Below are 72,089 nucleotides of genomic sequence, written 5' to 3' on the forward strand. Positions count from 1 at the left end.
ACGGACTTAAAACCCAGACAAATCTGTGCAGTCTTTCCTGAGGGTGGCAAAAGGCACATCCCTGATATAAAGGCTTTTTCCTTTTCCTTCAGATAAATTTTACTTTCTTTCAAAGGAAAGATTTCTTGTTTAATATGAACAAAGCAATATATTTTTCTCAAGCTTCATTTTCAGAAATATCCAAATCATTCTGACTTAAATTAAAATATATATAAAAATAATGTAATTCTGCCTAAGAAAGGCAACCAGCTTTTGAAATGTCAGCTCAATTATTTAAAATACAACAAAATTATAGGTGGCAGAATACAGCGTCATGTAATGGGAACTTTAATAAAAGACGCTGTTACCACTTCCATCTCTAACACTGAAACTAATTTAGAGTGCTCTTTTCCTAGAGGGTGTTTTACCTGTTTTGGTATTGTTTCTACCCTTGTTTGGTTTTCTAGTTTTTATCACCACTGAAGAAAAAAATAACAACAAACAAAGAGAAAACAACTTACTTCTTAAATTCAGGTTATAAGGGAGAAAAAGGGTTGCAAAATGGACCAAAATTAGTGAAAGCTGATCTGAAGAAATATCCAACAGCAGCGTCTGCCTGTCTGCATGGCTACAGAAGGAATCACCTTTTACAGAACAGATTAGTCTTGGTACTCTCTTCTAGTGAATCTACCCACCAAAAAATTGAACAATAGTAAGAATCTTCAACATCAGCAAATGGACACTTTTTCTTCTTTTTTTTTTTAAATGGATTTTCGGTCAAAACCTTTCAATTTTGAGCTTAAAATATGTAAGCATTTCCAGCTCTCAGCCTGTATAGTAAATATTCAGGGATGGAGGATGTTTCAATTTCAGTTTTCTCTTCTAAAATATTTAAAGATAATTCTAAATGCTTCTGGAATCTCTTTCAATAATCTGCTTTCTAAGATCTTGTCTACAACGGGATTTACTCAATGGCATAGCTCTATCCCTTTCATAGACTCACGTACTAGTTTTGCTATCGTGCCTCACCCCGGAGCAGCTGTATTCCAGCAAAACCACAGCTGTAAATCTCCTTTAAAACTTTTCAAAACACTGTCTTGCCAGCATGCTGCTTCCATTATCATGCTCCTGTTCAAGCCTTGACGTGTCCAGGGTTATGGGACCTGGTCAAACTCTAACAGCTGGATGTAAAACAGCTCAGCGGAGAGTGGAAAATCAAACAGTAGGAAAGATCTGAGGAATGCTGGGAAGCTACAGGTGGCAGAGCTCTCACAAGCCAATAACCTTGGAAGGATCCTTACACTCTATCTGTCCTAAACCTCTTTTATCAGTTTTGCTCAGGGATTAAACACTTTGTTTTGGAAAAATGAAATCAAAATGAGATGGAAAATAAGCCAATGGCATTTGGAAGATTAGGACACATTTAAATGCTAGACTTTTTGTCTGCTTAATTTAAATACCCGCTTTCCTTCTCAAAATATATATGTGTGTATACACATGAACATATATACATATATGTGTATGCATGTACTATTTTGTTTATGTAAACTCTGATTTGCACACTGATAGCATAGTCAATTATTTCCAGTGAAAAGTATTTGAATTCTTTCTCTCCATTGTAACTATTTGCATGTGATCTCAAATCTCACAATATTTAATCTAGTTATTCTCAAAATACTCTTTAAAGGGTGGGACTACTCCTGTGGCTGGAGAACTAAAGCACAGAGAGCCACAGTCTAAGTGATTTACAAGAGTAAAGTCTGAGCTGGAATAGGAACTGAAATAGGATGAGCAAAGGCTTCAAACACTTCCTGTCTTTTGATATTAAAATAAAGGCACAACGGAATGTATCTTTTAACTTAAATATGAGTAGATCTAATATCAAAATGGATAGTCTATAAATTAAAATTCCTGTGATTCAAAGTGATTCTTAAACCTTAACGTTTTTTAAGTCTTAAATCATAATAAATAAGTAGACATGTTTTCAAAAGTGTCTGAAAAGCATATAAATCTTTTAAATAATCTTTTTGTTCTTTTGAAGACAGAATTTGGATAGATTTTTTCCCAGTTATATCCCCAGATTCTCAAGCTCCTGCCAAATTCTGCTCCTCAGCACTTACGTGCAAGTTTATTATTTTAAAACCTGGTATCACTGTCTCTGCACTAATCCATACCAATTACACTCTTCAAATTGCATTTCACTGACACCGAGATCAGATAAAAAAATTAAACCTGGGTATTGCTGAAAAGGGCAACAACCATAGCAAAAGCAGGAATAAAAAGGAAGCGAGGATGATAGGGAGTTTAAAAATAAGTTCCCAGATGTACACCTGATTTATATATTCTTTCCTTTAATGAATGACTGGAAGTTTTAATCAGCTTACATCAGAGGTTATAGATGTTGTCCACTGTTACGTTGTTAAAAGCTCCGGAGATTTATATCTCAGCTTATTTCTGGAGGGTCGTGTGTATTCTGTATTACTATCAGGCACCTATGGGCATCCTTCTATTCCATCATAAGGGACTATGGTCTGAACTACTGTCTCTGAGAACATTTGCAGTGCTGTTTCAGAGGCTGCCTGAAAGCTCTTTACCCAAACTTCAGGCTTTTCACTTTGCTTTTTCACCAGAGGGGAACTCGAGTACAGAGGGTCAAAGAGAACCACAGCATTCTTAGAGACTGGGACCTAAATGCCCCCAGAGAGGGACCAGCCTGAAAATTAAGTAGTCTTTTGCTAACAGATGGTCTTTCATGCAGTAGATGAAACATATGGATAAAGGAAGATGGAGAAGTTTTAAAAGCTGCTGCCTCTGTTGAATTATTTCTGAGGTACATAGAACACTTCACTTTACATTGCTCTCAGAAGTATTAAAACACTTATCGAAATAGAAAAAAGGAAAAAATGCCACTGCAGATTTGTTTTCCTTTTCTTTGACTTGTTTTTCTGTCACAATCCAATTTACCTGCACTTTTAATCTGCTACAAAAATACATTGTTATGTTCTCTGCATATTTTTAGCACTTCTCTGCCAGTGTAAGATCTTTACACAGTGTTTATTGGATACTTTCTATTTATTGTATTCTGAATGAGTCAGCTCAAGAAGTCCTATTCTTTCATCCTACATAGATCAGACTGGTTAGTCTCAGCCAACTGCTCAACACCCCAAAGGCCCAAAGTGAGGTTACCCATCTTATGTGAAGTTATGCAGATATCTGTGCTGTCACCTGCCTTGTTCAGTGTGTACATGAGGTTGCCTGGGTAATTAGAATGAAAATCTGTGCTGCACTGACATAGTACACAGATCAATGTTTCTTTCTCAGCAAACCAGCAAACCCAGATGGCACAATGTCTTTGCCTTCACAATGTCTGGGTGCGATTGAAACTTGGCACTCAGTTCAGACAAAAGAGAGATTATCGAGGGAGACGGGAGGGGGAGGAGGTGGGCAGCAAAAAAGGAATGGCAGGAATTGTTTTTGCTCCTATAACCATAACTATAGCTCATCCATATCAAAGAAGTTCATAATATAGATTTGTGTCATTTAACTAATTGTTCTTGGTTCGTCCACCATTGTCTTGGGTCAAAACCACTCCTTTATACAGCATAGATTTTTGCAAGATAGAAAAACAAAATAAAACAAAACCAGCTTAGTTTCGTAGGAGCTTCAGCATGCAGCTCAACACGCTGATTCAAATCTGTACACCCTTGGGTTGTAGCTCCACAAGAGACAACCCTTTCCTGCATGTGTTAGGGCAGTAGTTCATTTTAGATGATTCACTCACAAGTGTGATGTCCAGATAGCAGACAAGCAAGCGTTTGGTTTGGAAGCCATGGTAGGTGCTACCGACACGTCCTGCCACATATCAAGGGTTGAGATGATGGATGGACACCATGATAATCAGCAGACAATATGTGTTGCACCTTTAATATAATTCAGTATGAATTTCATAGTGAGAAAGGCTTTATACAATGTAAGCAAAATCTCCTGATTCTGAACTGAAAATAGCCTATGTAGACATAGCCTTATCTCATATGAAGTGATTTTGGAGAAACATGCTATCTAAAAAAAAGTGAGCTCATTCCTCTGGCCATTCTGAAGTGACTAAAAACAGAGAAACTTCAGTTATCATGTCAAGGCGTTTGAACTACTAATCTTTCTTCCTAGCAGCACTTACTCATTCAGACTTGACACTGTTGTAAGGCCATCACATGGCTTGTATCCTGCTATCTTGAGACTGTCATAAGCACACAGGCTCCTGTCTGCTCATATTCTAGTGTTTAAAAGTATTCTGAGTGAACCATTAGCCTGTGACATAGCCCATATCACCCTCATGCTGAAGCATCAGTGGACAGTTTTCATCTGTATCTTAAAGAAAAAGTCCTCAGGGAAAGGAGTCTAAAGCTAAACATTTCTGAAAGATTTAGTTGACTTTACTGAAACACTTTCTCCTGCACAAATCGTGAACAATTTTGAATCTCACCAATTCATATTCAATGTCATTAGTCACCAGACAAAATCTATGCAGTTGATATTTATAGGTAAGACTAACAGTAAAAATATAAGAAATGTGTTGATCCTATCATTCTCCACTTGAAATAGTTAAAAGAAGTGTAGAATAACCCAAGACAGAGAGGCAAAATTAAAATATTTCAGTGTAAAATACTTTTTTTTAAAACTCCATACTCCTCTACCAGTCTTTTTTTTTCTACATTTCTTTTCAGGATAATTATCTCTCTCCTAGACCTTTAGTAAACAAAAAGGGATAAACATTTACATCAGCATTTTTTTCTGCTTTCTATGACTTTTAGTGAAATGTATGTTTATTATGTAGAAGCACTAGAGTATGTTAATTTCTCTTGGAAAAAATGACATTTAGCAAACGAGAAAAAGACATGGATAATGATGTGTATATATCTGCTTATTAATGCTCTTCAGACAAGCATGCACAAGCAGTATTTCTGGTAGCCCTATGTGAAAGTTACTGTTGGTGCACACAAATCTGAGATACAGAGCGCTTCCAATTTCAATAATTGACTACAAGGTCTAGTTCTCCAGTCTCTCATGGGAGTTCATGAGGACAGGCATCTGGCACAATGTTAATCATATTTGTTCTGACACACAGCAGTACACCAACTATTTCCCTTGGCAGATTACTTTCTATTGCCCTATATAAAAATGGCTGACATCTTCAAAATGCTAATGAGAGATATATCAATTTTTATAAGAGCTTGGATGGCTTCCAAATATTTTTAAATGTACTCAACAGATTGTGAAATATACTCAGTATATGGTTATAAATGCAATATGTTAACTTACTTTCTTGTTGCATGCTTTGTAGTCTACACTGGTAGAGATTAAATATAAGCGGATGAACAAATATCCCTAAAATATTGGTTTATTTTTACTTCTTTTGCCTAATTGCTTGTTTTTCTTCAGCCCTTTCTTATACCCTAATTGAACAAAATATAATCTCTTTACAGTTGCTACATCAGTTTGCAACACTAAAAAGTCTGGCCCGTTGCATTTTGAGCCAGAAAAAGAAATTATGACTGTATTACAGAAATAAAACTCTAAACCGATTGGAGTGTGTAAATATTTTTTTTTCTTATTACACTATGATGAAAATCCTCTAAAATTATGCCTCTACCTATTCTCTTTTAAGCATGCTCCTAACAGAATGGTTTCCGATTTTAAGGGCAAGCTGGCCTTATTGCAAGCTTTATCATAACTGAGACACCAATATTCTCAGCTGAGTATAATGAGACATACACTCATGTATAGACTTACCTTCTAAGATGTAGACTCTGGATTAGAGCTGTAATACACTATTCCTCGAACAGCGTTATCTATGGACACACAAAAATCACAAATGGAGATTTATTCTTTACTCATTCTAATCTGATTGAAGTTTAAAAAAAAAGAAGAAAATGAAGCAAAGTAAAGTGAGGTGAGGAGAGAGGGAGGGAGGGAAGGAGGGAAGGAAAGAAGGAAGGAGTTAAGATAGTCAGGGAGCAGGGAAGGGAGACCAAGCAGAGGACAGGTTGCTTCAGCATGAGTTGCTGAAGTTTCAGCTGAAGCAACTTGAGACAGTTGCTGAAGTTTATGATGGTTACTTTTGAATTACGACCAATGAATAAGAAACTGCTTTAATGCTACAGTTAACTAATAGAATTGATATCTCTAAGTATTTCTGCTATTCTTCCACCAAAGCCCTTAAAGATTACAAGTGGAAAAAAATTAACTGAATAAATTCAATGCTACTGTTAAAAAATATAGAGCTAAGTATATTATTTCTCTGAAATACTGGACATGTAATTGTTCCAAGGTGAGATCCAAAATTCATGAAAGTAAATGGAAAAATTCTTTCTGATTTCAGACAGCCAAGCTTATATTTTCAAGAGTTTCACTTCTCTTTTCCTTGGCTATGTGGAGGAAACAGAGATCCTGGGAGCACCCATCTAGCCAATGGAGAACACTGTAAACAGATCAAAACATTATGGTTTACATTGTTATGCAGAGGATCTGGCAAGACACACTAACTTTGCAACAAGGCAAAAAATGCAATGGGATATTGCTTGTTTTGACATTAATTGTAGTGAGAAGCAGAATACTCTGCAGCAAAGTCGATCTTAAGAGCTGCAACATTGTCTTTTCTAAGTCTGATGCTATGAACAAAGTAAAATAACTCAGTAAAAATAGCTTTCTGATAGGAGGCACTTGCACGATTTGCAAGACAGTGAATATGCTCAGAAAGTCTGTACCTTCCTGAATAATAAGCTTCCTGAATAAGCTTTAATTATTATATACAACACCAGGAAGTGTTTTATATTCTTTATTCTTTGTAATAAACCACAGAAGTAATGTTGAAAACATGACAAACTGTAGACTACAATGCATACACGGCAAAAGATACAACATTGCTTTTAGCGTAACAAATGAAAGATAAATGCCAAAAATGCTTAGCCAAGGTAATCGGTTTGAACAACATCAATAAAATAGTAATCGTGCCCACAAAAGTATGCAGTAAACTAAAGAATTCAGCTCCTGAAAGTATCCCGTTCTTGACAGGACATAATTATTAGTTAAATTAGTTTCTTATTGCACCCACAGTGGAATGCCAATATGTTGGATTGCTGTAAATGAAAACTATTTCATTTAATTTCTTTGTATTTATGCATGCATTCTGAAAGAGACTAGTTATATGCAAAACTATTCTGCTTTATTTCTAAAGGCTCAGCTATAAATCTAAGGACCCTGACTTACAAACACTGCTGGATTTGGGTACAGAGTTGTGATGTTTCTACTCTCAGCCTTTTTTACAAGTCACCCGGAGGTTTCTGCATCAGTAACATCCTCAGAAAAATGAGATGGATGTTGGCACCTTAGCCATCATAGTTTATAACCCAGCACACTAGCTCAAACTCATCTTCAGTAAAGGATTCAGCTATAGCTTCAGGCTGTGCTACAGCATTGCTGTGGTGTGGACATGTTGTATTGATTCTGCTATGGGAGCAGGAAGGTAGGAGTGGTTAAAACTTCACAAATGTTGGTAGGAGTCATCAAAACTCCCCAGTCGGCACATCAGCCTTGCAAATGTTTTTCAGTTGTCCTGGTTTCAGTTGGGATAGAGTTAATTTTCTTCCTAGTTGCTGCTGTGTTTTGGATTTAGTATGAGAATAATATTGATAATGTATATTGTTTTAGTTGTTGCTAAGTAATGTTTATATTAAGTCAAGGACTTTTTCATCTTCCTATAGAATCTGCATGGGAGCATAGAAAGGAGAAGCTGGCCAAAGGAATATTCCGTACCATAGACATCATGCTCAGTGATGTCAAATGGGGGTTGGCCGGGGCGGCAGGGATCCATGATCACTGCTTGGGACAGGCTGGACAATTGATCATTGGGTGGTGAGAGTTGTATTGCATCACTTTATTTTGTATATTCTTTTACCATTATTATTATCATCATCATCATCTTCCATTACTGCTTTATTAAATTGTCTTTTTCTCAGCACATGAGGTATTTTTCTCCTTTTTCTCCATCTGCTCCCTACCCTCCTGGGGTGAAGAGCTGCATGGCCCTAGTTGCTGGCTGGGGTTAAACCACAACATCGGTATAGACAAAAATGACAGTTCCGTGAAGCAACCATTTCTTAGCATGATCACAGACACTTCAACGGTTTTATGAGGTCATATTTTAATAAACAAAACACGAAGAAGATGTTCTGCTAGTGCTGAGGAAATGAGGAAGGGCATCGGATTTGGAAGGTCTCATAGTCACAACTGTAGTGACTTGCCAAAGGGAAACTGTGCAGCTGCCATCCTGGGAACATTCCCCTTGCACTTGTGCTATTGGGACACAGAAGCCACTGAGCAGAGTCTGGGCTGTGGAATGAAGAAAAATACTATAAATGCTGTATAAATAGATATTAAGAAATAGTAAAGAGTGGCTTGAGAACAGAAAACATGCAAAATGATTAGAATCTGCAAAAGTAAGAATAGGATGATTGGGTGTCCCAGTTTGAAGTAAAACTAAACCAATTTTCTGTTCTGTAACTTTACATCCTAGCTAGGCCTCCTCTAACTCTCTGAAATTAACGACATATTGTGGAGAAAACTGCTCATTCTCAGAATGATAAGACCAGTGTTTGTGCTCCATGCCAAGGAATGGTATGCAGAGAGGCCCTTGCTTATACTTATTGCTATAACAACCAAGGGCAGCCAATTTTGTTATTTGCCCCCTTAGGGGGTCGGAAACGGAAAAAACATAGAGGGGTCACATCGGTGGGGAGGAGCGGACAGGACAGGTGACCCAAACCTGACCAACTGGGGTATTCCATCCCATCTGCCCCATGCTCAGTATAAAAGCTGAGGGATCAAAGGGTCAACCCCCTTCCTGTGATGGCCGACGTGCAGAGAGGACTCTGTCTGTTCATCTGCCTTTGATCCCGATCCGTGTGTTCCTGACTCCAGAGCTGGAATCCAGTTCCCATTCGTCACTGAGTCCAGTCTGGGACTTCCCCAGTGCCTGCCGGTGACATGACTGTCATCCTGGGAGCTTGATACGGTTTTGTATATATTGTATCTATTTCATTATTTTCTTCTTTATTTTTATTTTAATATTAATTCTTCATTAAAGTAGTTTGGTTCATTCTAAACTTCTGAATCTCCTTATCTCTTTCTCCTCCTCTCTCCTCTTTTTGGGGGGATAAGGGAGGGGAAGGGCCATCTGTTGGTCTGGTTTTGGTAAATTAGGCCAAAACCACGACATTGGGAGACCTACCAAAATCATAGACTTGTCTTGGAAATGTGTGAAGTTTCAGGTATGCTGATTGGTAAGGTATTATGAATTGGTCAGGGATATTCTCAATACTTTACTTTGCTAGAAACCATGATCTTGATTTGTAGTTTAGAGAAATTGAATCTCAGTTCAGACACTAATGGGATATTTCATCCCCAGAAACAAAAATAGAGCATGACCATATTTGAGAAAGACTGATAAAAATACATTGATTTACAGTAGGTGATTGACAAAGCCTGCTGTAAAGAATTTTTGATGTGCTCACATGGAGAGTAAATAACAATAGAAATAACCTGAGACTGCAGTTCACTGAGAAGTCCTATGAAACAGATTTTGCTCTTCTTTCCAGTAATCTCCAGATTTCAGGCAAATATTCATACCCAGCCACTGAAGAAATTTTAAAATATCATTCAGAACACCAAGTTATATGAGAAGCTGAAGCAATCTGAGGTTAAACTAAACAGCAAGCTGTTGAAGAAATGTTTATATTATGCATTATAAAGTATGATTCTGATCTGATATTCATCTTGGTGCTATTATAATATAAGTAGTAAATAATAATAATAATAATAACAACAACAACAATAATAATAATAGTAATAATGAGCTATTACCTTATATAATAATACAGAACCAATTGGTTTTAGTAATAGGATTATAACTGATTTTATGTATTAATTTTTGCTAATACAGAGCTGGAGTTTACTGTACGATTAATTTTTTTAATCCATTTTATTCTTTTTTTTTTTTCTGGACAAGTTAGACCAGGCACACAAACCATTACAAAACCTTTATGACAAATATGACTTTGGCATTGCATTACACGGTTTTGGCCATTGAAGCTTTAGCACACTTGGTAGAACTATGCCAGGAGACGAGCAAATATAAACTTTTGGAAAAGTAACAGTAGGCTGTTGACCCTCACTCTAAGTTCAACTAATTTACTGATAACTTGTTCTTAAACTCTGTACCTGCTGAATATAAACTATTGCCTTATTACAGCTGCGAGATAGACAAATTGCTGCAGAAAACCAAACAAAGTCTGATAAGGGAACTCAGCTGAATCAGTGGCCAACTAATCCCACCTGTGATGGGACCTCTTCCAGTTCATAGCAGTATTGGCACATGGATGAAGCACTGAAGCACGAGAAATGGTTATCATGAGGGCTGGATGGACATTTTTTGCACTGGATATATTATTTAGTGAAGGCTTCTTCTCTGAATTGAATAAATTATTTAAAATAACTTGCTTCATATGTAAATGTACCTAATTAAATACCATTCATTAAGTAATGTATTTGAAGAGTACTAACAAGCATTAATTGAACAGTTTGCTAAGAATCATTTTTGCAAATATTTAAGCAGTTTTGGCTCTGTTCCTGCAAAAACTGCTCTCTGCTGATGACATATTTATGTGGACTCCTATTGAATATAATGAGGCTCTAGATTATATCTATGCTACTGTACTAAAATAGGACTACAACTGTTCTCTTGCACCAAGGCAATTAGGCATGAAATGGTCAATTTTCATGCTACCAAACACACTTGGACTCCATGACAAGGAAGCCACATGCAAACTACTATAGTCCTGGACTGTGCCACTTCATGCACCATGGCCAAGAAAGATTTGAATAAGAACCACATATTGTATACATGGTCCGTATAGTGTATGTTAATGACAGTGAATGTCATGTGTGGGTCTACTGAAGATAGAACATACTTCAAGATGTATTTTTATTATATTTCTGGGACACCACTAGTTTACAGGATTTGAAATACCTTTCATTTGACATATGTGCTGATGGAGACAAGTAGAGATATCAAAGCACTATCTTTAGCCCTTTGACTGTGGTGCGGGCATCTTAATCTTCTGTATTATAGAGCATTCCTTACTGTGTCAGTTATCAAGGCCTCCATGGAGGAGGAATCCATGGCAAAATGCCTATAACCATGTGGATGAGTATGTGACATGATTGCAAATGAACCAGTGGAAAAAAAACATGAGGAATCTGTGCTTCTTCAATGGGCTTTACTCATGCTTTTGTGCCTGAGGGTCCCCCCTGGATAACTCTAAATAAATAAATAGAATGCAAAGTTTAAGCAAAAGCTTAGACTAAAAGGCTGGGCAGAATGAGGAGTTAATTCACCTCAGTTTTTTCTTTTGTTTTCCTCAGTTTCAAAGATCTGGTATTTTGTGGGGGAAATATATGATCATTATACAGAGGTATGGCAGGCTAACACAGTTTCCATGAAAACAGCTTAAGTGCAGGACACCTACAAATAATATATCAGGGTTGATAAATTTTGCAGAAATACCGTGTATTAAAAAAGAAATCAACAAACCGGAATACTCATCCAGTGATCTGAACATACTCTGCAAAGGAGGCTGATATTATTCTCTCAGTTTTACAATCTGAGAAGTTGAGACTCAAATATGTGAGTCCACTTGACCATCTGATGCTGCTAGATGCCATTCTAACTTCAGAGCTGATGCAAATTTAAGATTCTTAACCCATTGTTTTATCAGAATTCTTATCAATATTTGTCCATGGTTGTGTAGAAATCTTATTTCAATATCTTAGTTCATATCTCATCTTTGCTTGACCCTTTGCTTGAAAGAAACTAAAATCTCACTTCACAAAAGAGAGTGGCCAAATGAAAGAATTCCAATTTGTGGAATTTCTCTTATTTAAGTTGCTCCTCTCTCCATAAGTAATTGAATTCTTCAGGAGAATCTTCTAATCACTTTTTGTTTGCTGAAATTTCTGTGCCCATAGGAAGAGTTCAGAGAAAGTTCATGTCAAAACTTTTTTGACACAGTTAGTTACAATACATTTCAGACAGGAACTTCTGGTTCAGTGTCGGCTTCAGATCAAACAGACTCTACTTTTCAATCTGAATCTCTTATCTGCTAGGTGCATACAAGCTTTAATCACTCAGCTTTTTAGAAAGGATAGTGTCCTTAGACTGTATAGGAACCGTTAACAATATCAGAGAAGAATGACTTCAACAATCTTGTTTTAAACAGGAAAGTCAGTTGGGTTTTCCTGCTAGAATCAGAAAATGTCAAATGGCACAAAGTTAAAAAATTATTTCAGAATAAAGGGAAAGTATCTGCATTCTGCAAGCCATACAGAAAAAATATTAAAAGTCATTAGATGGGTGTTCCTATTGAAATCACCATGAAAACCTCTACTGACATAATGAAAGATTTTTCAACAATACTGACTGCCTACCCAATGCCTAGAGGTTTTCTAGATTTATCTACATTTGCAAGTAAAAACTAGGGCCACCTATTATCCTGAGCTGTAGAAAAAGCCACAGAACAAAACAGGTGAAAACAAATTCTGTGAGTATTGTTTGTGGGTTGTCACTGTTTCATTGTTTTAAAATTATTTACTTTGTTCTCACCTATTTAGATTAACCCATTAAATCACCACCAAGCTTAGGTAATCTGTGATAAGGAAGAAAATAAGGCTATCTCAAACTTCTCAACTGACCCGTCACTATCCCACAATGTCTTTGTTAGTGTGACTCAGTGGGAGCCATCACTGATCACTCAATTAATATTTCTTGTTCTTGCTGCTGCACTAGACATACATTCCCACATGTTCCATGAATAAAATAATTGTAGTGTCCCTGAGAGTGTCAATTTTTATGTGTCACTTCTCTTCCTGAATCTGCTAGGGCTCATCTCAACTTTTTTAAAGCTGGTCTGTCCACCTTTTCATCTGAGTGGTTTCTGTCCTGTAGGAGACCCAAGAACAGAGGATATAACCCTTCAAAGAGTTGTTCATTTCAGGGCCATGCAGATGAAGAGAGGACATCCCTGAAGAGATTTGCAGTCAAGAGACTGTTTGTTATTTGCATTTTAATAGTGGCCAAAGCCTAAGGATTGTTAAGCGCTTGGTTCCATTAGTTACTGACTCATCCATTTTAGGATTTAGACCCCTGTACCTGAAGAATGCAGGGCAAGCCAAATGATAAATGTGAAAACGATCCTGGAAAGTCCCGAGACTGAACTGTAGATTTTGTTTCTGTTCTTCTCTGTTTTACTTGATGCTTTCCCTTATGGAACAGGTAAACTGAAAATAAATGCAATCTTGAAGAAGACTGGCGCTAAGTTGTAAATTAATGATTGCTCCGAATAAAACATTCTCATCAGAACCGATTTATGTCATGCCATTAACTAACATAATTTTGCTCATGAGAAATTTTTCTCAGATTTCCATGTCTGACTTGCAGTGAATTCTATAGAGGACTGTAATATCATAATATATAGACATGCTCTATATGATGCCATAGATTTCAGTTGGCACATTATTTTCTCTGTTCCAAAGAATTTAAGAGAATCATAAACAAGGTAAGACAGCAATAGCTAGGAAATCACATTACTGAATAATAAAAAGGTCTAAGTGGGACAGAACTCAGAAATTTGAAATATATGAGTTGTTAATAGTCAGGAAATTTGATTCTTAAGGACAAACACGAGAAGGAAAGAAAATAGAACTTCTGACACCACAACAAAAATAGAAAGTTACTGAATGGAATTTGCTTTAACAGAGTTTTAGAAGAAATTTTAATGTGGCCATTTACATAAGGAGGACCTGTTACTAGTGGTGTAAAGATCTGCTAAGTGGAAAAAAATAAAGTGCCTGTATGATAAGCCTATAAGATAAGCTTTATTGTTGCTGTATTTGAGGAGGGGTGGGAAGTGTTAGAAAAAGCTTTCCACTTACAGAACTGTTTATTCTCAACTTAGGTTCACTAATTTAAATGTCACAGTTGAAGGTTTATCTCTAGCTGTGTGAAAAGTGCAGGCACATACCTCAGGCAGGCATTTCACTTAATCTTCAACTTGTTTCTATGTAATGATTAACCTGGGTAAAACTTTAAATAGTTATTGATCATTCCATTACCTAAGCAGCTGATAGACCAGAGGTTAAGTTTATGGAAAAGTGACAAAGTTTTGCCGGGTTTTATCCTTTAAATTCTGTGCTCTGAATACTTGGGCCCAAACCTATGAAGTGTGTGTGAACTTGTTTAAGAGTGTAAATAGTGTCCCTGAAGTCAAGGATATTATTTGATTACTTAAAATCAAACATATATTTAAGAGTTGTAATAGATGAAGGTCATATCTGATGCAGCACAATCAAGCTTCAACGAAGTTAGTGTTAATCTTTATATAAATGTATAGTTCCTACATTAAGAGGAATTTTACTTTCACAAGACAATATTTAGATAATTAAATCTGATTTTTTTAATGATTCTTGTTAGATTGTCTTCTTTTAACTCTTCAGTTTTCATCAGATTTCGTGAGTCAGATGATGGCTGAAAAGCAAACAGTATATGGGCTACATAAATCAAATAAATATATTAGAAAAACTTAAAGACTTTTCAGCATCCTGAAGCTGTGAAGTTATTCCCATTGCTGCAATAGCATTTGTTATTCCAAAGTAAGACACTGGGAACTCCTAGTCTCCTCTACATTTATTGAATAAGACTAGGATATATTTACTTACAAAATTTTCCATTGTCTTTTGCACCCGAGCAGGGTGAAAAAGAGTCATAGTAGGTGAGATGTATCTCAGCCTACCTTCAGACATTACCAAAAAAAAGACTTCCAAGAATATCTGCAGAATACCAGTTCCTTTCCACTTGTTAGAATAGGAAAGATAATTACTTGCTCTCATTTAACCATCTATATCACAGACATGTAAAGCTCTACAGGATGAGTTCCATTCAGAATATCGCATAACCTTTCTACAGTAATTATTTGTTTAATTATAAATAACAGATAAAGCATTCCTCAGTGCTCTTGCTGGAATATTTGAGCCAATATAATTCAGTTCTTCTACTAGCTCAAATGACCAATGGGTCACTCCATTGCTGAAGAGGAGAACTAGAACACGTGAAGATTTAATGTGTGATATGTTTTTCTCTGAAAGCGGGGCTGCTAACATGCTGCTCTTGTTCAGGGCAAGTTGTGAAATGTCAATCTAGTTAAAATGCAAATAGGATATATTTTAATCACTCCTTTTTATAATCGATGTATTCAAAACACTTTCTAAGCTAATATTCTTAATGTTGGTATACAGTAATCATGTTTTACATAGGAACAGACACAGCTGTAGCTATTAAGGTCCTCTGTCTGTCTGAAATTCCTATCCAGTAAAACCTGCTTCACTGAGTAAAGATAACACAGTGGAATACTGGGTTCACTTTCTAATTTTAGTAATGACCTTCCACGTTACAGCATATGAAACAGCAGTACGGATAGGAAAAATTCAACTTAATACCTTTTCTTACAAAGTCAACTTGGGAACTTCTTAAAAAAAAGTTTCTATGTACCAATATTAATGTATAACTTCAGCATTTTGGCCCATTGCCACTAACCCCCTATATTTTACTTAGGTGTAAGACTGGGAGAATTGACTTAAAGAGATGCAGTCCATGGATTAGTTCTATCCAAAAATTTTATTAAAGTTTAACAGTACAAAAAGTATGCACATATCATTGTTTCTACCTTCCATCATTTAATCTCTCTCCATGCTTTATGTCAAGCCAGGACAGCACTGGAAGTACAGAATTGGTAAGAGTGACTGCTGACTGTGATACAGTCCAAAAAGGATTAGCAAACCTAGATTTAAAATTTAATGAAAATTTTTCTAACAAGATTTTTGTTTGAATCAGTACTGATAATTCAGGTATGTTCAAATCAGCATTCAGATTATCTGCAGTATTAGGAAGGTTTGTGTGGAGAGAGAAGACAAGACTCCAAACACCACAGCAGTATTCTAGAATATGAAGTGTATAGTACTGCAGATAGCAGAATATCTGACATTATGTTTGCTCTACAAGGACCTCAAAGTATAGTTCACCCATTACTGATGTCCTTGTAATCAAGGGACATTCTATCTTTATTAAAATTTAGATTAATACATTTCTCATTGCTTAATTGACTTGCAGGTTTTGAAAAATACTGCAAAGAAGTTCTAACTGTACTTTGTTAAGTGTAATGTGAGTCATGCCAGCATGTAGATACAGCAATGTTACTGTTAAAATTGCCAGTTCTTCTACTTTTAGAGGTAGAGACTTGCCTGATAACACATTGCAACTACATTTCCTTTTTGATTCTAACTTGATATGGTAAAGACTAATTGTCAAAATATGCTTTGCTTACTAAGGATGAAAAAAAACAGAAAAAGAAAACAAGCTGTTATCTGTTGTTGCTGGTTTTTGGGGGTTGGATTTTTTTTTCCTCAGCTTAAGCCACCTATAAATCTTATCATGATGACACTAAATATAAGAAAAAAATTTATAGAAAATTCAAGTATCTCGTCTATTCTGAAAACCTGTGTTTACTTTCGCCTTCCTTACTGCCTGCTGGTTGCATGCACCAGTTAGATCTTGTCTTTTAGGCAGTAAAGACCTTGGAGCAAGAACTGTGTTGTACTCTGCTTTATGGGGCCTAGCTCAATGCAACACCTGCTTGATTTAACCTCCACATGTTTCTGTAATATAAGTTGCTTATAGTAAAGCTTAGGTGTAATGAACAGTTGACTAAGGTAATTTATTTTACATACAGCTTTGGGAAAGAGATACAATTATCCAGTTTGTGACAACTCAGCACGGTATTTAGGTGGCACTTACTTCTCATTTTGAGAAAGGCATTGATACATAAATTGTTAGGGATTTTTGAAAGGATCAAGCAAACTATGTGCACCAGATAGTCTGACTACTGATCAAGTATATTTCATGAAGCTGTTCCAGGTATAGTGTGACAAGAGCACGTTGTAATGCTGTCACCACCCCTGCAGCCCCAGCTCAAATATTTGCTCTTTTAAGCACCAGCTGAGCACTGGATCTATAAAGCAATCTGACCTTGGTCTTCCTCTCACTACACACTTCTTAGCTTCTAAAAATTTTCTCCTCTCCTGCCATAGGAAGCAGATTCAGATTTCCCCCTCTTTATGGCCCTGCATAACAACAAGAGAGTTTTGTTTCTTCCATTGGGATGGAAGGGTCTTTTTTCTCAGTTCTCATCAAACCTTTATCAATGAAGCAAGTTCTACACCTTGGCAGGACAACTCATATGCCTGAAGTACTGAAATGTTTTGCGGAATGAAGAGACTGATTGTGAACCTACTTTTTATTTTTCCTTCTTCTTTTTGGACTACAGAAGTTGATCTAGTTATGGAACACATATTCCTTCAGATATCAGATCTCAATGGTCCTAAATTTTCTTGTATGAGCTGTTTCCAGATATGTGTTTCACCTGAGGTATCACTAGACCTGAAAGCACTAAAACTTTTGGCACATGTTACACATTTACAATAAATTTAGAAAATATGTACCATATCCTGTGCATAGTTTTAAAGACAGTAGTACAGTAGTAACATTTTCAACCCTATGGATTCAATCAAGAATTAACTCCATGTGCAGTGAATGATGTTAGAAACTCTATGCTGATGAACTCATAGGTGTTTATGATCAGATTTCTCTAGAATACTAATTTGCCATGGCCTGTCCTATGGAAATTATAATAATTACCATGAGCGCTTAAGAATTTTGGGTGCATACATAAATTACTTTGGAATTAAAACAAACAGCAAGATTTGCATTTCTCTATCTGGTCACACCCACAGAAGCAGCAATTTATTCTTTAAAGCCATTAACAGAATACTCAAATCAAGGCAAAACTATGGCACCACCCTTGACATTAGCTGCCTATTTTTGGAAAGTAAGCACAGGACTGCTCATTTAACTCAAAACAAAGTCTAGTACAGGCATGATGCTTGGCTTAAGTAAAACAGCAAAACTATATGGCTCGACCAGTTGAATATATATGCAAAGTTAATGATGTGTGAAGCAACAAATAGGCTTGATTATTTGGCTGCTACGTGCAAAGAAGTCATGTTGAACACCTCGATCATCCTTTTTTTTTCCTCAAAGTAATGCCAAACTGCTTCCTGTTCATGGTAAGTCTCTGAAAGGCAGAGAAAATGGGTAGTCTTCATTTACATATGTCAACATTGTACTGCCAGCTGTTGAATTACAACTATTTTCTGTCATCAGTCTGTAGGGATGTTTGTGACAACTGAACAAAAGGAATAGGAAAACTGGACATATTCTCTTTCTGTCTCATTCTTTCACACAATACCTACCAAATGACCTGATCATAGTGATGAATTGAATGGCATGTACTCCTGTCAGGTTTGCAGATGGCATCAAATTGAGGGGAACTGCCAATAAACTCGAGGGCATGGCTGCCATCCAGAGGGTCCTAGGCCTGCTGGAGGAATGGGCTCAGAGTAGCCTTATGAAATTCAAGGAAAAATGCCAAACCTTCCACCTTTTCAGTCAAGGAAAAGCCCCTTGCAACGATACAGACTGGGACAGGGGACAGCTCTGCAGAAGAGCCCCTGGAGGTCTTGGCAGACATCAAGTTCAACATGAGACAGCAGAGTGCCCTGGGAGCAAAGGAGGCCAACAGCATCCCAGACTTTTGTGGCATGGCCTGCATATCAGAGAAGTGATTATCTCCCTGACTCAGCACTCACTGGGTCACGTCTTGAGTCCTGAGTGTCTGCCCAGTTTGGGCCTTTCAGTATTGGGAAGACACCAATAAACTGGTCTGAGTTCATCAAGGGGCCACCATGTTGATTGGCAACTGCAGTATTTGCCTTGTCAGGGGAGGCTGAGGGAGCTGGGCTTGTTCATTCTGGAGCAGGGATGGCTTCAGGGGGAGAAAGCAGCAGCCCTCCAGCACCTACAGGAAAAGCATCCAGAAGATGGAACCAGGCCTCACACAGTGGAGCATGGGGGGACAAGAGACAACAGGCATTAGCTGAAATAACAGACGTATGACCAGATATAAGAATAAACTGTTTCAGAATGAGGAAATGCCCAAGGAGGATATACAATCTCCATGGTCATTGATTGTCAAGACCAAATTAATTGAATCCCTGAGTAATCTGTCTGGCCTCACAGCTCACTCTGCTCCGAGCAGGAGATTGAACTAGAGACCTCCTGAGGTCCCTTCCAACCTGTACTGTCCTATGAACAGCTTGAACCAAGGGGTCTTACATAGCTGATAGTAGTTCTCACCAAAGGACTTCATGGACTTTGGGAGACAACCAGCGTGTACCATCTTTTTGTTGGTGGTGTCATTTTTTTTCCCCCAAATCACATGTTTGTGTTCCTTTTCTATGGAAAACAGAAGTTTGCCAACATAAAGGAAAACACTGTGTGCCAGAGTTTTGGCCCCAGCATGGAGATGAGAGGTATCCATGGCAAGCCCCAAACCCAGGAGCTGGAAAGTGCTCCAAAGTCCAAAAGTTTACACACTGACGGAGGAAGTAGAAAGGGGTGGCATACAAGTTTTTAAACTTGGACAATACCCTTAATGCAGTGCAGCACAGTAGCTGCAATTCAAACAATTTTAATGATTAGTGGAGAGATGTGCAAGACGCACATGGAGGATTTAGGGAGGTAAGTCCTGGTGCCATTGCAAATTGCACACCCATCCACAACATAAACATATTTTTTAATTTTGAGCCATAACTGAGTTTCCATTGTATTCCTTAGGTATACTGTTACTGAATTTTGAGTAATTCCTTATCAGTAGTGTGATTTTGGCTTTGAAGAAGAATTTTATTCCTTCTATTTTTCTCCTTGTGGGGCAGAGAGTGGCAACTGGTGTAAATCAGTCAAGAGACTGCTTTCTCAACAAAATGCATTACAGTATTTTTCTTATTATAACACTTAGTTTAGCTGTTTTTTTACAGGTAAAACTAATCCAGTAACCTATACTATGCTACTTATGTGAAACATAGGCACACAATCTTAAAGCAAGTGCATTTATTATGTAAGTTTGATTACATAGGGAATTTAGTACCTATCACTTCTGCACAGTGACTCTACTGGGTTACAGAACTAGCAGGACAGATTTACAATAAGCAAAGATGTTAAGTTGTTTATTAATGATGACTGTGTATCTACCTGAAACTTACAAAGCACATTTCTGGAAAGCTGAAAGGGAAAACTATTGTTTTCTGCAAATGCAGCAGCACTGAATTACAAAGAAAAACTGACTTGCATATATAGAGGAGGTAATCAGACCAGATGGGTGTATCCTCGAATGCCATCAGCATTGGGTTATGCATCATACACGGGATAATTAAATGATGCCTGTAAGTAAATGAAGCAATACATAATAGGTTAGCAGAGACAATGTAATGACTGACCTAATAATATTGGTGTAGACGTGGAGGTAAGTCAGAATGCATTTAGAGGTGGCGTGCCACATGATGGTATTATTAGCAGTCTTTTGCAAGTTTTATTAGACTTTTTTCCAGAAGCTACTCTTGAGCTTAAACAAAAAATTTGAGTCTGATGCAAAAATTTCTGGGTAAATATATCATCTGTATTACACAAGTGGTCAGATTATTTGGTTAGAATGGTCCCTTCTGGCCTGAAAATCTGCAACGTTACAAATGTATTGTAATTAACATAATGACTTGCTTGGTGTGTATATCATAGTACAAAGCCCAGATACGTGTAAGGATGCAGAGAGCTGATGACCATAATGGTGTGTTATCTTCACAAATTGCTGGGTCTGGAGATCACTGTGTCGTGGCATAATAACAAGTGACAGTTTGTGAGCTGTGAGGCAAGTATTTCTAATCCACTCAAGCTCTTATCATTTGAACTTGCAGATGTGGTGGGCACCCATGATTTCTAACGAAGTCAGTGGGAGTTGCAGATACTGAGCAGATATGAGAATCATGCTCATAAATGTTGGCAGGTATCTATTTCCAGAGATAAAGTTGAATGACAATCTCATAATTAAATTAAGAATCCCATCCAGAGTAGGTCTATTTTATGGTACATATAAAATTTAATGGAACATTAAGCAATAGGCCTATTTTATTTAGTGCTGCTGAATATCTTATATGAAGAATTTGTGATTTTGGAGATATTTATGGCTAAGCAAATTACTAACGCACTGTAGACAGCATGCAGACTTTAGCCACTAGTTTGTTCTCATTTATTCTTGTCATGCAGGTTGTCGAGAGGTAAGGTGATCACATTTACTTTTTCGTACGTTCATATAAGAATACTCTGTTATATCTTAATTCCTGAAATAAGCTGTACTAAGAGCTAATCGGATGAGGATAGTATAGGAAAACCTAATGTTCCTTCCCTAGGTCTTGTTTTAGAAAACACCTGATATCTAGTGAAATATTTAAGCAGATTAATTAAATAAAGCACATGCTTAATTTGGAGCACATGTCTAAATTGGAGCATCCTTTTATTTAAGGAGCTGTTTTCAGTGAATGAATTAGAATCATCATTGTTATTTTATTTTATTATTTGAAATAGGCACTTTTGAAACATGATTTCTCATTTTTTGCAGTTTTACCAGAGTGTTAAAATTTGGGTTTTGCCTCAAAACTTACCTGAAGTAAACATGTCTCAACAAGAAATGACCTCATTTATTTACGGCAGTTTACAGTATTTTCATTGCTCTGAAACTTAAATAATCCCTAATGGGTTTTACTGCTTGACGGTAATTTCTATTATTTATTGCAGTTAATAATTGCACTTTCTTCTTCATATCCCCATGTTCTTTAAATTGACCTGCGGACTGAAGTTTTCCCAGTTGTATGAAGCACAGGGTAATACTTGGCTGATGATTTCCAGGCAGTTGATGTGGGCACAGGGGCAGAGGGGAAGACTCAAAGAAGGAAAAGGTTCTGACTGAGCAGAACATTTAAGTAGTTGCATAAAGTTAATTCCCATTTTAAGCAGCTTATCCAGAAGTTATCAGCTTAAGTATATGATTCAAGATAAGCTTTTTCATGTGTGCCGAGCTGAATCAGTGTTTTGAGGACTTGGAACTGCATTTGTCAATACCCCATAAACACATAGCTTAATGTATTTTTGCAATATACACTTACTCAGTAAATGAGAGTAGCTGAACTGTAAGTAAATGGTATTCTGTATTGCCATGCCGGATATGAAAAGACAGAATCATAAATAAGTCAGAGAACAATATTATGTTCCTGAAAGAGACTTGCTTTTTATCCTGTGCTTCTTGAACTCTCCATTTTGGAAAGAAACTCAGTTTCCTATAACAAGGTAGTTAATTCTCTAGGTAAAGGGAGGACAAGTATCATTGCTAAAGGAAATCATTTTAAGCACAAATTTACTATCTGATATATAACTCTAAAGTCCCTGGGCATTAACATTTTGGGAGCTGAAAGACAGTTCTGAAAGGCCACAATTCAGTAACAGTGATTAAAATCTTATTTGTTTTTTTAATTAATAACCATAATGCAAAATATAGGGTAGTCGTATCCTTTAGACTTGATTCTTATCCTGTAACAGATTAATGTGGTGGTGCTTTAACAAAGTCAGAGGATTTATTTTTCATTTACACAATGGAAGCAGAGAAGAATTAAATCCTGCAATGTAACATCTGGAACCTTAAATTTAATATTTTCTTTTTACTTTTGAATGCTTAAGTGTATTAGCACTTCCTTCTCTTCTCCAGCATATAGTCCATGTGAGTATGACAGAAAAGTTCTTCCTCCAGGATTCTGTCAGAGCAGGGGATCGAGGAGTTTTGCAAGCACAGAGAATATGACTGAATTGATAAACATTACGTACTTCCAAGTAAGATTAAATGGATACCCCATTTTTTCACAGGTTGCTAATATCATGCTACAGTCTTCATCAGAAAGGCATGAGAAACACTCATTGATTTTTCCTGCAGGACTGTAATTACTGCTAGTCTGCTTTTTGTGTCCTACAGGATGTGGTAATGATTTCATTGCACACAGTCCATTCATTCCTAATGACTTCTTCATTTAAGATTTAAACATTTTCAACTATATTCTTTTATTTTTTTTTGCATGATCTTAAAATAATATGCAACATAAGGCAAACATAACATATATTTTAAAACTTAAATGGTAATTCCTATATAAACTTTGAGATATCTGCCAGATCAACCCACTGTTTTTCTATTTTCCCAACCTTGCTAAGTGCAAGCAATCATGTAATATTTTCTCGCCAAAGAAATAGGTCAGCACTCACCTCTGAAAACAGGGTACAACCGTATATTTATTTTAGACTGGATGGCTGGAAGTGATTTTACAGGGGGGCTAATCTTCTGCTACATAATAGTATGTGAAAACATGCTCCAGACTGTGAACTTGTGACACCCTTAACAGGTGCCCCACTGAATTCTGTCACATTTAGTATCTCAAGGGCATATTGTCAGCTTTGCTCAGAGAAAATAATATCCTACTCTGTGAGCTGTCCCCTTCATACCTGTAGAACTGCTATTGAATAAGGTATTTCTGAACAGGAGTGAAGGTGACAGAAGCTGAATATGTCAGTGAAAACCCCTTATATTCAATTATCATCATTTATTTCTTCATTAAGAATTACAATAAAAGTAACACGAGGCCTTTTTTTCGGAAAGGGCCTCTGGGTTCCAAACCAAACAGTAAGTGGTAACATAACCATTAAAAAATGCTGATTGATAAGAATTTTCACTGTATCTGGGCAAATTACTGCACAGGGCACCCCTTATCACATCTACAACAGGAAAACAAAAGTTACAATTCCATAACATAACCAATTCTTCTTATCAAGGACAATACAATGAGTAGATTTAACTCAACTTGGCTGCTTGGCCTGAAGACTGGAGTTAAGATGAGTAATGATCACCTTGCCTAGCAAAATCAAAGACTACAGTTTGTCCTTTCTATGCCAAGAGTGGACTTAAAACTCCTGTCCCAACTTACATACATCAAGCAAAAGGGCTGAAGTCAGAAGAAGAATCCCGAAGTCCTTGATTTCAGCCAGGACTGTGCAGGGCATAATTTTTCACAGGATTTGTGTAGCATGAATTGCTACTCCAAAGGTTACTTCAGTGCATTCTGGTCAGCCTTCTGGTCCAGTTTATCCTTGGTGGAGTCATCTATCTTCCCACAGGATCAGAGGTGACCGTCTAGCTAACTGAGGCCTCTAAGCTAAAGGCATAAAGTTATTTAACCCAAATATTCCCCCACACCCCTTCATGCCCTTACATGACCCATAAATCCTAGTCTGTTCATATAGGGACAGAATAGAAATCCGATGTAGTGTTAGCCACCATGTCATAAGACCTGCACCTTTTTATGCATCTCACTCCTGTTCTTTTCTGTTCTAGTTTTGTCTAGTCTATTCTACTCCATTCTAATTATGTTTATTATATATTGTATGCATATTAATATATAACAAATGCATATTTTATATATTATATATTTATATATCAATATTTACAGCTATATATTATATAGTTATATTCTTATATTTGCAATATATTCTGCACACACACACTCCCTAATATATATACTGGGTTGGAAGTTCCAGTCTTTGTGGAGATATCTGTAGAATTAGATTTCAGTTGTCTAATTTCACCCCTACTTCCATTGAGAAGAGTTGTTACAGCAGAATGGATAAGTAGAAAAACACTGTGACTTCAAAAGGAAAAATGTCTTATTCTTCTCATTATAACCTCTTATAATACAGATATCTGTATCTACAGAAAAGATTTACTAAATTTTCCCTTACAGGGAAATTTGGAGGATAAGGGAGAGAAGCAGGAACAGAGGAAAAGAAATTATATCATATGCATGTGATACACAACTCCTTTTAAACTACATTTGTTATTACCGGATGAGAAAGTAGAAGACAGCATCCAATTGAGAAATGAAGCTCTGAACGGCAAAGTGAAACGAATATTTGACAATAAACAAAGAACAGAGGGAGGAAGTGAATGAAGCATTAATGAAAATAATGCTAAGGCAAATGGATGTCCCATTAGTGATGATGCTTACAGATGTAATCTCTCAAGATGACATTCTCCAGAGAAAGCTTTCCTCCAGTAATAACAGCCAGGCAGTTCTTAGCAGAACTGTTTGGATTAAAACACCCTTCTTTGTCAAGGCCTTAGATTTTTCTGAGCTTTCTTTGTGTAGTAAAGCAGTTATGAAAAGGACATGTGATGGACAGACCCCTTTTTATTTCCAAGACAGAAGGTATTAAAGAGAACTGTGTGTTTTGTGGCTGAGATGCACAAGGAGGAAGAGTATAAAAGTGAAACGATGATGTTGCCTTTGAATGTTCAAGCAGTCCAAGTGTCCCTCATGCCAGTGTGAGAAGAGTAATAAACCAGGCCAAGAAAATGGGAAAAGTTAAGCCAAATTATTGGTTGGCTAGGGAGACAGCTGTTCAATACCTGAGGGAGAGCAAATGACCAAGAAAACTTCTCAGCACAGAGTGCCGATGCTTTGCCTGACAGGCTGGAAAGTATGTCCTGGATTTTCAGTTACTCCAGTGTTTTTTAAATATAAGGGCTGCAAAAGGAAATAAATTATTTCAAAAGGAAGTAAACCTCAAAACCTCATAAACTCCTGTGAGTGGATACTGTCTTCAACCCAGATTTCATTTCTACACTTCCTGTTCTTCCTTAGGAAAACTACCAGAGAGTTTCCAATTGCTTAATTAAGAAATGCAATGAAGAGGCAAATGACACAGTTTGGTTTATTCATTCACAGATTGCTTTAAAAATCACAGAATCACAGAATATTTTTGGTTGGATGGGACCTTTGAGATCATCGAGTCCAAATATTTCTATTCCCAAAGTTCTATGGTCCAAGAAGAGAAAAAGCAGCATGGTTGGTTTTTTAAAGATTACGTCCAGTGTGTCCAGACTTTCATTTATATTTTATAGGTCAATCTGAAAACTAAGCTATACTAACCACATTCTACTTCAAGGAAATGTGGATTTTGTGCAAATGATTTGACCTTCTTCAGCTCCAGACTCACAAACTGTGATCTAACAACAATAATGATCTCTGGAAAGTAGAAAATTGTTGATGCTAGCTTCTTGAAAATTTCATATGCCCTCAGGCTTTGCCTTGAGGTAAGCCCTTGGGTGAGTTACAATCACTAGCAATCATTTCCTTCTCTTCCTTCCTTCTTGGTCAAAGCCATGTTTCTTGGTTGCATTTATCAATTTGTACATCTGATTGACAGGCCACAGATGTATATTTTTAACAAGATTCCATTTTTATTCTGCTTTCAGAGGTGAACTTTGAATTCTTGTTATGAACTTTGAACTCTTGTTATGAACTTCAATCCTGCAAATACTTACATGTATGAATAGTCTTCAGGCATGAATGGTCCCATGGAACTGGAAAGGGACCACTCAGATGAATGAAGCTAATCACATGTGTAAGTGTTTTTAGAACTGAGCTAACATGAGCTACTGCTTCTAAGAGCAAGTATCCCTTGGTACACCTTTCACACATAAAACCAGAGATTCCACCATTCCCATATATTGTAAAGATATTAACAAGGCATCTCAGAAAGATGCTTACTCCAGTCACATACCATACTGAAGCAGAACTCTATTCTGCATTGCAATGCCTAGTGCTCCTGGGACGACTTGGAAAATATTTACCTGGAATATTACAGACACAATGAAGTATAACCACCATGCTCTGAGCAGCCATGAGCTCACATCTTGTGAGTTTCATGCAAACTAAAATCTATGTAACCGCTGACAGTGGAATGCTACGTCTGCTTGAACCTTTCTGAGAGAGAGGGCTCAGGTGTTGTATGAATGCAGCCACAGGGCTTTTGAATCAGGGCCAGCCTGAGTCCAGCTGCTTTGGAGACCAAGTGCAAACACGTTATAGATATAGCCCTAAAGGTACTATGGGGCACCTCTAGGCATTCTGCCAATGCTCTACACCAGTGTTAAGTGCAACAGACCACCATTACTTTCTTTATACTTCCTGACCTGCTGTGCCTCCTCCCCACCTGTTCCTGGCTCACTGATACTCTAGGTAGGAATGCAGAGGCAAAGATTAAAGAGATATACCTTCAAAGGGAATTTCCCTTAACCAGGAAACTTTCTTTCACTCAGTACCTCTCTATGACGAGGTTGTACCCTACACTGTACCTCTACACTGACGGTTAAGCTGAAGTTTGACACATACTTCAAAGTATGTGAAAAAAAACTCAAGCATTTTGTGGAGAAAGGTGAACTAAACTGTTTGTATTATTCTTCTGCTTAATTAGAAAGGAAATGATTGCTGTTATGCATCAAAAAATCAATATAATAAAAATACTGCATACTGTTCCTGCCCCCATTCAACAAAAACAAACTACAGTCAGGTAGCATTAAACATGTAAATACTAAAAATGGACACCTGAGTTACTCAGAGAAATTCCCTTTGCAATGACAAGATACAAATAAGGCCCTCCAGAGCACAATTAATTTAATGTTAAAATATGTAACTGCGATATGTGTAATGATTCTTCATTGACTCCGAAGTGTCAATATGATTAGGCTGGCTAATGTTGCGTTATCATCTAGCTAACTTTTAAAGATCTGAATTATAGCAGATGCATTGGTGTTAGACTTTAATAACATAGAAATTTTTAAGGTTAGAATGACCTCTTATGATCACCAAGTCTTACTTCCTCCACAGCAAAGGAAGGATCAGATAGCGAATATCAGATTGAATCCAAGAAGTTTGTTAATATGAAATAATCAAAATATCAAAATAATACTCCCAATTATCTGGAGGTTTTCTTATTGTCTTATCTACAGAATGATGCTTTTTATTTTACGGGCTAATACTAATAAACCCAAAGAACCTGATTGCCTTTAATCCTGAATAGAAGAACAGGGAAAACAAAGCCTCCTATTTCATTGGCTGTCCACCTTACTCCTTTAATTTCACACACAGAAGGCCCAAAGAAGTTTTGCACTGAAAGGCAGCCTGCCTTTCACATCTGTCTGCTGCGCTGGCCAGTGGAGATGAATAAGTCCAGAGCAGACATCTAACAGAGTACTTGTATACTTCCCTTAGAAATTGAGAGGAAACCCAGAAAAATCCCTAATCTGGTTTTATGCATTCACCTTGCAGGATATCAATCATTCAACTCCTATATGAACAGCATGAAAAGGCAGTAAAGGCTTCCAGTTTTGAGCCTTCTGGAACAGACCCTCTCAGATGAGATGTCTGCATGGTGTCAGCCCCATGACAACACGACAAATGACAGTAGGAGGTCACGTAAAGTGGCAAAACCTGACACTGGTAACCTGCAGGGTGCTATATGTTTTAGTCTGTGCAAAGGGATATAGGAGCCTATAATTTTTCTTCATGTGCTGTTGACTCAGGACAGGCTTGTGTCAAAATAGGGAAGATGTGAAGAAAGTTTGGGCTTGAATCTGGGATTTGGCCTTCTCCATATAGCTTTACCTGGAGTGGCTAAGGCTGTCTGTATTCCCATAAATCAGATCAGATGCTCTCCTTTCCTAAACATGAAACATTTATCAGCTGCTGTCACTGTTGATGACCTCCTCAAAATAATGCTAAGCAGGAATATTAGCAAAGCATTTAGTTTTCTTCCTTTTTTCCCCTCTTAAATATACACGTATTTTCAGAAATACTTCCAGATAGGCAGTTCTAAAAGGTAGCTTTGATCTGTAGGCATGGGTGTGTACAGGGGTAATGCAAGATTTTTCACACATATTTGGAAATCCATCTTTGACAAAAATGACAGTGCCCATGCTGCTCAGTCATCAACATATATTGCCAAAGGTGTGCCAGTCAGCACAAGGCCTTCTGTTAGCCTTTTTGTGGCATGAATGTGTTTCTCCATGGACCTCTGCTGTGACCACCAGTTTTTTCCAGCAGGAAGAGTAGATGCCCAGAAACAGGGATTTTGGGGACTTCTGCTACATTTTAAACACCATCTCAGGTTATCACACATTTCCGTTGTTATTTTGCAGTCATACGTTCAAGACTTGCTTTTTCACTGCTGCTTGTAAGCAGAAATTTGGCCCTTATTTGATGGTCCTCAGCAGGACCCCATTTGCCTGTGATATATGTATAAAAAAAGCCTCAGGTGGTTATTTTACCAACTGCAAATTACTATTCTAGGACACTGCTTTTGCCACATAAGATAACAATGGAGATTAATCTTATTTTTTTTAGTATAAGGCAATGTGAGAAATTAATTTTTCAGGGTAAATTTTCACCATTTTCTAATAAACACACTTTTTTTTTGCATTTTTAGTGCTAACTTCCCAGCTACAAGTTTATCAGTCTCTGTGTTTTTTTAATTAATATCATGGTTGATTTCATGTAACAAATATTTATCTTCTTTTAACCACTTCGAGCTGGGTCCTTGACGAGATGAGGCATTTTAACAACAAACTTGACCCCCTTGTGAAACAAGGTTTCTCTCAGTATGACGCAAATCTTAGCCTCTTCATCAGCACTTGTAAAACAGTTGAGTCATACACCTGACTCTTCCCATACTTGTTCCTCATAAGATCTCAATTTTCATTCTCCCAAATAAAGGTCAAGGTAAAATAAAACAAAACAAAAGCCCTCATGCTCCAGTAAGAAGATGGCTTGCAAAGAGCAGTGTGCAGCCTGGAGCTTCTCTGATTTCTCTGAATTGCTGATGTGCTCCATTTTCATTCAGTGTACTTGAAGAGGTTTTTCAGACTGGTTGCTTTGTTGAAGTATTGCTAGCACTCAAACTAATGTCAAGAATTCTGCCATAGATAACCTATATTTTTTGCTTAAAATGTTTCTGCCATCGATGCTTGGCGCTCTTGCAAGTGTATGATATGGTCTGAATACATTCAAGTTGCCCAATATATGGTTGCCAAGCCTGGGATCATTTAGTAGCCTTCCTCACAAAGAGTAAAAAGTTAAAAGTTAATGCCAAAAAGTCGTATCACTTTCCAAGGGGACCTGGGGGAATCCACCTACATGCAAAGTAATTCCTTCTTTTGTTCCCATTCATTTTCACTGTTCAGGCTAGCAGAATTCCCTCATGTAACCTCAGGTTGATTTCAGTTATTTTTTTTTCAGGGTGGAGCAGTACCATGATTATTTTCTGTAAACTGCTGTAGAGTGGGATTGTGAAAGAGAGGGTGAGAGAGCTCAGCTGTGTAATTCTGGCACAATGAACAGTTTCAAGGGATCAGAATCTTTGTTATGGTTTAGGGTGAGTCACTTTGGAAAGTGTCCCAATTTACATAGAAATCTTCCCCCCACCCCCCCGCCCCGACATGCACACTATTATTCATTTTCTGTTCCCTGGGTACTGTCCATTGAATTTCAGGGTCCTACCTATAAGTGACATGGAAAACAGCTCAAGGAGCAGGGTTCTGCCTGTAACCCCTTTTCCCTGAGAACAGGAAATATTAATTTCTCCTTATTTCCAAGACATTTAGAACGGTATAAGTTAATGAACTGATTTCCTAAAGACCTGAATCTCACTTTGAGGTCTAAATTAATCCAGTATAACCACAAAGTACTGCTGCTGCACAGAGTGGATACTGTGTTGGGGTGTATTCCTTAATAGGTATCTACAAACACTTACTCAGAAAAAATTTTGCACAAGTATGTTTTTGAAAGTGTTTTCACTTTTTATTTCAGTCAACGAAAAATCACATGAATTCCCACTACTCACAGTTTGGGGCAGCTGCATATCAACCCAGTATCTTACTATGGATTGTGGGATGTCATGACTGTCATGACAAATAAAAAACTGACACGTGAACTGGTTGCCTGCAGTAGAAAGCAAGCAGAAGATGTTAAAGCCCAGGAAGAAATGCATATCTCTAGGAAAAAAAAAAAAAACCACACACAAAAAAAAACCAAACCAAAACCACAAAGAAAAGTACAGGAAGGGTTTATAGAATAGCCATTTAAAAGTTCAAATTGTTACTGGCTGATATACTGATCATCGTTTTTGAGAAGCCAAACCACTACACTACAAAGAAAACTACAGGACACCTATTCATATTATTGAGAATAATGGAAACATTCAAATGGCCATTTGACCTAGTAGCTCTTTAAGCGGGGAAAAAAATAAAGAAATTATATTGGGACAGAGTGTGCTGTCCTATTACACACCTGTGAGTAGTTGATCATTAGTTACACCAACTTCAGTGCTATTATTTATGGTACCAGTGCAGCCAGGTACTTAAACTGCTGTGTAACTTTAATACTAAGAGACATGAGTGCGGACAGCATTGTGAATTACACAATCTTTATTTCAAGTATGTTATTAAACAGTGTTTTGTATTCTTAATATTCTCTGGCCAGTTACAGTCACTTTCTGTCTTGACTGTTTTTGCAAACAAAATAACACTTCTTTTTAAAGAAGTCTTGTCGAAAGGGGTTCCTACCCAACAGCCACTGTAATTAAGATAAATAAATGTCAGTTTTCCCTATCAGAGAAAATGTTCCACTTTAGGCAGCCCCTTTCTATTTTCACTTAGAATCACATCCTAATCAAGTGTGCCCATAGTTCAGCACTTCAAATGATTGCATTCTCAGTATTTAAAACCAGCTCTTCCACCTGCCAGCTTGTTTAGCTGAATGATTTGTTCATATTATTGCATTGCTTGTACTTACTCTTTTGTGGGGAGTTTGCTGTTGATCAACACAATCTTCATATTATCATATATCACTGTCACCTTCAGAAGCAATTTAAATAAATGTATGCAGCCATGGGGAGGATTGCATTGTGCACCCAGCCTGGTTATAAAACAATTAAACTCACTCTGGAAAAAAAACAATAATGATTTGATTAACTTACAGTAGCAGATATCCATCACTATTTCAGCTTGAAGTAGAGAAAATACCTGGATTTCATTTAAAAGACCAAAACCACAGTCCTCCCAACAAGCTGCAGTTAAATTTAAATTTATAAACAAAAGTTTTCTAGTTACTGATGTAACAAATTTTCAGAATAGTTAAGATGGCCTAGGGTTTATATTATTTTATTGTAAATGTTGCATTTAATTATTTTTTTCAAAAACATGTCCATTTGTACAAGCTACAGTTATTTCAAAGGAGTGTGTTCATGTTGCTGACAGTATATTTTCTTTACTTTGACAGACAAGTGAATTTTTTTTTTGCAAAAACTTTAAAGTTCCACTTTGTGGTGAAGTAAACTTTCTCCATATGAAAGTATATAAAATCACTTTCAGAAAATCCTACAGTTTTTGTTGGACTGCATGCCTGGGTCCTGAGGGCTACATCGTTTTCCAACAGTAGGGACTCCAATCTCTCAGGATCCCTAGAAGATCTTTCTTCCTTGCAGAGATTTGAAGACTAGATCAGTCTTACAGAAAGTAATCATGATTACTTTCCACAAGATTCTCTTGGCTTTAATGCTCTGTAGATGTGCCTCTACAAAGAAGAGGAACTATGAACTTTATTCAGGCAATCCGATATAGGAGTAACTATGATGAAAAGAACATGAAAATTAAAAGAAAAAAAGAAAGAACAATGAGCAATTCAGACTGGTTACTTGACAGAGCTGCCAGTCTTTGGCGTCTTAAGCAGTTGCTGAAGAGAAGGTGCCATGATGTCTATTAGACCTGCCCATTGTAGACAGTGTATTTAATTAACCATTGCAGTGTTTGTATACCTCCTGGTTTCATTCTGTTCCATGTTCCAGATTTCTTAGAGAGATATTTCCCATTATTTAACACACTGAAGGATATCTATGGTCTTTTGCAGCAATTCAATAAGAGGTTATCATGCAAGGCCAGGAGAGAAAGGTAATTGAGCAGAAAGGGGGCATTAAGCCTTTAACTGCAACTTGCACAAGTCACCATGGAAAACAGAATCCTCTGTTCCCAGTAGAAGGCTTTGGAGTTTGTACTTTTTTCATATATTTGCAAATTCTTATAAGAAAAAAGTCTGAATTTATAAACTGTCCTACTGACACTCGGGAAGAGGGAGAGAGACAAAAAAAGTGAGGTACTTCTTTTACTTTTTTGTAAAAGTACTAGGTACTTTTACAAAGAAGGAGTTCAGGCTGGAAAGAGCAGTCACAATCTTCCTCATCTCCAGAAGGCTTGAATGCTAACAAAAAAAAACCCAAACCAACAAAAAAAACAAACAAAAAAAAAGAGATAAAAAAACCTACCAGAAAAAAAAGAAAGGAAAAAAAACCTAAAAATGCAGCATTTGTTTAAAAATAACTGCAATCTACTGTCATCTTTCAACAATTTTCTCTCATGTGGCACGTTTCATAAACATTGATTTTTTTTGACATTTCATTAGTACAATTGGATTTTCTTCTTCCTTACCTCACATGCACGCACACACATACATATACACACACATGCACCCAATTCTGTATTGAAATGTAGTAAGGTAGCATTGATTTCAACAAAAATTAGATGAAGTGAGATAATACAAAAATAGTAGCTGCTGAGGCAGAATTTACCTGTGGTCACTAATAGGGCATTTAAAAAAAAAAATACTTGCTGAGTATTTATTTAATAACTACAATCCATTCCTACTCAGAAATAAAACAGCAGGTCTTCATATGCTGCAGTGCTTTACTGAAATAGTCATGTGCCTGGCTTTTAGTACTTTCAGTACTTTTAGTACCTGCTCAGCAAAGCCTCACGTCCCACTATATTCCAAGTTAAATGATCACAGTTCTTTATGGCGTCTTATATTGCTGACTGAAATCATACATGTTTCCACATCTGAAAGCCCTTGATGGGTAAATCAATTCACAGGCCAGTTATTTTATGTCATCAGTGCAATCAGTGTTGCATAATAAAACATAGTATAAATGTTAGACAAAAGGTTGCCCAAATACGCAGAGCTTTAATCCACTGAAATATTACCCTGATGAAAAGCATCAAAAGAAGGCATTCACTGTAGGGAAGGATGAGTGATATTCCACATTGAGGTGTTCGGTGCAAAAAGATCATTAAGTGTAAAGCTGCAAGAAATCTAAATGACTAAATGACCAAAGCTCTTTCCCAGATTGCCAGAAGTTGTCTTTCAGGCCCATACTCACTGGATCATCTAATATAATATGAAAAATTAACACATGCTGTATGTATCTCCCCTGTCCACAGCAAAGAGCCCATGATTTTCAGGTGAATTATAATGTTTACATCTTCCCACTAAGGGTTTGTACATTCTGTACCCAGTTTCGTTTATTCTGACCTGGGAATTTCTGTGAACTGAGAGGAGGAGAACAATTAAAGGATTAACTGCCAAATCACTTTAAACTATCACTTAAAGCTGTTCCAGAGGTCAGTTCTACCATCGTGTCCTGGCAGTGGTGGAGGCTAACAGAATTCTGGGCTGCATCAACACGAGTGTAGCCAATAGATGAAGGAAAGTGATTATCCCACTTTATTTGGCACTTGTCAGACCACATCTGGATTCTTGCAGCCAGTTTTAGGCCCCTGGGACAACAAGGATGCTGATAAACTACAGCGAGTTCAGCATAGGCCCACTGTGATGGCTGGGGCTGGAGCACTTGGCCTGTGAGGGGAAATTGAAGGAGCTGGGCTTGGGAAGCCTGGGGCAGGGTTGGCTTCCATGGGACTGACCAGCAGCTCCCGGTGCCCACAGTCAGCAAGGAGATGGAGTCAGACCCTGCACAAGTGGGACATAGATAAGACACAATGAACAGAGACCAAATCAAGAGAGGTTCCAGCTGTATACAAAGAAAGGACTTCCACTGTGAGGATAATTAAGCATTGAAACAGGTTGTGCAGAAAGGCCAAGGAATCTTCTCCTTTGGTGGAGCCAGTACAGTCCTGAGCAGCCTGATCTGCATTTAGTGTTGACTCTGTCTGAAGCGAGAGCCCTCCAAGGTCCCTTCCAACCTGAATGACTCTATCATTTGGCATTCGGAATCAGAGAGACAATACAGTGGGTTGAGTAAGAATGACAGCGCATACAGCAAAAGAGAGATGGATGGAGAGAAACAGGCAGATTCAAAATACATTATTGCTATGCACTGTACTTTTATAGTTCTTCGTTTATCATTGCTTTTACTCATTGCTAATGAATTACCATAGCAAATACCTCAATGCTAGTGCTAAGAATTAAAGGTCAATTATTCTCTTCTTCATGAGAGGTTTTGGGGGCTGGGGGTAGTTTGTAGTAGGAGCTTAATATTATTCAGAAATATTAATTTACAAGGATAACTTGGATTTAAAGATGTTCAAGTAGAGCCATAGGTTAATATAGAATGAATTCCCTCTGCTTTGTTTTAAACGGATTAATAAGGACAGGATTAAAAACAGCAGACAAATGAAATGGAAGAGGTGTAGTTATCTATTTTACTTTTCAAGCTAAAAATTTGGTGATACTCGAGACAGTCCAAGTTTTAAATTAACGTGTAGCATTACACCCTCTGTCCTTCTGCAAGACTATGAGATGCAATTTTTCTATTGTTTATTTTTCACTGGCACATTTCTCACTAGCTCATTTCTTCCTGGTTTAAATAGACTTCCTAGTCCATAGTTCTCAAGTCATCTGTATTTGTAGAAGACCATAATTTTAAGTGTTGTATCCTCTGGTCTTCAAGCTGTTAAATTCCTTCCCTCCTACCCCCAAAGGAAAAAAAATAAATTATGAGAATCTATTATTTTGTTCCAGAGATAATAGTCAGTGACTATGGATATGATGGGTAGGATGACTGGAGAGCTACAGTGACACTGAATCTAGATTAGCTTAGAAATGACTGAAAAGTCCACCTTGTCTGGAAGAGGTGAAAAAATTCATCAGTTTAACAGATAGGTGGGATCTATGTAAATGTGGTATAAACATAACATGCTTGTACTGCAATTTTAGAACAAGTTATTTCACATCTGTATGTTAGTTTTTTGATCCTAGTTAGATGAAGCCATAATGGTTACTTGGTACCAAATACAAAAACTATTTTAATTACAGTCCAAATCCTCTGGCCACTAACATAGTACTAATTGGCAACTAGGGTATATGTACACATCAAAACAAAAGTGCAATAAACATTGCCACTTTAGATGCAATGGCCAAATAAGATAAAAATAGAACTGACAGCACTATGGCATAAATATGGGATACAAATCTGAGCATACAACCATGAAACTCCACTGCATGGTTTCATAATATGCTAAAATTCTGCACCTTCAGCCTGATCAGAAACCTGTGGTAACACCTCTCAGCTGCTATTGTTATCTTATTCCAGCTATATTCAAGAAAGCACAGTCAGACTTTGGCTTGGATATAATAGCCATACCCTGTTTCAGTTTCAGTAGAGACAGAATACTGAGTTTGCATAGTGGAAACTATTCTCACCTGCTGAGACTGGAACAGAGGAACACTGGCAAGCAGAACTGGAGGAGGGAAGCACTTGTGCAATACTAAAAGCAGAGGAGGTGGGAACCTCACAGGACATTTTTGGCTTTAAGTTTTCATAGTAGTATAAATATATGGTATATGGTATATGCTACAACTTAGTTATGATGAGACCATCTGGGAGACAAACCAACAGTTTTTATAAACACTGAATTCAAAGAAATGTAAGAGAGGCCACATCTTTGACAGGTTTTTTTCTTAGATGTAATGAAAAAACAGAAGTTACAAAGTATTTAATTATGAAGGAAAACTCACCCATGAGTCACTTTAAAGACTGCAAAGAATATTTTGGGGATGTTACTGAGGAAGAAAGAACATCTCATGCTTTTTCATATCAGTGATACACAGAATATTCACTTGTAACAACTACTTTTGCTACTCTGATTTGAGACCTGTGCAGAACTAAGACAAATTTAAAACCTGACAAGTTTTGTTGCTGGTTGTGGGTTTTTTCCTTATTCCCTGCAGTGAGTTTTATTGCCAGGTGAGCTCTTTTGTCAGGATCTCTCAGCCCCATTTAACAGGCTTCTACATGTTCCAGAAGTTGAAAGACACACCCAACATATCATCAGTGTTCCCATCATTGGTCACGTTGACACTGGCTTCCTCCCAAATCAAACGTGAATGTCTTTTTTTCCTCTTCTCTTTTTTTTTTAAGTTTCTGTAAAAAAGATTAGTCAGTAGTGTACAAAAAAAACCAAAAACCATGACCTCCCCTAAAAACCAAAACATAAAACCACAAAAAACCCAAACAAAAACCCCAGTTTAAAATAGTATGTAACATACATTATTCACATCTTAAGTATTCAAAGTGCCCAAAGGAATAAAAATCTAAAAGGAGCGAGCAGGAGACTCATCAGAAAAAGTGCAATGTGTGTTTTAGGATAACAGTTTAAACCAAATAAAGGCATGTGGTTCAGATCACTGATACTGATTAAATGTATTGGGGTTACTCAGCAATGTCTTCTTATTGGCCCCAATTCAGCAAAGCACTACACATGACTAATTAGGAATACAAGCATGGAAACAGGATTTAAGCTTTAGAACAACCATATGGGTGCTTACAGCATCTTACTAAATAAGGGCTTGGAGCCTTAGTTAGCAACTTTATTCGTGTAGGGTTTTACACTCAGTTTGCTGGAGATGTCATCCCATCAATCTCGTGATATTTTTTTCTCTTGTGCTCTTGTATTGCACATGGCAGTGTTTCCATTTCCCCATATACGGGGGAGAATTTGAGGGGAGAAACCAGTCAAGATGTATTTGGTTCATTTCTATGCTTACATTTGACACACATAGAAATAGTCTATTTCTTTGTTTATATAATCCAGTTATGTCTCACAGAGTTTAGTAGCCCAGCAAAATAAAGCGTTGCAAATGCCTGTGTATGAGTGCCTCAATACCAGATTTGAGGGCTAGAAATGAGAGCAACAGTACTGTGCAGCAATAGACTTCTGAGAAAAAAGTACTCTGCAGTAAAATGGCATCATATAGTTGTTTATTGTTTCTAAACGATTTCCAGATGAAATGTACAAACAGGGAGATGGTTTTCCTAGCTGCCAACTCTGCAAACACAATGTGGGAGAGTCAAGCAAGAGTTATATAACTAATTAAAAACAAATTAATTTAATCAAAACCATTAGGCACTCCTTACCCATGCAATTGCGTTATCTTTTCAGTTTTACCTTTATCCTCTCTGCTATATAGGTTTCTTGTCTGAAAATAAACAGTTCTTTTGGGCAAGGAAATATATCTTTGCGTGTGCTGACACATCACCTGTCTTGGTCTAGATCGGGCACAATTGTAATGCAAATAAAAATATCAGTGGAAAAAGACAAATATAAACAAAGTACGTCGGTAACATGCTATTTTTTTTACGTTATTCAAGGCAACTAATTTGCATCTTCTCAGTCACTCATTCAGTAGACAAATACTTTCCTAGCACTTGTGGTCAGTCGTAGTTTGTCTCCGTGCAAAAAAAGCAGCTTTTAGGATGACATAAGTTTACAACTCAAACAGGTGAGTAAAGACATTTTATTCAGCCAAGTAATCAGCTTCTGAAATTGGACACCTTCGAAACTGGGTGAGGTTTTTTAAGGAGCATTGGGAAATTTCATATTGCTTCAGAACTTTGAAGATTAGTTTTATTGCAATGAAAGCCAGAGGGTTTACAACTGAACATTAAAAACAGACAATGTTTAATATAAAGAATAAATCTTGCAGACGCCGTACATAATTTCTACTTTGGGATTATTATTTAATGACATGATGGAATGAAAGTCTTTGCTTTTATTTGTATGATATTCTCTCTTAGAACAGATGCTCAAGGCAAAATCCTGGCTTGCAATGTAAGGTGTGCCAAGTAGGGAAAAGAACACAGGCAGCCTCTTCCTTTTCCTCATGCACCTGTGCAGGTCTGGGGCAGGATGACGCCACGTGTACTGGGCAACTTGAGGAGCAGAGTGAAGGGGTGGCCCACAGTGCCTAAGTGAAATTAAAGATGTGGTTTACCATACTGGTTTGCAGAAAAGGCCCCCTCCCTCTCTCTGCATAAGCCTGTGGGAGTCTGCCTAAGGCCATGTCTACACCACACAATAGAGCGCCATGATGGAAACCTCAAACTGAGAGACCTCAACTAAATGCACACCAGGCCACACCAGGTGTTGTGGGCCTGGAGACACTACAGGTACAACAGTTTATGCTGTATCCGAAGCTGTATAGCCAGAAGACTTTCTCCAAAGAAATGACTAAGACCTAATTTCTGCCATCACAAAGAAATGTCCACGCTAAATCTAGAACTGGAAGCATGAGGCCAGGGAACATGGAACAAGGATGCCTGATTTGGCTGTGTGCAAACTTGCATATTGGAGAGAGAAGAGCTGACAGCTAAGAGAGACAGATTCAGCCGTACCTCTTTGTGGCTATGCCTTTTCCAGACCCAAGCTTGCCTTCATGCAGCCAGCTCAGAAATCTTTGCATGATATTTCCAAAAACTTCAGGAAACTTTGGAAAGGATGAAGATAGATTTTTTTCTATGCCACCACCAGTGCTATTACATATAAAATTGCTGAAGCCTAAGGCAATGTCTGGTGCTGGTTTGGGCACTTCAGAGTCTCTTGCCATACATTAGCTTAGGCACTGTAGCATATCTGTATCAGGCTGGCTAAAATGATATGAGATATTTAGGAGACCTGGGGTCCTCTAGAGCAGTAACTTACACTGCTCTTACACTAAGGCTTACACTGGTTACCTGCAATGACTTGTGTTAAGGTGACCAAATCCTTCATTATCTATATAAAGGCTGGGTTTATAGCTTCTAGTCAAGGGAGAGAGACAGGGATGTCCATAATGTGGTTCATCTTACTGAAAGGAAAGTTTCTAAAATGTATGAAAAAATAATTTTTGAGGTACCTATCTCTCTCCCTAGATGAAAAAAAGAGCCCAGATGGACCCATGTACAAAATTTTTAGATAACTGAAGTGAATGGAGATTAATCTCACAATACTAGTTTGTAAATCACTGTTTTTCTTGATAAACCAGAATAGAAACCTCAGCATTTCACCTTATTTAATTCTTGTTTTCTTTTTTATTCTCTTTCTTTAATGTAAAGACATGACAAGTTTTTAAAAAAATAATTTAGAGGTAATTTCAGTTATCTATTTAATGGTGTCAGTAATAATGAACTAGTATTGGTTTCATTAGAAAACTAATCCTTATAAGAGAATTCTCTACTAGAAAAGAAAATAAGAAAAGGAGAACAAAATTATTTGATATGTAAAGAACACCTTGACCATTATTGTAAGTACTTACCTAGTGAACATGAAACTTAAAGTCTGGATTCATTATGAACAGAAAAAAATAGGACTCTCTGTGAAGAACAAACACAATTATATTACAGAAAGAGCAGCCTGAACTTCTGCTTTATTTACTTATTTTTTTCTGCAACACTTTTCTGTGCATTTGATAGACACAAACATTAACCCTAATGTGATCACAATTGCTCAAATGAATGTTGAGTCTGAGATATAACACAATTTCTGCTCCACCCCATCAGAAGACCTCACATTCAGAAAACTTTCATACCGAGGTCTGAAAAGTTGTAAAAAAAAAAAACTTAAGTGAAAGCTGAGGTTTAACTATATAATAAGGCGTACAAAGTCATTGTGGATATTCTGACAAGGTACAGAATCAGTAAAAAATCATTAATAGCAGGACATCCTTACTCACCTCAACTTCTATTAGGAATGAGAGAATATAAGGCTTATATTTGTCAACAGATTTTATAACTGAAAAGTCAGTGAAAAGCCTCACTGGGTTGTTGGAGCAAGGCTGCTATAAGAGCAGTTGTACCTCTCATTTGGAAAGGAATTCTGGAAAGAGGAAATAGTTTCCCAGGTATGTAATCCAAATTCACTTTAGTATTCATGTTTGTGGAAAAGCATGGAATCATATAATAGTTTGGGTTGGAAGGGACCTTTAAATGTCATCTAGTCCAACCCCCTCTGCAATGAGCATGGACATCTTTCACTAGACCAGGTTGCTCAGAGCCCCCTCCAACCTGACCTTGAACAATTCCAGGAATGGGGCACGCACTACCTCTCTGGGCAAACTGTGCCAGCGTTTCACGCTGTAAAAAAATTCTTCCTTAGATCTAGTTTCAATCTTTTAGTTTAAAGCCCTTGTCCTATCGCAACAGGCCCTGCTAAAAAGTTTATCCCTGTCTCTCTTATAAGCCCCCTTTAAATACTGAAAGACCACAATAAGCCTTATCGTCTCCAGGCTGAACAACCCCAACTCTCTCAGCCTGTGCTCATGGGAGAAGTCCTCCAGTCCTCTCACCATTTTTGTGGCCCTTCTCTGGACCTGCTCGAACAGGTCCACGTCTTTTCTGTGTTGAGGTCTCCACAACTGGATGTAGTACTCCAGGTGGGGGTCTCATGAGAGTGGAGTAGAGGGGTAGAATCACCTCCCTTGATCTACTGGCCACACTTCTTTTGATGCAGTACAGGATGCAGCTGGCTTTTAGGCTGCAAGCACACATTGTCAGCTCATATCCAGCTTTTCATCTGCCAGTACCCCAAAGTTCTTCTTGGCAGAGCTGCTCTCAATCCCTTCATCTCCCAGCCTGTATTGATACCAGGGGATGCCCTGACTCAGACCTCACTTGGCCTTGTTGAACCTCATGATGTTCACATGGGTCCACTTCTTGAGTTTGTCCAGATCCCTCTGGAGGGCATCCTGTCCCTCAGCCTGGTGTCATCTGCAAACTTGCTGAGGGTGCACTTGATCCCACTATGTCATTGATGAAGATATTACCTTAGAATCATAGAATCATAGAGTCATAGAAGGGTTCAGGTTGGAAGGGACCTTAAAGATCACCGAGTTCCAACCCCCCTGCTGTGCGCAGGGACACCTCCCACAAGACCAGGTTGCTCAAAGCCCCATTCAGTGGGGCCCATCAGTGGTCTTGAACACTTCTAGGGATGGGGCATCCACAACTTCTCTGGGCAACCTGTTCCAGTGTTTTACCACCCTCACAGTAAAGAATTTCTTCCTAATTGCCCTTGGTAAAGCCGTGCTGGCTGTCTCAAATTACCTTCCTGTCCTCCATGCACCTTAGCATAGCTTCTAGGAGGATCTGTTCCATGATCTTCCCAGGCACAGAGGTGAGTCTGATAGGTGAGTAGTTCCCAGGGTCCTCCTTTCTACCCTTTTTAAAAATGGGTGCAATGTTAACCTTTTTCCAGTCACTGGGGACTTAACCTGACTGCCATGACTTTTTCAGATTTCATGGAAAGTGGCTTGGCAATTACATCAGCCAGTTCCCTCAGGACTCTGGGGTGCATCTCGTCAGGTCCCATAGACTTATGAACGTTCAGGTTCCTCAAGTGGTCATGAACCACTCTTACAGCGGGAAGGAACTGGCGCCCCGAGTCCCTGTCTTGCAGTCCATCCACTCAAGAGGTGTGGGAAGAGAGATTGCCAGTGAAGACTGAGGCAAAAAAGTTGTTGAGTATACAGAGAAGACACAGAAAGGAGCACGAGGTCTTTGAGCTGTTATAAACCAAGCTGCTAATAATTACTGAAATATGGCCCCAATCATCATATTAAAGAGAAACACACTGAAAATTATTACACTCCCACCTACAAAGCATATGCTCATGGATATTTGTATGTTTAATTTGAAATGAGTGCACCTTCTCCAAATTTTATTGAATTGTATCATTTACAACTATCATCTTACTTCATAGAATCACGACATATCACAAATGAGGAACCTTTCTTTTCATTGGGAGGAGGGGAAATCATTCATTTCACAGAAAGAAATCCCTTTATGTTAATATGGCTATACAAGTGTACAACTGGTATGAGCAAAAAACCAATCTGGCCCTGTAAATCAAGCTAAGTAGATTATTTATTAACCCTATTTGGTTGGAATTCTTTCAGAGTTCGAAGCTTCCTTAGCACTGAAGGCACTTGAGAAAAATGGGCTTGTCTGTGAGAAGGAAACTGAAAATTAGTCTAGAAGTGATATTTGAACAACAAAATGTCCAAATGGGAAGTTTGAACTTGTGGTGTGTTTACCCAGATTTTATTTGATAATTTCTATGCTAGTGAGTAGTAGCAAAATATCAAAAATAGAAAACTGATGTGGCAGTATTACCCGAGCGGCTCAGAGGGAAGACAATCACTAACCACAAACATTGTTGCTGGCACCAGTGGTGGATCTCTAGCTAACATAACTCACTAACACAGCTGAAAACCAGACCATATTACTCTCTGTGCAAAAAATAAGGTTCCCTTTCTTAATTTTCTTTTGTTTTTGTGGAAAAATTGCAAACATTGCAATGGACCAAGCAGAGACATGAACTGGAAGATTATTACTCTTAACACCCAATCTAAGCATACGAGGGAGTATAACTGGTCAGTGACATTTCCCAGATTATTGATATGCCAGCATACATACACAATGTTTTACACTTCCCATATGCTTTACTAAGTCCACATTATAATAATACTGTGATGATCTTTTTCTAGAGAGAGAAAAAAAAAAAAAAAGAACTTTGGGGAAATAAATCTTGTGCAGGAGCAGTGAAAGCAACAGATAGAAATGCCATCAGGGCCTATGACCTATCTCATGGATCTCGCCTCTGAACACATAACGTCTTTACGGAACTAGGAAAATGGAATACAGCAGAAAATTCTCTACGCTCATGGAACTGAACTTCCTGATTTCAGCTATCAGTATATCTTTAGGATCTGCAAAGCAAATAATATCACCTAAGATCAAGCTCATGTAGTGATACTCATATATGGCCCATGGCAATACACTTGATAGTGTTTGTGATGACTATGAAATGCAGTAGTTTATGAGTTTCTTTCCCTTCTTCTATGCCCCACACTCTATTTAGCCTATCACTGCCATACTGTATCATGTGTATTGTACAATAGATAGGAAAAAAATATAAAATAAAGAAACAGGAACAAAGACTATGTCTACACATGCTATGTTGGCTGACATTATGAAGCATTCTCCAGTGTAACTGAGACAGTGTAATCTTATAACCTTCTTTGGTTTCTAGAAGCTTGAAAACGACAAGTCTGCAAGAGATCCATAATAACTTTCATGCATGTAAATTACAGCTGTTCCTTTGATATTTTTACCTGTATCAAATATCACAAACTTTCAAAGCCAAACTGTTGGGATCTCCCTCCACATTATTCCAGGAAACCACGAGTAGAGTTTTACAACTTTCTTTTGTTGGTATGAAAATTAACATGATAAACAAATTTGCAAGCTTTTGCTGCACTAACTCATATCAACTCTGCCCATATTTATATTTTTTTATCATCTGATGGAACTGTTCCTTTCATCCAAAGTCTCTTGAAGCCCCCAAGTCAGAGTTTAAAATATCAGTGAGAACATTTCCCCTGACTATGGGTAAGAATCTAGTTCTCCATACTGCTTTTGCTGCGATTTCAGAAAGCTGACAGTGGTTCTTCTCCTTTTAACCTTTTAACACATCTCTACTTTTTAAGTGTCATAGAAGAAAATTAAAATCCCCAAATAAATTAGTTTGCATGCAATTAAGCCGCAGGGAGGAACTTTCATTTAATCTTAAGGGGTAGCAATGGTTTTACTCAAGACTTTAAAAACAATCATTGGTCAAACATCAACATATGAACCACCTAACTTATAAAATCTCTCATTTTTCATCTTATTAAAAACTATTACAGAGACTCTCTTTCCTCAGAATGTAATTGCTTAAGACCTGTTTTTGACAGATCATGTTTAAAAAATGAGTATTGTTTTTCATATATAGCAGAAGAAAACTTGGAGATAAATACAATATTAAACAAAGATATATAGAATATATTTATATTATGGAAAAACTTTATAATACATAGGCAGGCCTTTACGCATATACCTTTAGGTGTATTCACAGGTGCGTATATTGACCTGAGTCTTTAAAACCAGAGCTGATGTGGATGCAGGTTGACACCTCCTGTCAGGGAAATTACCATGGCAAAGCAAGTCTCCTAGGACAGGACAAAGGGCAGAAGCTACATGGAGCAGAGGGAATACTTATTTGGAAATCATAATGTGGAAATGGACTTGAAGCACTCTTAGACAAATACATCTTCTGAAGGGCTGCAGCGTCCTGGCTTTATTTAAACACAAACTTTTTGCGGGGTAGTGAGGATGATGTGCTCTGCCAACGGTTGTTTCACGTGTCTGTCCCTTCACCCCTGGTTGATTTGTCACCCGTCCCCTGCTCACCTCAGATCTGCTGGTGGAGCTGTTTCCTAGGTGCTTCCTATGCTGCTGCAGCCCAACAGACTGGGCTTGCAAACCTCTCATTTAGCATAAGAGTGATGATACTTGCTGTGACCAAAGACCACTGTAGCCAACTCTCTTTAGCACAAGCTACTGATACATAAGAAATGGAGTGTGCCTGCAGGGGTTGTCTCTGGAACAGCCTCGTGGTTTCTAGCTGCCTACGTTTCTCAGGCTTCCTGCACTGGTTATTGTAACCAAGCTATGTTGTTTAATGTTAATCCATCCACCATAACAACCACTTTTCAAAACTGTTTATACCTCTGGTATATGCAACAGTCTGCAACAGTGGGTATCATCATTTAAGCAGGGGGAAAAAAGTTTCCTTCTTTGTTTTGTTTTTGGGACTTCTTGCTCACTAAATCCTGGTTATAAAGGATCATAATCTAGCTCATCAAAGTGTTGGTGAATGGGAGGCCGGTAACCCTTCTGAGAGAGGGAGGACTGAAAGTGGCTGCTATCACAAGCACAGCAAGATTTCAGAAGGTCCGTTCATGCTCTGGCATTTTTTCGAATCTATCTTTGGGAGTTTAACTATAGCAGAAAGAATCCATACCGAAAACCTGTACTAGAAAACTTTCTGAGCTTTCCATTTGTACCGATTTCCATTTATTCCAATTTCCATTTTGGAAATTACTTTCCATTTATATCATCTCCACAATTTGTCAGAGTTTGTACCTGAATGAAATAAACTATACAGTAAAGGATATTTTTGTTGCTGTCTCTATGTTACTATTATTCAACTAGGATAGCAAGGTTGCTAGTGCTGTGATTTTTAATGGACCTAACTTACTTAGCTATGCTGGCAGAAACTTAGCATATAGACTAAGTTTTGCTTTTATTTCTTTCTTCTTTTATTTTTCTTCATTTAGCTCAAATTTCCTCTTAGTTTACCTAAACCAAACTAAAATAAGCCTTATGTACTCCAAAAAAAAAATATATTTCTACTGGTTTAATTAACTGGTTTCAAAAGCAAACACTAAATTAAACAAGGATATGTCTTTTAAGGTACACAGAAGAACATCCAAAAAATAATTACAATAGGGATAACTTTGTAAAATGTGCCATCAACATGATACAGAACCACTGTAACACTGAGCTTTGAAGAAATACGGAGACTCAGTTTTACGGGAGGCTGTTTGTTCCTATTAGAAGCTAAGCACATGAAAGAAATCTAAAAATTGTAGCCCTGCAGTGAGTCAGGTCTGGAGAGATGCTGACGTTAGACGCCAGGACTGCAGGCCATGTAGCCAGCGTACTGCTCACAGACAGGATCAGGGGAACAGGACATGCCACGGGGAAGGGCTGGTGCTTGACAAACAGAATATATCTCTCTTCTTGCATATGTATCAGTGCTACCTTTTGAACTAGTTTTTGATGAATTTACAGAGATATACCCTTAGCACACATACCATCATCTGTTTTAAAGACTTGTCTCCATTCCCACTGTTTCCTTCTTCAATGCTGGACTTGCTGCTGTAATTACTGTAACAACCGTCTGTCACAGACACTTTCTGTAAGTTTGCATAGCATTTAGCCAAAATGGAGCTCTGATACTTCTTGGGGTCATTAATATAATACAAGCAAAGAACATAATTAAATATTTATGTTACTCTTCCTTGCCATGTTGGATACATTTTGTTTTATTTTTTAATGAGATCTTTGAGCCTCAGTTTACAGCTTTAAAAAGATCACTCCAACACCTTCCTGGAGGGTAAGAGCCTTCTGAAAGGCAACTGGGAAGAATACAGTATTTCACCCAGAGATCGCTGAGTATGACTTTAGACCAGAGGAGTATGTGAAGAACTGGTTGACTATAAGTATTGACAGAATTAGAAAAAAATTATATTTATGTATCTTAAGGGCTTTTTACATAGTACACATTATTACACTATGGGAAAACAAAGCTCTGCAGTATTGTAGAGATTTCCAATAATAAGCACCTTGTTCTTGTTTCTTGTTCTTCAAGAACAGCTGCTCAGACCTCTATCACAGACTACTTCTTTCACATCTATTTAGTAAAAACACAGGGCTTTTCAGGAGCATCAGAGATTTGGGAAGTTTCTATGAACATTAGGAACTATATTTCCATAGTCAAATTGTCTACCTCTTTAATTAACAAAACCCATTAAAACCAAATACGTCCACTTTTGCCTTGCAAAATGAAGTACTTCTATGGTTATTTCTTTACTCTCCAAGTTAGCTGAAATCTCTCCATGAGTTAATGACTTACTTTTGCTATTACAGCAACTGAATTACTTGCCCTTCAACTACCTTGAAGTATACAAATAGCAATTAGCTTGTGTTAGTCATTAGCAGCTCATCGTTTTGGGCCTTTTGTGCTGCACTGAAATAGATATATTAGGAAATTATTGTGAGCTTTGAATTCTTCTAATTTATGTCATTCTACAGAAACTTGAGACTTGTAATACCTCAGTTACCATGTATATTTGGTAACTCTTGGCTTTCATGACTTAATGAAAAAAGAGAAAGAAAGCCAACTTGTATTTCCAAATGTATGAAAACTGTGCTGTGTTTCCACAATATTAGGCATATATGCAGCATGCAACATACCTGTACCATAATTTATTTATGATCTTCAGAAATGCTGGTATAACAGCATATAGTCTATGCTGAACACAAAACCACCCAACTTCTGTTGGACTCCTTTGACCCAAGAACTATAAACATAATGACTGTGTACACACTTGATAAAAACACAATTGTACAATTTATATATCATTATATCAGTATAAAAGTGTTTTCCATGTATAAAGAGCACAAGCCACGTCTGCGAAAATCTTATGAATAGGACTTCTGTCAGTGCACAGCTGCCAACACTGTAGGGTTTGTAGGGCACATGTGCTTTGCTGCTCCTTGTCCTTCCCATTCCCTGTCCGTCCCTGTCCTCAATTCAAGAGGACACAGTGCGTCATAGGACAGAACCTGAATGTTAAACACCTATTTTTAAGTGCACTGTGGTTCTCAAAGTGGTTCTCAGACCGTATAGGAAATGTAGGGAAGGGGTTTTCACTTCTCACAGTTTCCTTTCTTTTACCTCTGAAGCTTTGAAGTACTTTTTCAAAAGCCATAGCTCCGTTTGCCAGTTTGCAGGATCTCTGCTGTGCTTTTATTGTCAGAAACATGGAACTGTGTAATTGATATGGTTCTTTTGTCCCTTTTACAGTTGGAGTGCACGGTTCTTCCATATTTGCAGAATATCAATGCCCATCTTATTGACCTGCAGTACTACAATAAAGATGAATAAATGAAAGAAAAAAGCAATGAAAATGAGCATATGCTGTAAGCATTCACATACCACTTATACATAGTGGTTCTGTTATCCCTGGTCCAGGAGATAAGGAAATACCTGCTACTGCATTATTTTTTTTTTTGTTCTTGTAAACCATTTTCCTCATTTACTTGGTTTATATATAGTTTTTAATTTTTTTTTATTATTTAATTTAGTTTGGAGATGTAGAATTGAAATAAATCTCTCCACTCGCTGAATCCTCTCCTCACCTCTTGCAAACCATTTCATATGATCCCTGTTTTAAATTAGTCAAATTCTATAATTTCTCTAATTTCCAACCTCAGTTAAATTATACACCCTGTATACCTCTTTCTTATACTTCTTTTGTCTTTTTTTATATAATTGTTATAATGAAATATTGACCACATTATTTTTAAGTGTAGGGAGGTTTTGGGTTTGGTTGGTTTGTTTGTTTGTTTGTTTTTTCACTACCTAAAGTTTATTTCACTTGTATTTCATGGGATCAACGGTCTTCCTATCTCAAGGTTAGTTTGGTCAAGCTAAGCAACTGGCAGTCTGCATTTCCTACTTTAAGGTAGACACAAAATCGCTTAATAATTCTGGTAGCTAGCTGTAATATGAATATTTCATTCTTGAATATGTGTAACAAAAGAGGCATACAACTCACTGCTTCCGTATATAATTCCTGTCTGAAATGTAAAGAATTATTTGCCTGCAGTTTTCCAAAGCAATTACTGTTGCTTTTTCAATCTCAGTTTTAAAAAGGCTTAGGTTTAGTTTCTTCTTTGTCTGTGCTACTGACTCCTAGTTCTGTACAGACTACCACCTCATTAAGTTTCCTGTAACCCTTGCTCTCTCTTTTTTATTTTCGTATTGTGGACTACTATTTCACCATATACCAGCTTTATAATATACTTTTACTGACTATCATTCTGTTCAAGACTTGTATTACCTTTCTCAGCTGTAAATATTTATTACTACTTTTGTAGTGTGTGTATGCCAATTTGCTCCATTATGATTTATTTTATTTTGCTAGACCTAGTAAATGTGTCACAGCTTCATAACATTCTTTTATTGGATAGCAAAACAATGAGCAACTGTATTAAAACTAATGCATTTTGACATGTATCACCACTTACAAAAACATTGTTATTGAACCTCAATTATGTTCATTAAAAAGGCATAGCAACAACTTCTAGCACTGATTATATGCCATTATATTTATAGTCATAGCACTTGTGCTTCTCTGCAGCCATGCTTAATGTGGTAGGTGCAGGAATGTAGGTGATTCTGGCATCTCATCAGGGGAAGCAAGGTGCTATGTAGTTGTGTGTGCTTATGTATATAGGATGAAAAACACCTTAGAGTTTTACATAGTGCCATTTTGAAATAGTCATTTGCATAACCTCATGGTGCCTTTCTGGACATCGTCTTTCATTTTCTTTGTCTTCAGTTGAGCAATCGCTCTTATCCACTTTTTCATTCCCAACAGCCTTTTCAGACTGGAAAATCTATGAAAACTTGTCCTACTTTAGGTGTTACTAATGACCACCTTTGGCAAGAATGTGTTTGTGAAGAACACTTGAAGCCAATTGTTTATTTATTTATTTACATGTTTTCAGTGATTGTAAGAAAATAAAAGATGGTTCTGAACTGTCTAAGACTTTTTTAACAGAGCATGCAGGCTGTTAGGGTTTCTTCAAACCTTAAGTTAGCTTAAGTTTATCTAAAGTTAGCTTTGGATGTCTAGTCTCGAGACTAGCACTAGCCTACTGGGAAAGTCTTCAGACATAAGCAGGGAGAACAGGCCTGTTGGGCCTCCTGTAGGATAAAAGTAGTAAACTGTCAAACTGATTAGAAGCAATAGCAGTTATAGATGATACACCTGCTCAGCTCAGTGAGTAAACTCATAAGGACAGGAGACAAAGGTGTTAACCACTCCTAAGCTTTTATGCTACTCTTCCTCATAGGTTACTATGAGAAAATATACTCTCCAAGGGGAAGGAAAATCATCAGCCCTTCCTAAAATGTTGTCAGAAAAGTATGAAGAACATCTTCTACAAATTTTTTTCAATAACATTGCCAAGTACAGACAAGACACTTGTTGTACTAGGGGATGAAAAAGAAATAAAAGGAAAAAAAAAACCTTCGCAAAAAAGATTTGTTACCAAATCCTGATTCTGAAAGTTGAAGAAAAGTGCAATAATCTGACCAAATACTGCTTTTGTTCTGTCTAAACTGAACAGGGCATGCTTTATTTTAAACTGTGTTGATCAACCATGATAACTGGGGTACCATTTTTCATAATTTTTACAGCACATGTAAATTAATGTTTGGAGAGGGAGTATTTTTACTGATATCATTCCAGTCAGTATAGCTAAAGAAATTAGACAAGATTTTGCATTTTAGGTCCTTTTTTGGGGCTCCATCGCATGATTTTTCCAGGCTTTTAGTCAGATGTGCGTTTGTAGCAGATGTTTCCTGCTTGTCTATGTAATCCACATTCATACTTGCATCTACCTCCTCAACTAGCTTCTCTTTCATATTTCTCACTCTGGATCTAACCACATACCCATTTTGGAGAAAGAACAGGATTTACCAGGAAATATGGCTTAGATATAAAAGGTATTTGGTAGTCTGATGTGTTTTAAATTTCACTTGACTTCTGCAAAACATTTTCAGAAACTCTTCAAACAAATTATTATGCCCTTCCTTCCTCCCAACAGTGTGCTGGTGAGTGACCTCAGTCCTACCATCAGTACCACCTAGAAGATCTAGGGCTTCTTTTCTTCCCTTGCACATCAACTCTGTGCATTGGGAAACTAAATCTTTCTGCTCATCAAGGTCATGAGCTTGCAACTGTGAGCAAACAAATTATACCCTTATTCAAACATTACTATCTATGGTTTAAAGAAATGTACAAAACAATGCCTGTTGTTGTACTTCTTTGTCTGTTTTTTTCATAGAAAGGATAAGGCATCTATGTACAGCTTCTGACAGCCAGCAGCCATGAAAGACATATTGCAATCAGAATAGCTGCAGGGCTGGCCTACTACTTGATCATGGGAAAGGAAAAAGGTTGGAGGGTTTCAAAGGACTAAAACAGCTTGGGTTGTTCAGTTTGGGAAAACCGCAGGTGCTGCTGCTCCATATAAATACAGCAGGGTAAATTTTATGAGTGGAAAGAACTTTCTGAACTAAAAGATAATGTTACTACAAAAAGAAAAGGGATAAATGGGAAAAGAAATTCAAGATCCTGAGAGACCTGAGACAAGGTTTCTACCATTCCATCAGAGATTCTTGAACACCTTCCCAGTAGGTTTTTTTCGGTGCAGATCACCAGCCTTTAAAATAGAGTGTGATTTTATTCCTACAGAATTTATAACACTTAGCTGTCTGAAGCATCAGAAAATTGTATTCAATTACTCTGAATGGGATGTTTCAGACAGTGCATGGAATTAATCTTATTTTCCTGCAGTATAACAAAACGTAGGTATCTAGATTAACTCAGATTATCTAGACTCTACCTAAAGTTAGTGTAAAAGGTGAGAGATTTTAGATGGTGATTCATGCCATCCTAAACTGTATATCTATTACAGGAATGATTTTTCTCTAGGGGTGCTTATGATTTCCCATTGACTGTAGGGACCACCTAAAGATTAGTTTAAATTAGCCAGCTTTAAATGGCTAAAATTACATGATACGAATGCTGTTATGTTCCCCATCACATTAGGATATCAGTAAAAGTTTCACCATCAGACTGTTTTAGTCAGTCCTTAGATTTGAATCTGACTTACTATTGATATTATGTTTAAGTATATCTTACAAGCTCTCCTTGTAATTTGCTGAATAACTGAGGAGAAAAAAAAAGAAATCTCTGGTTTTGTAACCCAGTTTGTTTTGTGTATAAGAAAGCACTAATCTAAATACAGTAAGTAATTTTAGACATTACTCTAGGAAAATGAAACAAAGTAGGCGAAAAAGTAAACATGAAGTACAGACAGTCCTTTAAATTGACACATCTGCATAGAAATCAGTATAGGTCAATGTCCTCGTATCAGCTATTTACGTGGTATTTTCAACCAAAGTGTCGTGGTTTAGCCTCAGACGGCAACAAAGGACCACGTGGCAGCCGCTCGCTCAGATGGGGCCCTCCCCCCCAGCGCGGCCGGGAGGGGAGAATCGGAAGAAAAAAGGCAAAAACTCGTGGGTTGAGACAAAGGCAATTTAACAGAACAGCAAGGAGAGCAAGAAACAACAACAATAATAACACCGACAGAGGAATACACAGCCACGAGTACGATACCACCGCTTGCCGATCGCACCCGGGACGCCCCCGACCGCTCCGCTCCCCTGGGGGATGACTTCCTGCCCCTCCCCTTCCCCGGCTAGCTCCTGTTACCCCCTGAGCATGGCTCACATGGGATGGAATACCTGTGTCCCTGCTAGGTCCTGGGGAGAATTAACCCTATCCCCGCCAGACCCAGGACATCATCCACCCCTTATTCCATACCATTTCATGCCATGCCCAGATCTTACAGTTTCCAATTAAATACTATCAGTTTCCCCTGACATACATATATATATATATACATATGTATATCTCCATACAGGCGTAATGTCCTTAGTCTGTGCGCCATCACTCTAAAATGTCCGTTGAGTTCATATAGTCCATGACTTCGAGCTCCATCTGTTGGAACAGTCCCTCAGGGCATGCAAGATAGCGTGTGTGGAGCTGGACTGTCGCATGCTGTATTCTTGGGGCTTGTGGCTGATGTATCCGGTGCGGCTCATGTCCATGGTCCATGGGTTGAAGATGTCGATCTCAGTGAAGTTGCTGGACGCCAGCTGCTGAGGTCAGTTCTGGTCCCTTCGCTGCTGCACTTTACTTGGTTTTTCATCAGAGTCCATTTGTCATTAGTTTGGGTGATTCTTATTATAGTACAACCAATAGCAGTTACAGAAATGAGATGTACAGTGGCAGGGTTATTTAGCAATTAACATCATACAGTTTCATTCACTGGCTATTCTCGCCCAAAATCAGGTCCCCGTGTGGTACACATCGAACTTCCCCATCCTTCCGCATCACCCACCAAGTGCACCCGGGTCCTTGAGCAAAGGCAATCCCACGGACAGGTTTGCCTTTGCCTGAGGCAGGACTAACCCAGACTGTCTTCCCTAACATATTCTTCATGTGCACTACGGGGACTTTATCTCCCTCCACAGTACGTGGAGGTTTTGATTGGGCAGGGCCAGCTCGGTTGGTAGACCCCCTGGTGTTAACTAGCCAGGTAGCCTTTGCTAAGTGTGTATCCCAATTTTTTAAAGTTCCACCACCCATTGCTCTCAGTGCAGTTTTTAACAGTCCATTGTACCGTTCTATCTTCCCAGAGGCTGGTGCATGATAAGGGATGTGATAGACCCATTCAATACCATGCTCTTTGGCCCAGGTGTCAATGAGGCTGTTTCGGAAATGAGTCCCGTTGTCCGACTCAATTCTCTCTGGGGTGCCATGTCGCCACAGGATTTGTTTTTCAAGGCCCAGGATGGTGTTCCGGGCGGTGGCATGGGGCACAGGATATGTTTTTCCAACCATCCAGTGGTTGCTTCCACCATTGTGAGCACATAGCGCTTGCCTTGACGGGTTTGTGGGAGTGTAATATAATCGATCTGCCAGGCTTCCCCATATTTGTATTTCAGCCATCGTCCTCCATACCAAAGAGGCTTTAATCGCTTGGCTTGCTTGATTGCAGCACATGTCTCACATTCGTGGATGACCTGTGCAATAGTGTCCATGGTCAAATCCACCCCTCGGTCACGAGCCCATCTATATGTAGCGTCTCTTCCTTGATGGCCTGAGGAGTCATGGGCCCATCGAGCTATGAATAATTCACCCTTATGTTGCCAGTCCAGATCCACCTCGGCCACTTCAATCTTAGCAGCCTGATCCACTTGCTGGTTGTTCTGATGTTCCTCAGTGGCCCGGCTCTTGGGTACATGGGCATCTACATGACGTACTTTCACAACCAGATTCTCTACCCGAGCAGCAATATCCTGCCACAATTCAGCAGCCCAGATGGGTTTGCCTCTGCGCTGCCAATTGCTCTGCTTCCACTGCCGTAACCACCCCCACAAGGCATTTGCCACCATCCATGAATCGGTGTAGAGATAAAGTACTGGCCATTTTTCCCGCTCAGCAATGTCCAGAGCCAGCTGAATTGCTTTCACCTCTGCAAACTGGCTTGATTCACCTTGCCCTTCAGTGGCTTCTGCAACTCGTCTTGTAGGACTCCACACGGCAGCCTTCCACTTTCTATGCTTTCCCACAATCCGGCAGGACCCATCAGTGAACAGGGCATATCTCTTCTCATTTTCTGGTAGTTCATTATACGGTGGAGCCTCTTCTGCACGCATCACCTCCTCCTCCGGTGACATTCCAAAATCCTTGCCTTCTGGCCAGTCCATAATCACCTCTAGAATTCCTGGGCGACTGGGGTTTCCCATTCGAGTTCGCTGCGTGATCAATGCAATCCACTTACTCCATGTAGCATCCGTTGCATGATGTGTAGCAGGGACCCTTTCTTTGAACATCCAACCCAGCACCGGCAGCCGAGGTGCCAAGAGGAGCTGTGCTTCCGTACCAACCACTTCTGAAGCAGCTCGAACCCCTTCGTATGCTGCCAGTATCTCCTTTTCTGTTGGAGTATAGCGGGCTTCAGATCCTCTGTATGCCTGACTCCAAAACCCTAGGGGTCGACCGCGTGTCTCCCCTGGTGCTTTCTGCCAGAGGCTCCAGGTAGGGCCGTTCTCCCCAGCTGCGGTGTAGAGCACGTTTTTAACATCTTGTCCTGCCCGGACTGGCCCCAGAGCTACTGCGTGGACTATTTCCTGTTTAATTTGTTCAAAAGCTTGTCGCTGCTCAGGACCCCATTTAAAATCGTTCTTCTTCCGGGTTACTTGATACAGAGGGCTCACAATCAGACTGTAATCTGGGATATGCATCCTCCAAAAACCCACAATGCCCAGGAAAGCTTGTGCTTCCTTTTTACTAGTTGGTGGAGACATAGCTGCGATTTTATTGATCACATCCATTGGGATCTGACGGCGTCCATCTTGCCATTTTACTCCTAAAAACTGGATCTCCTGTGCAGGTCCCTTGACCTTACTTCGTCTTATGGCAAAACCGGCTTTCAGAAGGATTTGAATTATTTTATTCCCCTTCTCAAAAACTTCTTCTGCTGTGTTGCCCCATACAATGATGTCGTCAATGTACTGCAGATGTTCCGGAGCTTCACCCTGTTCCAGTGCAGTCTGGATCAGTCCATGGCAAATGGTGGGGCTATGTTTCCACCCCTGGGGCAGTCGGTTCCAGGTGTACTGGACACCTCTCCAAGTGAAAGCGAACTGTGATCTGCACTCTGCTGCCAGAGGGATTGAGAAAAATGCATTAGCGATATCAATTGTAGCATACCATTTGGCCGCCTTGGACTCCAGTTCGTATTGGAGTTCTAACATGTCCGGCACGGCAGCACTCAGCGGTGGAGTAACTTCATTAAGGCCACGATAGTCCACAGTTAGCCTCCACTCTCCATTAGATTTCTGCACTGGCCATATGGGACTGTTAAAGGGCGAGCGAGTCTTGCTGATCACTCCTTGAATCTCTAGTTGACGAATCAGCTTGTGGATGGGGATCAGAGAATCTCGGTTAGTTCGATACTGCCGCCGATGAACTGTTGTGGTAGCAATTGGCACCTGTTGTTCTTCGACCCTCAACAACCCCACAACAGAAGGGTCCTCTGAGAGACCAGGCAAGGTAGACAACTGTTTAACTTCTTCCGCCTCCAAGGCAGCTATGCCAAAAGCCCACCGGTACCCTTTTGGGTCCTTAAAATACCCTCTCCTGAGATAATCTATACCAAGGATGCATGGAGCATCTGGACCAGTCACAATGGGATGCTTTTGCCACTCATTCCCTGTTAGGCTCACTTCAGCCTCCAGTACAGTCAATTCTTGGGATCCCCCTGTCACTCCAGAAATACAAATGGGTTCTGTCCCTCTATAGCTTGATGGTATTAGGGTACACTGTGCACCTGTGTCTACTAAAGCTCTATACTCCTGTGGCTCTGATGTGCCAGGCCATCGAATCCACACTGTCCAATAAACTCGGTTGTCCCTTTCCCCCACCTGGCTGGAGGCAGGGCCCCCCTAATACTGGTCATAGTATCCGTCACTCACCTCGTGCAGAAATGCTCTGGAGGTTCCTTCAAGGGGATCAGAAGTAGGCTCAGGCCTTCTATTCTGTTTGGGGAACTGCACATTGGAAACCGGGGCAGCACTTTTCCTGGGGAGATCTGCTTTTGTGGTTGTTCTTCCTTGCAATTCCTGTACCCGTGCCCGTAGGATTGAAGTAGGTTGTCCATCCCACTTCCTCATGTCCTCTCCGTGGTCACGCAAGCAGAACCACAGGGTGCTTCGTGGGGTGTACTCCCTGTATTCTCTATCTTGAGTGGAAAAACGTCTGTTCCTAACAGCTGAGATACTGGCTCGTACAGGCGGGGAGGACATATTCTCTTCAAGTTGCTGGACCTTCCGGGACAGTTTCTCCACAGCTGAGACGAGGGGAGAAGACAGATTTTCTTCATATTGCCGAAGTCGGGCAGCCACCTCATCCACTGTTGGTCCCTCTTCGCCTTTCCATTCCATCACTGCTAATGAGTTGGCATATGATGATGGTGCGCTCCGTACAAACTTCCGCCACATGGACCTTGTGCATTGGATCTCATCAGGATCTGTGGGAAACTGGGCATTGTCCAGGTCATAATAAATCATCTCCCGCACGGCTAATTCTCTCAGGTACTGAATACCTCTTTCCATGGTGGTCCACTTGCTCGGATGACATACAACATCTTCACTGAAGGGATACCTTTCCCTCACGCCTGACAGGAGTCGCCTCCAGAGGCTGAGAGCTTGTGTCCTTTTCCCAATTGCCTTGTCAATGCCCCCCTCTCTAGACAGAGATCCCAGCTGCCTGGCTTCCCTACTCTCCAATTCCAAGCTACCAGCTCCGTTGTCCCAGCACCGGAGCAGCCAGGTGACAATGTGCTCACCTGGAAGTCGGCTGAAATCTTTTCGCATGTCCCGCAGCTCACTCAGGGACAGGGATCGAGTGATTATCTCTGGTTCTGCCTCTTCCTCTTGTTCTCGTGACAACCCTGGATCATCGTCATCCTTCGCTGAGCGAACTGATTTCTTGGTGTATTTCTTCTTCTGGATAGGGGCAACTGATATGGGCACAGGTTGGTTTTCTGGTTCAGTTGCAGTGCCTGCCACTGGGGCCGGAGCAGCCACCGCGCCTGCTGCAGGGGCCGGAGCAGACACCGTGCCTGCCACTGGGGCCGGAGCAACCACCGTGCCTGCCGCAGGGGCTGGAGCAGACACCGTGCCTGCCGCAGGGGCCGGAGCAACCACCGTGCCTGCCGCAGGGGCCAGAGCAACCACCGTGCCTGCTGCAGGGGCCGGAGCAGACACCGTGCCTGCCGCAGGGGCCGGAGCAGCCACCGTGCCTGCCACAGGGGCCGGAGCAGACACCGTGCCTGCCACAGGGGCTGGGGCAGCCACCGCGCCTGCCGCAGGGGCCGGAGCAGCCACACTGCCTGTCAGCCTGGTTTCCATCTCTTCCTCCTGAGGATGCTGCGCACCATTGAGCAATGCTTGGTAGATACTGGCCAGGGCCCAGCACAATGCAGTGAGTTGTGCCTCTCTGGAATAGCCACAGCATTTTCCTTTCAAATATTCTATCACTTTATCGGGGTTCTGTAATTGTTCGGTGGTGAAATCCCAGACCATTGGAGGTGAAAAACTCTCTAGATACCTGCCCATGTTCTCCCACATGCCATGCCATCCATGACTCTCCAGCCTTGGGGCAGATCTCGGGGTGGTAGTCTTAAATAGTTGCTTAACCCTAAACAAAAACTGAAAAACATTCAGGAGACCGAGCAATAGGACCAAGCTGGTCTGCATGTCCCAAGAGTATTCAAAATTCTCAAAAACTGGCATATCCAGCACGAAAGAGAAAAGGGAGGTGAAAGAGCTGGGAAAAGCATCCCCCCCTGCTTCCCCTATAGACTCAGTGTGTTTATTAATAAATTCCCCGAGATATGGGCAGGAAAGCAGTGCCAAATAAACAACCCAACATAACCATCTGAACAGTGATGCTATCATATCATAAGTTGATATCGCACAGGACAGCAAAATTATAATCCTGATCCCTCTCCCAGAAGTGATAAACATCATCACGGGGAGTACATAGAGCATGTAAGAGTTTACATAACACAGCCATGAAAACAAACGAAGCAACATTGTCCCCAGTAAATAATACAATAAATACCGATAGCAAATTCCTTTTAGCACACTCTGGTCAGATCTGTTTTTATCTCAACCCTCCGAGTTGCCCCACGTTGGGCGCCAAAAAGGACTGTCGTGGTTTAGCCTCAGACGGCAACAAAGGACCACGTGGCAGCCGCTCGCTCAGATGGGGCCCTCCCCCCCAGCGCGGCCGGGAGGGGAGAATCGGAAGAAAAAAGGCAAAAACTCGTGGGTTGAGACAAAGGCAATTTAACAGAACAGCAAGGAGAGCAAGAAACAACAACAATAATAACACCGACAGAGGAATACACAGCCACGAGTACGATACCACCGCTTGCCGATCGCACCCGGGACGCCCCCGACCGCTCCGCTCCCCTGGGGGATGACTTCCTGCCCCTCCCCTTCCCCGGCTAGCTCCTGTTACCCCCTGAGCATGGCTCACATGGGATGGAATACCTGTGTCCCTGCTAGGTCCTGGGGAGAATTAACCCTATCCCCGCCAGACCCAGGACACAAAGTTATAACTCAAGGCTGGCCATTCAGTACATTCAGTACAAGGCTGGCTACATTCAGTAGCCATGTAAGACAGAGAAGGAATGTTAAACGTACTTCTTCTGTTTACTACTGTGCAGGAAGAGAAGTAAATGCTATGAAACCACTGCCTCCTGCCCACAGACAGAAGAGAGGGAGAGAGGCAGGAGGAATATTTTGAGCATAATGTCAGCCAGTTCAGAATGTGCACTGAAATGTGTGTAGATATTGAAGGTTTTATGCTGCCTCACAAGAAATAATAAGAGTGTAAATTGCTTTTAGCCCCACTCTATGTCTGCTACAGAGATGAAGTCATACAGCCATAGAATAAGTTCAGTTGGAGGAGTCCTCTGAGTCACTTAGTCCAACTTCTTGCTGAAAGCAGGTCTAGTTGGAGTGGTTTGCTCAGAGTCTTGTTCAGTTAAATTTTAAATACCTCCAAGGGTGGAGCAACCGGTGTTTGATCATCTTCATGGTGAAAAATTTTGGCTTTCTATTTCACCAGCATTTGTCACATTCTAATCTGTGCTCATCGTTTCTTGTGCTATCGCTTCCCCCTTACAAACCCAGTTCTCTGAACCCGTATGTTATATGTCACTGGTCATCTTGGTGACCTTTCACTATACGCACTCCAGTATGTCCATCTTCACATCTTGTACTGGGGGTTCCCAAACACAGCCCAGTACTCTGGATGTGGTCTCACTGGTGTCACATGGTGCAGAATAACTACTTCCCTGGACCTGCTGGCTGAATTCCTGTGAATGCAGGCCAATAAGCAGCCGGCCACCTTCTTTGCAAGAAGGGCACACTGCTTAATCAAGTTAAACTTCTTGTCTGCCTTGCCACCAGCCATCATGGATAAATAGAGAACTTCTGAATGAATGCAAATGCAAACTAAGTATAAAGGAAGTAGAAGCAGTGATGGTCTGCTGTGAAATTCTCTGGCCTGCTTGATACCTTTAGGGAAATTCAGCTTACCTTTGACTTGTGTATTTTTCTTACCACAAATGAAGAATTTCAAGTTTGTTTGTTGCTCTAGTTCTTTAAAGTATTTTAGTGTTGGTTAGCAGTTGTAAAATGCACCCTGTTCTGCATGCCAATCATCCTCCTTTTATTTCAATGTTTATTTTTTCTCCTACGTTCTGTCATGGGCGGAGTGATTAACTTCACTTGTAAGAGAGAAGTAGTGAAATATTTATTAAGGTGAAACAGTAATTTAACAAAATCAGCAGTAAATGCAATAAAACCAGTAGTAAATGCGATAGTGTTTTACAAGATTCGATGTCAAGGTACACTCTATTATTTACTGCATAGAGGACAGGGTCAGACAAGCTGTCAGGGTAACCCTCCCATTGAGTCACAAGGTTCAGAAAGGACCCTCTTGTTTTCTAAACTCCTTCTCAGAGAGGAGTCTAGGTGTGGCTGGATCCAATCCTAGTCCCAGACTTGGTCAATGGTGTATGTCTTAAGGATTATATATTTGCAATCAACCCGTTCTATCACTTAGCTAAGATTTCAAAGTTTAGCATGCTATTAGTCACTTACCAAGAATCTGTTGCGGCAAGGAATCTCTCAGCCTCGAGGAGTAGAACCTTAAGCGAGCATCCTCACAAAAGGGGAGATCCTGGCGTGCAGCCTGCTGCCATACAGGAGAGCTCAAAGGGCTCTGGGTCTGTCCACTATTTATAGAGTAAGATAATTGACCTATAGTCATATTCTCATGGGAACAAAATATCTAGGTCCCCACTCCAAGACAGTGTTTTGGCTATGTTGCCAGCCATCCCCCAAAATCCAGATGCAACTTATCGCAACTGATGTTGTGATGGCCATGGTGGCCATGGCCCGAGCAGGAGCCTGCGGAGGGTGGGGGGAAAAGAAGAGGGGGAAAAACAGGGAGAGCACACTGCCACACATTCTTGCAACATATTCCTGAAACATTTGACTAGGAATACCCTGAGAACATCTGTTTTGATAGTATTGGGAAGAGGAAGAAATTAATTTTTTCATATATGAACCACAAGGTCTGCACATTTCTAGAGAGACGTGGAAAAATAGAATTAGTAACTGAAAAGCTCCAGACAGTATTATTTATGGTATACTTGCTTCCACTTACTTTTTATTGTCTTATAATTCTGAAAAGAGATAGACTTGGCAAATAGAACAGGTCCATGGAGGTAGTGACATTACGCTCTCCAAACAGAGTCTACCCAGCCAAATTCTGTCCAAAGGAACCACCACTTGTAGCAAAGAAAGTGTATTTTCCTATCATATTCAGAATTATTAATTCTGAGACTGGTTATTTTTTCTCCATGAGCTTCTGGATGCAGCCACTTGAAACTATTCTTTCTGGTCAATGAAAAGTAAAAGTTCTGAAAAAGCTGGAATCAGAAAACATTTGGAGTCTCTTTTGTATTAAAAGTTTCAGTGAATTTAAATAGATAAATGAGTGAATAAATATTTTTTCCAATTGCATCAGTTTTAAGAACATTTTAAGTACATTTGAAAGCAAATGATTATTTCAAATTACTGAGACCCAAGTATATTGAATTGCCTTTTTATTTTTTCACTTCTCAAAAAATTACCTCAAAATGACATGCTGGTTTTGGTTAACCAACATGTGCTCTTTTGGATGGGAAAAAAAATAATAAAAAACTGTCAAAAAACATGACTAAACTACACATTTGGCAGGAAAGCTACCAGAATCTCTGAGCTTCTGAGAAAGTGAGAAACTTGCTCCAGGTGTCCATTAGTTGGGCATCAGGAGTGAGGACTGACTGGATCAACATTCATTCTTCCTCTTCCTTTGATCAGAGCTCCCCATAGAAAAGAAATGTCTTGCACTGTTTGTTCTTAAGAAATGAGAATACAAGGAAATTCCTGTCTTAAGGAAGGAATGCAAGGTAATACAAAATTTTTGTCAGTGTAAAGATCCCATTTATCTGGGATCATGAAATTATATTAATATCAGCTTTGATAAATGTGAATTGTGATAGAATGATGGTGTGAATATCTTTCTTCCTTCTCATCTATAGGTACTTAAATATCTCTGTGCTTTTGGAAGAAATGACGTACTACATTCCTCTCTCATTGAATGCACAGGAGAAATCTTCACCATGTGGAAAACATCCCCATAGTATCTGAAAAGAAATTCTCACATAAAATTCCACCCAGTTCCAAATATTTCTTCATAAGAAAGAGTGACTGATCTCAATGTTTACAAAATCATTTTTCATGTGCTTGTAAAATGAGTGTGTGAATAATATTTTGGTGCAGCTAGAACATATGTAGGACAAAGTTTGTAAGTAGACCAGCAAGTGTTACACTTCATTAATCAAGAAGTATGGATGAAAATTTTTGACAAGATTTCGGACACCAGTCATACTTCAAACTCAGAAAATAACCTCAAGTAGGACTTGGGTACCTAAAGTTTTGCTTTTTTTCTATTATACCATGTAGTCTTATACAAGATGTTATTTCTATTTACAAACCTTTCTATGTTTTGTCTTTGAGTGAGACAACTTGTGTAAGTACTTAATCATTTGCATTATATATTCCTACTACAAAGTTAAATGCAGTTTAAAGGAATGAATCTTATCCATTTTGTCAGAAAATTTTCTTTATGATAATTACTCTTCACTCTTCTCAGAAACTAAGCAGAAAAAAGAAATCACATATTAACACCTTACGAGATAAATAGAATATTTACTTTTTTCACCTTCTTATATCAGGGTCATTTACGATAACACAATCTGTCATTTAAGAAAAATAAAGTAAATAATTGTATAGAAAGCTATATTTCAGTACCTTGCAGTTTTCACTCCATGTTTTTATTCTTTTTAATTATTGGTACTTAGATATAATTTTAGCATTTTTATATAAATCACACAAATTTTTATATAAATTACACAACTTTCTATATATTATAGAACTTTGTACAAAGTTGACTTGAAGTATGACTTGTGTCAAAGTTGTGTACAGAAATGTTCAGGGAAAACTTTTTGCAGCTTCATTCCATTTTCTAAAAACCAGTATATAACAGTGTGTCAGCAGATGCAGATACAACTATACTTATTCCGAGGTTCTTGGAAATCCGGCAAAGAGCAGCTCTGCTCTTCTCCCCTGTGTATTTACATTGTTCAATGGATTGGGGTTGGGGTGCTCAGTGCCTAATAGCATTGGCAATTAGAAATCTTTGAGATGAGCAAAGTTCCTTTCTAATTTGCAATGTATATGACTGTAGAACAGAAAATTAGAACAAAATAAGTATAGTATATTTGAGAAAGCGTGGAAAGATCCAACAGGCTGCAGCTTATTAGTATTCTCTTCAGGCAACCAAAGGTCAGCTGAACTCTGACCATAACCAGGACAACATCATAACCTGAGCTATGGGATTCAGATCTCCCCCAAAATCAACAAAAACTTTCATAATTCTCTTGAAGAAGTTCTGCAAGTGGGGGCCAAAATACACTCACAAGGAGAAAAATTGAAGCCAACTGGGCTTTGACAAAACATGGCTAATTTAATTAGCTTATTTTTATCTTGTTCATTCTGTCATAGCAATCATTAAGAATATGGATATTGAGACTAAAACAATCTAATTCTTTGGCTGTGAGGTCTAAGGTTAACATTTTTGCCTGAATTTTTTGTAATTTTTTTTTGTGTGTGTGTTAAATTGTGTACATTTAATAATATCATAAAATGACCTGAACAAAGACTGACATGTAATTGAACACAGATTGTGAAGGAGTCTTGCAGGCTACTGAGTTCAGAGCACTATCATACATCAGTATTTTAACCTAGTAGATTTTAATTGTGGGACTAAGGAGCACTTCGCACACCCCAGGTCAGTCAGCTTTCTCCTGACCTCACTGTGTGACAAGACTTTGGAAATCCACGTTTCTTCCTAATCTCAGCAATGTGTTAGTCTCTAGGGAAAGAGACATGGGTATAGGACCTAGAGGGAAACTTGGACATTGTCTGTTATGGATCATAGAACACTGGATTTCTTATGGAAAAACACACGTCCCGCAATTTAGACTTGATTAACGTGTCTACCACAAGTTACGAGGCATCTACAAGCCTTATAACTAAAAGCGCACACTAGAATTTATCAGGAAAAGGCAAGGACTGCTAATCATTTATATTGTGATTAGAAAATAAAATCAGTGAGTGGCATATGAAATTTTTTTTGATCTTTTTGCTTTGCAGGTTGGTCTATGTAGGGAAGAGTGAAGAAGGGATTAAGCAAACTATTACCCTTCTATGAGTACCACTCAGAGTACCATAAATACAGTTTTCTCACATGATAGAGCAAAAGTTCAGGGCTTGTGTAGGATCTCCTCTTCCTCTCTCCCAGTATGATAGATGCTATAAACTAGTCATCATCCAGGTCTTATCGAACACCAGTTATTTGATCTTTCTTTGCCTTGTTATCTTTAGAACTTGGCTTTGTTTTTATCATTTTGTGATAAAAGAGTGGAAACCTATAGAGAATTAAATATATCAATATTTGCAAGGAACTATAAATAGAAAAACCTTTAGAAATACCTTCAAGCTGTGGAGTTCATAGTCTACTGTGGAATCTCACCATATTTGGAAAATACCTTTGCTATTTCAAAAGAATAAATATATTTGCAGCTTTTGACATTGTAACACCTAAATAAATTTGTTTAAATGTAAGTATTTAATAATTTTTCATGCAGACACCTGCAATTTTCCTGAACAGACAGTATCTTGCCATTTTGTACAATAATAAGAAAAGTGGAGAAACACCAGGATGAGCTAGCCCTGTTCAAGTTCAGATAGCTGTCATGTTATGTCACCACACTTCAAAGTAATAAATCTCCAAAGCATATTATGTCAGAACTTGAAAACTATAATACATTGCTGTTGAGACACTAGACCCTTAAGGCAATATCACAATCTGCACTTTCCAGCACAGATATTTACTCTGCAACAAAACAGAAATAGTGAAAGCTCTCAAGGCCTCATGCTCTTTGGCTTCCTGGAGTTTGGCAAGCTGTTCATCCACCTGACACAACTGATCACAACAATTAGACTATATAACAAAAGAAACATATGAACTTTTTCTGAGAACCACTTTATCATATGTTGCATAAAAATATTTGAGGGCTGGGGAATGGTCAGACTGAAAGTTCAGTTCATGATTATTTACAATACAGCATACGTTAGTCTAAACGGAGTCTATGAACAGTTTTGCCATCTGTTGTTTAAAAAAAATCAGAAAGAAGGAAGAGAAAAATGAGCTCCATTTGCTTCAGCTATGGGGTGGTCAAGCTAGAATACTTGGCAGAGAATATGTTTAGAATTGAAAAAAAGTTTACATCTGGGCTCTGCTCACAGATTATTTAACTCATCTGCAGCTGCCTTTGTTATCCCAAGCACTAAAATATATGAGTCCTTCTATGGGCTCGCTGCAGCTAATCCTGGCTACCAAGAGAGAGGCTGAGGCTGCCCTGGCCCCTCCATGGCTTTGACAGGCAGTCCAGGGCAGGATTTTCTGTAAGCAAGGCTTGCCCTGCAGACAAAGTCTGCCAGAGCTGGCCCGGCTGCCAAGAAGGCAGTCATTTCTCCCAGCAAAAACAACATCAGGGAGTAGGACTCCTAAGTAGTAACCAAGCTCTCGAGTCAAAGTCTCTTCTTTGCCTCACAGGGCTACAACCTGGCAGGCTAGGATGGCATTTGGATTTTCAACAGAAGCAATTTTTGGGACTGATGCACTAGAAGAAATTGAGCTGTAGTCACCATCATCATCAAAATTGCTTATCTTACAGGGGGGGACCAGCGAATAGGAGACCAGTGGACACCACAGCTGGGGAGGATTCAGCGATGGTAGAGCCCTCCACACTAACCTCATGAGGCGATTTGGGCTTATCAGTGCGGATAAGAGATCATTTGCATTTGTACTGGAACAAAACCCAGTACTGGAAGACATAGTACATGTCTTTAGACTCGTGAAATACCATTCCTGTTGAAATCTCCATGTGAAAGGCCTTTTAGAACTATGGATTTTCATGGATTTTCAGAGATATTTGTTACCTACACCTGAGAAAAGCCAGTGCTGCATGTCTTCCCTTGTACTTTATTATTATTATGCTACCAAGAGAATATGGTGAGGATTCAATATCTTATATAAATTCACCAGAATACACAAACCTTCTTGCAAAGTTAATAAAAAGCTCTCTGGCTACCTTTAAATTTACCTGGTCTTCAACTAACTTAGAAGTGTAAAAAAACCAAAGATTCAGTGAAATAAAATATGTTTGAGACACTTCCTGAAGACTTTGCTCACATAAATCATCACACTCTTCCTTACAGACATTTTTCCTCAGGTGATAGGTAAAATAAAGACAACAATATTCCTTTATCAAATAATTCAAGTGTAATGTAATAAAAGTGACTACTAAGTTTAAACCTGTCATCATATTATTTTACAGAAGAAATCAGGATGCTGATAAAAAATAACAATATTTTGAACCTTTGGCCAAATATTGAACTGTTGCCGTACAGAAGTTTCTAGAGATGAAAATTAATTTTAGTAACTTTGCTCCTTTTTCTCTCCCTCTCCCTCTCCCTCTCTCTCTTCCTCTCTCTCTCCGTCTCCCTCTCCCTCTGCTTCTCCTTTTTTTTATTCACTTACTGACTTGCTTGTCTATGGTCTGAACTGAAAATAAAATGAAACAATACACACAGATACAGGCCAAAATTTCTAGCTTGAATTTTGCAGAATCACAGAAACATAGAATCATAGAATAGTTAGAGTTGGAAGGGACTTTAAAGACCATCAAGTTCCTACCCCCCTGCCATGGGCAGGGACACCTCCCACTAGACCAGGTTGCTCAAAGCCCCATCCAGCCTGGCCTCAAACAATTCCAGGGATGGGGCATCCACAACTTCCCTGGGCAACCTGTTCCAGTGTCTCACCACCCTCACAGTAAAGAATTTTTTCCTAACATCCAATCTAAATCTACCCTCTTTCACTTTAAAACTGTTACCCCTTGTCTTATTGCTACACTCCCTGATAAAGAGTCCCTCCCCATCTTTCCTGTAGGCCTTAGGTACTGGAAGGGGTGATAAGGTCTCCCCAGAGCCTTCTCTTCTCCAGGCTGAACAACCCCAGCTATCTCAGCCTGTCATCATAGGAGAGGTGCTCCAGTCCTCTGATCGTCTTCCTGGCCCTTCTCTCAACTCGCTCCAACAGGTCTATGTCCTTCTTATGCTGGCAGCCCTAGAGCTGGACACAGTACTCCAGGTGGGGTCTCACCAGAGTGGAGTAGATGGGAGAAAGAGAAGAATTCTTATTCAGATAAGATTTGGCAAAGTGACTCTGTATGTAGGCTGAAATGAACTGTCAAACTTACCAAGGTTTGACCAATACTAATAATCCTGCAAAACAGATGTGGAAGAGTTTAAGGAAGCTTCAAATCTACAGTGATGTGTTTGCACTGCTATTCGCCAGGGAAGTTAGCTCATGTTATCTTAGCTTCTTTCCCCCTACATCTGTTTTAGTGAAGATCCATACCTGTTGTGTGGACAGTAGAAGTATGCATTTGTGTGAAAACCACATAAGCATGGTGCAAACCATCCCTAGCTAAAAGAGAAACTGAGATGTAGTTGTCTTGTAATCATGGAACACTGAGTTGAATGAAGCTGTACTTATTTACATCATGAAATGGTCTTAGTTTACAATATTTTCTTCTTGAGACTGAACCATTCCACAGAAGAGCTAAACAGAAACTCTGCAAAATATTGCCAGTGCAAATGGCAAAATGCAACTGGCTTTCCAGGGTTGTTCAGGCTCTGGAGCAAGGCTGTGAAGCAAGAAAGCAGAGGTATCTCTTCAGTTCCCTTTTGCCTCTCTAAGGAATATGCAGGGATTTTAGTCTCAGACAGGACCTTCAGGTGGAATCAACCCTCATATACGACAAGGAATCTGAATGTAACGAATTAGATATTTTTTATATGCAGACTGAACCCATAAATTAAATCAGACTTGTATTTTTATATTCCGTTACTACAACACATTATTGTGCAATTATTGCTTTACAACGTTCTCATCCAACATTCAGCATTGCTTGAACCTGGAATAAAAAATATGTCTCAAACCCAGCAAGGCCAGTGAGTTTCTCATTGCATCTGTATGCTGGATAGTATCTATAACTATGTAAAGTGTTCCACACATTTTTAAAGACTTTCCTATTTATTTAAAATATTCCGTTAGTCTTTTCATATATCATTTCTAGATGATTTCAGTCCATTTTGACAGTTTAAGTAGGACTGGAAGGATGTCTTAGCCTCAAATGAGAAATCTTTGTTGAAAAATCTGCTGAACAATTAAGAGATACACAGCACTTTGTTTTTCATGTGGTGTAAAAAGGCATGACTCCGTTACAGTCATTTCAGATATCTGGTGTTAAGAGTGAATTGAAATATCTGGCCTAACTTCAAAAAAATTAATTTAGTGTGGCTTTGTTTTAAAACATGCTGTTCTTTTAAAGTTGTTATATATGCCTCTACCAAAAAGAGAAATATTTAAACATCTGGTATTTTTTTCCTATTTCCCTGCATCTTGTCTAGGAAAATGAATTCCTCAAATCATTGTGCAACCTATGTAACATCTATTACACATAATCTTTACCCATTACAATGCTTTGGCTGCAACACGTGTCTTACAGTTTGGATGAGGGGCTGGCCAACTACACACATAATGTGAGTAGGTGTGCCAGCTCTGAACCTGACCTCAGGTCTCCAACATAAGTTTTACGTTTCCTAGTCAGATTGGGGATTGTGTTCTTGGATGTTTAATTTTTTGCTTTCCAACTGGAACAGATAGTCACAAGATAAGAGAATAGATGCCTTAGACTACTGTTAACCTTTGTGTGTGGCTCTCTAGAAAGCGATTGTTGTTAAAACACATCTTTTTAAGACTTTCATCTAGTTTTAGAATTCATACCTGTGATAATGTTTTCACATTCGTCTTCTGGAGATTTTTCTATGCCCTGGTATTTGAGCATAAAAATTACTTTTATATCCAACCCCTCCCCCTTTTTTTTTATATCTCCACCTAATTTCTAAATCTTTATTCTGTAATCACATGTGCTCATACAGCTCATACAGCTCCACTTCTCTTCATGTTTACTAAGAGAAACGAAACGTTGTGCTTTTCAGATGTCACTTTGTCTCAGAGTTTTCCTAGCTTTCTGTGGAATTTATAGTCAATGTATTTCTGACAACAGCTCCATCATTGAATGAATTAATGAAATAATTCAAATGTAGTGGTCCAAGTGGGGTAAGATGATACTGTCCTATCATATGAAACCTGTACTTCTACAATGCTCCTGTGTTTTGCAGAATCATAAAATAAGGATAAGGAGGTACTTAGAAAGGTCATCTAGTCCATCTACCTGCCTCGAGGCTTGATCTGCTTATACCTATAGCAATCCTAGCAGATGTTTGCCTAACCTTTTTGTAAAGGCATCCATTGACATCCACAATAAATGGTTCTTTATTTCACCAATGCAAGTGTATGTCCATTTTCATGCACGAGCACACACGAAGGGGTCCCTGGTGAAACTTCAAACCTCTGCATCCCTTATATTTTAAATAGCTAATTTTTAAAAACTCTTTTATATGAAAGCAATAACACTTTAAAAAGCACACTTTTAACAGATAGTAATTTTTCCTGTGTGAAGAAAGCAGTGGTTAATAGCTATATGTTAGTGAAAGAATTAATAAAACAAAATGAAAAGAGAAAATAACTCTCCGAAAGCAAGTAAACGTGGAAAGCAACTAGGAGTTCAAAATTGCCATGAAAGACTCTTTTTTCGTTAGATTACCGACTAATTAGTAATGGCTGTGCTGATCAGATAGAACAGGTCAGATTCTCATTTGGATTAAGTTGTGTTGGTCAATACAGTTAAGATTATTCATATAACTTGCTCAACATTTAGTTCCACATATAAAGAGGAAAATGAGCTTGACATATTATGTCTAGCAGATCTCATTTAAAAATCTTTTTCTTTGAAATTCAACATATTCATTTATAAAGATGAGCAGTATACATTATCATAATAAGTACTGCATTCTTTACATTATCTCTTTGGAAACAATTTTATGTCATAAATGACTGATAGGGAAATACCAGGCAAACTCAGCAGAGGAAGAGCACCAATAAAAGCAATTATTCTTGTCAGAGCAAGTGGGATTGTTTCCAGTTATTCATAGTTTAGATTCAATCAGTGCATGTCTAATTTAGAGTCAGAGCTTTCCATCCTGCACTATGCTTCTAGACTCTGATTCTCTCCATCAGTTGTGGTCATGACAGTGTAAAGAAATGTAAAATCATGCCTTACTTAAAAGACATTTAGTTCTGATTAGTGTTTGCTTACCACTCTGCAAAAGTGACCACTCTCAGAAATCTCTCGAGGGAAATGCAATGCAGTTTTAGCTCAGACACTTATCTCACATTAAGCCAAGAGACTTAAATCAAAAATCTTTAATGGAAGGGAAAGGAAATCTTTGCCATAGAAAAGCAGCACACTGTTATTCTTGCTTTGACGCTCTGTGACTGCTCTGTGGCTTTTCAACAAATGCTTTTCATTTCTGATGCCAATGACATCTGATAGTAAAATACCATGTATGACAAGAGCTTAATGTTTTATAGAAAATACATCTACAAGCCCATCTAAAAAAATTTACTTTTATTCTTGTATATCACAAATCCAGTCAATTGAAGCCTACAGAAAGTTCCTGTTAATTTGGAAATATATTTAGCCAGAATATAATTGCGGGTAATGCAAAGCTGGGTGGCTGTGGCTGGCCTAAAATTTGTTGTCAGCAGGAAGAAGATTAATTTCATTTACTCTCTTTGTCATGTCTCACTGGCTTCCTGTCTTTTTTGCTTGTTATCTCCAGTGAGCTGCTGCTGTCACTCTCAATTCACTTTCTACTCAGTTATTTGTTATCTGACGGATCTGTCTACACGTTTTCCCAATATGACATTTTTTCCCTCCTGAACCAGAGCTGTTATCACAAAGCCTACACTATGGGAGAAAGCCTACGCTGAACTTAAAAATGTAAGGAAAAAAAGAATAAGATTTATACAATTCCGTAACAATGCTCCTGTCCAAGTACTCTGGCTGCCTGAGGAAAACAGCCTTTTTTCTTGTATTTTTTCCATGTAAATAAAAGAAGCAGTGATAAGGTATGAAAGCATGTATTTATAGGCTCCAGGCCTTACGTCTCAGTCCTTGCATCTGTGGGAAAGCCCAAGAATAACAGGAGTGCTCCACTGTGTTCAGAATACTATGGTACGTAGATGAGGAATTTTTAAGGGCATGTTTGGCATATTTGTCTGTATGAGCCAGTTTGCAAAGTGTTCCTGAATCATAGGATGCGGTGTGTCCTGCCTGCAGTGCTGGATTCTCACAGGATTACCCACCGTAAGGGGACACCCACATTTCAAAATATTTATCATATGTGTATACACATGTACATGTG

Source organism: Numenius arquata, chromosome 2, assembly GCF_964106895.1.
Source record: "Numenius arquata chromosome 2, bNumArq3.hap1.1, whole genome shotgun sequence".
Taxonomy (NCBI): Eukaryota; Metazoa; Chordata; class Aves; order Charadriiformes; family Scolopacidae; genus Numenius; species Numenius arquata.